General features: G+C 40.6%; 1 protein-coding gene and 1 long non-coding RNA gene across 2 annotated transcripts; both read left to right on the top strand.

Moving 5' to 3' along the window:
* Nucleotides 1-24036: 24036 nt before the first annotated feature.
* On the top strand, nt 24037-37546 carry LOC146439246 (uncharacterized). The gene is made up of 3 exons (XR_014850712.1): nt 24037-24096; nt 36912-37094; nt 37395-37546. It is a non-coding gene; the product is annotated as an uncharacterized LOC146439246 (long non-coding RNA).
* A 1793-nt stretch (nt 37547-39339) lies between these two features.
* Nucleotides 39340-49071, top strand: ATF3 (activating transcription factor 3). The gene is made up of 4 exons (XM_085054858.1): nt 39340-39496; nt 44006-44249; nt 45131-45238; nt 46158-49071. The coding sequence occupies exons 2-4, from the start codon at nt 44010-44012 to the stop codon at nt 46353-46355; spliced, it is 546 nt and encodes a 181-aa protein (XP_084910984.1). The 5' UTR covers nt 39340-39496; nt 44006-44009; the 3' UTR covers nt 46356-49071.
* The last annotated feature ends 23018 nt before the right edge of the window (nt 49072-72089 follow it).

Raw genomic sequence — 72089 nt, 5'->3', positions numbered from 1 at the left:
ACCATTCAAACAATTCCAATATCAGGCTAGAGAGAAACTGTTAGGGTAATTCCTCAAGTATCTGTCTCGAGACATATTTAGTATTTTCCCTTGTGACCTTGGCAGAGAAACTAAATTTGTGCTAAGCTGTTAGTACAAAGAAAGGCTGTATTCCACACCAAAGGGGAGCAGACAACTCTGCAACAACAGAAACAGAAGGAAAATAGATAAAGTGCATGGTCATCCATATAGGAGTAAGAATTCCTGTGACAAGCTGGAAATTACGAATGAGGAGAAGGAAGAGGGCATTTTTAGTGCATCAGAAGGTGACTATGAGCAATCACTGTGATGTGGCACAAAGAACAGTGGGATGTTCTGGGTGAGATGTTGCCAGAAAAGACAGTGTCAGAATACAAAGTGCTAATCACAATGAAACATAACACATGCAAGACCTTGCCACTCATATTCAAGAAAAATTAAATCAATACAGGGCATTTACAGAGAAGTTTGACACAGTAATAAAAATAAGACAAACACTAAAGATACAGATAAATCAACTCTTATGAAAGAAAAGTCTGACCTAACTATTAACAAGCTGACAAAATTCAATAGTTTGAACATTTCTTTTACAATATCCTTTATGTAGAAATAATTACAATTTAAAACAACCAGCATTATGTACTACTTTGTTTCTCTAGGCATCAGTTTTGGCATAGTTTTCTTCTGGATATCTTATTTTTCATCTTCTCTTCCAGGACTATGGATAGCAACAAGTTTGAAATTCATTTCAACATGAATCCTCACAAGACAGAAAAACTTGTATTTTTCTCTAAGAGCCACAGGAAATTTTAGCAGAAATATCAGTTACCAAGGAGAAACAGAAATGTCAGAGTTTTTCTTTCCTGAAGTCTGTGCAACTATGAATTTGTGCTCCTGGAGTCAGGAATCCTACTGTCATTCTACAGGCAAGATCACTGAAAAAAAGAAAAAAACCCAACAATTTCACCCACTAACATCACAGGCTTTGTTTTCAACACTGGCAGTAAATGTACACTTATTGTTAAAGTCAGACAAAATGTTAAGCATTACACAGCACTTTGCCTGTTCAATTAATCCTCATGGCTCTCCTGGCAGGTAGTTCAGAGACCTACCTAAGACCAAAAAAGTAAATCAGCTGGGATAAAAACACAGCAATGTCCATCTCTCAGCTTGTTCACCATTAGACCATGCTCCTCTTGAGGAAGGGATCCTGGCGAATTCCAGGCTTTATGGGAAAGAGGTTCTATTTAAACATTTAAAACTTTAAAGCACTTACTGGAATAGAAAAGAGGAAATTGAAAAGATGAGAAATCCAAGTTAATCCAAGAAATGTGATAGCAATTGATCACAGCACAGTCTGGAAAGAAAATGTAATCAATACAGGGGGAAGAAATCAAATAAAACAGATACAGCTCCAGTGACTGAAGCAGAGATGCTCAAATTGCAGCTGGGGTGACTAATTTGTCCTCACCCCTACTGTACGATGAAAACTAGAAAGCTAAACATTAAGAAATGTCATCTAATGACAATATATATTTTTCTTACAACTGTGTCGAAGTGGCAAAATGCAAGTCTGAAATTGCTATTAGAATTGCTATTCAGTGCTTAGGAAGTGCCTTACTCACCAAACACTGCTTAGTCACTGCAAGGAAGTGTTTTGGTGCATCTGTGCTCCTGGAAAATTATGTTAGCATGAACATTTAATGTCTTTTCTACTATTGATATTTTGATTACAAATTGGTACTTTAATAGCAATTACAATTTGTTCCAGCTGTTAGGAATGTAACATTGTTAATCACAATAATGCTAACATTTACAGAGCTTATGATGCTACCAATCTAGAACAAAAGTAGCACACAGGCAAGTATCCTAAGTACTGAGCAAATACTATTTTCATCTCAGAAATAAATTATCATGATTTTTTAGCATACTATTTTGTACCTAAGAAGTAACTGGAGCCAGGTCAGTATGGTCCTGTTCATACCTAGAGGACAGCAATTCTACTTTGCTATGAAAATCAGAACATTTCATTAGAGAATTTGAGCTTGAGTTCAGGGGGGTTTGATTTGTTTTCTTAAAAGAAAAGTATGGAGTGCATACTCTGCATCTCAGAAAACTGAAGTATTATAACCAAGAGCTCAAAATTCAAGCTCCATTATTAATATTTTACAGTATCTTACCCCATGTGTAGCTACAGTAACTTACTGCCAGCACTTTCACAGCACATTATTAGACAAAAGCAAGAATGCAAAGTCTGCCTCAAAGGGTTTAGAGAGAAGTTCAGAAAAAAATCTTGAAAATCTTTTTGAATCTTGAAATCTTGAAAAACTTTTTGCGTTTCCTCATTCTGCCTTCTAATTCTAAGATAGTTCAGTCTCTCACAGGATTATCTTTGAGGGAAATACTTGAATGCAGACCCTCCTCTGTGTCCTATAAACTTGCTTTCTGGAATTAAAAAGACTTAGTAGGTTCAATCTGCAACTTATCTGGACCTGAAGAAGAATGATACTCCAGTTTCTTTCCTTTTCTCCTCAGATGAGTCAATATGACATAGGGGGGCACTTGACCCCCTGCCTTTCATGGGCAAATGAGTCACTCTAAGGATTAAGAACACACACATAATTGTATATCTGATCTTTAAACAGCATGGTCAAATCAAACTCTTTTCTCTTTCTGATACTATTGACTCAGAGAATTTGAAATATTTTTCTTTCTAGCTTACATTTCATTGAGTTTTAATTCTCATTTATTTTTAATATAAGGATTCCCTTCTTGAGTTCCATTTTTTATAAAAGTTTTCTAAACATTTTGCCTCAGAATTTAAACTCTCCTTTCTTCCCAAGGTTTAGATGATGCTATAAAAGGAATACTGTTTCTTTAAAGCTGACACAGTGAGAACAAGCAGGCTGTCTTAGATTGCAGGCCATTTCATTTCTCATAAGCATGCTATCATTAGCTCCCTTTAGGAGAATGAACTGTATTGATTGGTTCAAATCAAACCTGTGACCTGGTGGCAGTATTAGATGTTTGTTACAGAGCATCATCTCGTCATTAATCTTTCATTAGGCAGCATGATCCGAGAAGCAGCAGCAGTCACACCACGCTTACTCTCTCGAGTGATGCCACCATGGAGCTCTCCCTTATTGGATCACAGCAATTACTGGCCTTACAACGCAGATTCTGAAAGCCTTATCAAATTTCCTCTCAGGCATGGCAAGCTTACAAATAATCATGTGCTGTTTCTTGGGTGAGGACATCACAAAATTACACCAGAATGCAGTAAACCCAAGTCATTTGCAACTGAACATGTGATTCTCATTTCTGAGATGATACATCTTCATTTACAGCATATAAAGTATTTTACAGAAATTCCAAATACATCAGATGGAGATGTCTTAAAAAGTTCCAGTCAAAGAATAGGTAAGTAAGTGCCAAATCACATTACTGCCTGGGAGAAATGAAGCAGAATCTCTGGCACTTCAATGCTGTGATTTAAAGAGCTGGGAAACAACTCCAGGCAAACAGCAGACAGTAGGAGAAAGAAGTGTCTGTTTCCAAGGTCCTAAGCACTGCTGGAACAGAGCCCAAGAGGGGAACATCAGTTCTTATTTTCAGCTCAACAGCACATCATAACAAGGTTGGGAGGGGGGGAAATTGGAAATTGTGCATCTCTAACAATACATGCAACTATTAAAAAGATTCAAATTTAAGTGCCTCTGAGTGAAGAGCCTTTACATACTGCAACTGACCCATACTTCCAGGGATTCTATACTTCCTCAGGTTTACAAATACAAGGGTTGCATTGCTAAGCTATTTTCTTCAGCCATATAAATGTAGCGTTAAAATCTGAACACAGGACATCTCATTAACCTCTGCAACCATTAAAATAAAAAGGCCAAGCAAAGGGCAAAATAACTATTAGAAGAGAACTCGAAAATGCATACTGCAGAAAGGTTCTTATTCATGCAATTTTAAAATTATTCTGGCTAAATCATGAAATTTTGATCAGGAAATGACACTTCCAAGGCAGGTAGACTCAGGTCAAATACAGGACAGGTAGGTGTGGTCAGTGCTTTAAGTTGTGGGTTCATCTCATTATGGGGAGTACAAAATGTCAGTGTCACACTTACTACACAAATTCCAGTGGTTAGGAGTTTGGAATTTGCTCTTAAAAGGTAATTTGAGCTTTAGGAAACTGAAGTGCCTCCTTTTTAATTATGCCGTTCACTTGGGCACTTAGTTAAGAATTTATCTCCTCTTGTGTTCAGCAGGGAACATCTATCACTGTTCTCTCAAGTCCCTCCAGCCAAGCACACATTTCAGGGAAGCAAAATAATACTACCTTAATTCATATGACATACTCCATAAGATCTTGCAAGATAAAAATCACTCCCTACTTTCTTACACCTGGGTTGTGATAACAGCAGAAATTGACAAAATGGGCTGACACAGATTTCTGTAAGAGGCAGGTTCACTGCACAAATCTGGACTTGGTATTTATCACAAAAATTAGCCTTCAAGTTTATACTAACCTCAAAATACTTCACCATGTATCATGTTGTGGTTCTTCAGTGAAGAACATGAAACTTTTGGGTAAGATCTAAAATGTGAACATGTCATTCTGAGGAAAGATTATGACTGCTAAGAGAGGAGGAAAATACATGAGTATTTTCAAGAGAAAATGACACAGAACAAAGTATGATTATATAGTTTCAGTTGCACAAAACACTAATTTTTAAAAAGATTGAAATGTAATTATTTATAATAAAAAACTATGCATCTTTTGTAGACTTCCAGTGTGTTTACATTACAGATTTAAACACTTCAGCAACAATAGTTGGTTACAAGTTCTCCAGATTCTAGCAAAACAGTTGTCAAGTTAATGTGCCTAGTGTAAGCCAACAAATAGACTTCCTGGGTGAGAGCCCTACGTCTTGACAAAATGCAGTAATAATAATGTTAATAAGCCTAAAGCCTAATTAATATTGAAACACATGAGAATGGAGAATTAACTATTGCAACTATCTTAGAAATTACCCAGAGGTTACTCAAGCCCTAACTGAAAGGTGAGCATCCATGGGGCAAATGGTAACAGCTACGTCACAACTGTTTTAGTTGGGGAATATATTCCAACTGAAACTGCATAAATCATTTAGGCAGCTATGTAAACATAATTCAGGAATACAGAGGTTACCAACCTTGAAAAGAATCTTTGCTGACCACAAATGGCTTCTTTTCAAGACATCTCTGTATCATAGCTTTCCACTGCACCTTCCCCGAAGTGTGAACCCCAAATACTGAATTTCTAATACTAATTCCTAAAACACAGACAGGGTCACTGGACATTTCTAATCCAAGTTTTTATTGAAGCTAATGAACTCTGACTCACAAAATATCATAAAAATCAAAGCACTGTGATAAAAACTTCAACAGCCATATCAGTTAATCATATGCACCAAGCACCTATTTTAAGCGTGAGGCTGATGGACTGTTTGTTCTTTTTAACTCCTGGAAACACACACATTGAGGAATCCTTGTACTGTTAACTTCCTGTAACTTTTACATCAATAGTCTGTGTATTACTACCATTCTGTGAAATGTTGAAACATGAAGGAAATATATAGTGTTCTGACTTTTAAACTCCATCTAATTAATAAGTCTTCCTTAGGAAGTGGAAAATGTGTGAAAAACAGGTTACATCTAGAAGGACCAAAAAAGGCATAATTTCATTTTCCAACTTAGAAAGCTTCACAATTCCTTGCTCAAATTGCTGGAGACTGATAAACTGTATGTGTAACATGACCATGGTCATAACAAGCCAACTACATTAAAGCCAGAAACAGCTTATATTTTTCAACCATTTCATCCAACAAGTCAGAAGTAGGTTATTTCCAACAGTAAAGCATAATGTGACATATGAAATATATCTGACATAACTGAGTTACCAGTCAGCCAATCCACATAAAACCATTTGTGTTGGCCAAAAGGACTGGAATAGCAGGACATAGCTTCGTAAGGTATACAGCTTCACAGTTCTTGCCTAAACTGCAAGCAGTTAATGGATTTCTAAGCAACTTCCTGATCCAAACTGTTTGGCTAATGGCAATAGCTCTTTCCACAGTACAGTGACAAAATGAAACCCTGCACACAGAGCAATGTGTAAGTTGTCTCACTGCTAAATGTTACAAGACATAATGTGTGGAATATTTTCTAGTTTGGGATACATGAAGCAGTGAATGTTGATATTCAAACCCAGAAGCTTCCTGCACAAAGAGGCCTTGAAAATAAAGACTTAATAGCTGCACTTCTGTAAATGAAATAACTGTGTATCTCCATACTTCCCTCAGGCTCTTGCTTGCTTGTCTGGAAAACAAAACTTAAATGAAGCAGCTCATCTGCTTCTCAACAAGATGACAAGAATTTGTTTCATTATATCCTTCTTGATAGATAATCAGGGCAGGAAACAAAAAGTGTGACCAAAAAAACCCACTGGATAACAGCTCAGAGAAAGATCTGATCTATGCTTATATAAGGATGATAGATCCTCACATAAAGGAGATTGTAATTTATTTATCATTTGATAGAGCAAATTTAATCTCACAACTGTAATGCAAAACCTCAACAAGTAGTCCAATAAAATTCTTGTATTTGATTCTATGCAGAACTCTTATTTACAAACTTTGATCCTTCCTTTCTTCACGTATTTCAGAGAACAATCTCTGTTTCCAGTTCTTTTCAGAAAACTCCAAACTCTCCAAGGCTCAAAGCAGAAATGAAACAAGGAGAGAAACTTAACTTTTCTGAGAAAACTACCATTAACTCACAGTTCTCATCAGACTAGTACAGAAACTGGGTTCCTAGAATTATCCAGCCTGGTCACTGGCTTTTTAAATCTTATATGGGTGATGCAATACTTAAGTGTTGTAAAGGATTAAATTGTTAAGCACTGACAGGGCAGAGCATTTAAGCAAGTAAGCCTGATGAAGTAAGCAACTAAATATGAGATGTGACTTCCATGAAGAAAGTCACTCTAGAAGTTTAGAGGTTTCTACAGCTAATTTTCAGACATACATGATTACAGGAGGAGGAATAACCCAGAGAAAGCAAAAATATATTTAATAGATTTTTAGGGTTTTATAACCTGCTTTACCAAATTGAATAATTTATCTAGTACATTCACCTATGAAAATCCTGAAACAGTCCTGTCAAGAGCAGTAGCAACTTTAAATGTTATTAACAGAGCAAGGCTTGATTTAAAATACCCACATTGCATCTTGGATGGTGAAGTACTGTGCTGCATCCAGAGAGACTGACAAAACACAACCTGATCAATTCATGGACAGAACATTTTTCCACAGACAACTCAGAGTTGAACAGAGGAAATAATTTACCAGTACTAAAGGATTATAAAGCAGATGTTTGTACTGTAGACAGCAGCATTCATCAGGAATCTGGACTGTTTAGTTTAGAACACATGGTATAAGAATGAATGGTAGTAAGAGGAACTGCTGTGAACAAGTTTACATATATCTCATTCCAAACACAGACATTCTGCTTCACGAAACAAACTTCAAGTTTAATGCCAAAACCCAACCAAAACAATTCACAACCCTGCCTCTGAATGATTACATTTTTTGCTGGTCTTGCCACAAAATGGTGTGATTTCATTAACTGTATTATTCCAACATCAGAAATATGTCCTCTGCATGTTTGTATACATTACTCAGCACTCATTTTCCAGACATCCACATCAGTAATAACAGCGGCATCTTCTTAAAAGATTTGCAAGCATGGATGAGCATTGCTCACATACAGAGTGCAAAACAAAACATGAAACTCAATGTATTTTGTGGAGGCTTTGGATTTTACTAAGAGCTTCTGGCAGAGCATAACTCCATTCTATGCTGTCAGTCCAGGTCACAGATTTGAGAAAAACAAAACACATTCTCATTTACATTTCAGTCTGTGGTATACCATATGTAGCATGGAATTTCTCTGTAAGCAACATTCACTTAGGTACAGCATTATTTACTAATTAAGTGTTTGGGAATCCATTATGCAATTCCTATACAACCAACAGTGTACTTTCCAAGGACTTGGGAATGTATATTCTCCACAGATTAGGAATTACCTACCACAGTGAGTCACACAAAATCCCAATTCTTGTTTACTTTCCAAAGAGCCTTACCTGACACAAGACCGAAAACTAAATATTTACTGTAAATGACTGTTGTTTTTGTAAGATGCTCTGCCATACTGTAAATCAATCATTTGTAAAAAATGTTTCATTTGCACATGACAATATGGGGCAACACCCACTACAAGGAAATAAATTCATTATCTGTGCCAGGTAGTTTTTAATAACTTCCCTGGATTCTTTTTCTTCATGATCGAACTCTTGATTAGAAAGCCATATAGAAAATATTAAACTCTAAAAGAAATCTAATTTACAACCAATAGAAAATATCGAATCCATTGGAATAGCAGTAAGTAACAGATATAAATAATATTTTTATATGTATTCATACATAGGCATAAAATAAATTACTTGTTACCAACTGTATGACTGGTGCCTATCTAGAGCAGGTAAAAAATGGATATAGTGGTTTTTAAAAAATCCTAATAACTTGTTATGCAAAATACAGTGAGTTTGACATTACTTTGTGAAAAACCTGGCAGAAGAGATAAGGTTTTAGATTAGCATAGGCACACATGATGCATTACAGGATGATTACTCTGAACAGTTCTGTATGTATCTTGAGATGTACTCAACTAGGTAACTATACTTTATAATTATGAATAATGTATAAGGCATGGTGTTAAGAAAAATATTTAAATCCTGAACTGATATCATCAATGGAAAAGAACTGCCTGATTTCATGTGAAAAATTAACATTATCAGGTAAAAGAGATGGCCATTTGAACAGTAACTAAGAGTACAAATGCAGAACTGTATCGAGCCCTTCCATGAACATTCCTGCTGACCTAGGAGGAAGATTTATCTAAGTATGATTAATATTTGAATGCAATGTGTACTCAGCATTCACTGCAATACAGAAACAGGCACTGTACATCCAGTACAGGGAACAACAAGAATCCAGAAATCCTATTTTCCCAGGCATAGTTATATTCACTTATGCCAACAGGACCTCCCAGAGCATGGAGCCAAGAGGTAAAATAATACTCTTGAGGATGGCCATGGATATAGATGCTCAGCTGTGAAGGGAAAAGAGAGGTCACTTTCACATGGGAAACCAGTAGAAATTCTGCACACCAACAGCTCCCAGAAGAGCATTCTCATAAAGCCAAACTACTGTGTGCATTAAACCATTGTTTTGGTGGTCTTTTGTATTTGGTCCTAAATTGGCTGTTCACTAAACACACCAGACCTCAGACAAGTGATTTTTGAGAATGTAGTTTTGCTTAACATAAAATTTTTTTTGAGCCACTGATAGGTATATTTAGATTAAATGATACGCTAGAAAATTTCAGTTCTTAGTATTTTAGCAAGCCTCTTTTTTCTACTATACATAGTAATGTTCAAATTCTTACCTGTTGAGAATGAGTGAATTTAAGAGTGTAACCAAATCCTTTATGAATTCAAGTCAAACACTAAAGAGTAACTCAATATGGCCATTTCTGTTTTACATTCTATACTGCTTGCTATGTCACTTCCCTACCACAAAGCATCTACAGAGCTATCTAGAGTTGATCCACACATGACTAAATCTGGGTATGTGCAAAAATAATTCTGTAATTAGAATGTCCAGAATTACACAAGATGTATGCATCATAGGGTCCTTTTTAAAGTTATTTTAAAACTTCTTGTATGCATCATTGCTTAGAATTTTAAAAGCGTGAATTGTAACTGACATACTTTTTGGTTTCATGTAAGATGTGTTCATACTGGCAAACCATTTTTTTCCGTTAAAATAAAAACTTTTATACTCCTTTAGTCTGAGTGGCTTTTATCTTACACCAACAGAAACAATAAAATCAAAGAGAAAGAGAAGTTTCTCCAAGAGCTGTCCTCATAAAGAAAAGAATTATGTTAACTCACAGTAATTATAAATGTAGTCATAACACTGGCTCCAACATAACCTAGACATGCCTGTTCTAGCTTTGAAATAATTTCCTGGGATACTTGCAGAGATCTAGGTGGGGCAGCACTGAGCTCAGAGATGACTGGCAAAACGGTCTATTTTGGGCAGTCAGAAGCTCAATGGAACTGAAAGCTTTACAACAACAATACTTTACAAACAATACCATTTAAATCCTTACACAAGATAAGCAAACCAAATTTATAACTACACTTCCTTGTAGCCTTCAACATGCTTGGAAGGTCAGTGCCCTCACTTCCTTAGGTTTTGCCTTTATGCTTACTAGAATTAATACTTTCATTCTTCAAAAGGGCCACTTATGGATGAGACTGTAATGTCAGATCAACCATTGCTGTTTGATCTAAGAGACAACACTCTCCTTCAGGCTCCTTTGAAATTTGATGTTAGATTTAGTTTTGTTGTAATCTTAGCTCAAGTTGTGAATTAAATATTGACCTTAAATTAAGTCCTATCTATACATCAAACCCCCCAACAACCTAGCTTGATATGGCACTGGAAAACTAGAGGACAGGTAAAGACCAATATACACAACTCATCAGTTGTCCACACCACCAATTCCTAGTGTGGTTACTTGCTTACAATACTCATATGCTATTAGTGTTTCACAGATGTTCACAATGACTTCCACCTCTCCAGAATAAGCAATCCTCTAATAATTCAGACAGCAGTAAAATCCAGTGTAATAAAAGAACCAGGAAATGTGCACCTGAGTTCACCCTGATGCACAAAAATGAGTGAATTTCTTGTCCAGACACATTATCTCACCACCTCCTTGCATTGTGGTACCTATTTGGGCTAACACAAGGACACGAATTACACAGCAGAAAAAAACCCCAGCAACATTGTCTAGAGTGAAGTTCACAGTGGTCATCCTTACCCTGTGGTTTCTGTCAACACCTACAGACTGCCCACACCAACTCAGATCCACTGCTCTTCTATGCCAGCAGTGGTAGAAGGATGTAAAGGGAGGTGACCTGTGCCACCCTCAATGAGGGCCAGGGTCATGTACAACCACCAGCTCAACTCAGGGCACTCCTCCAAATTCCCTGATTTTGCTCCTGATGCAGTCCTTATAAATTATTCCAGGAGAGCTGGCTGGCTGTACACAAAAGCATTCTGATTGCTCCTGCTCCTCAAATGACTCCTGTGCTCAGGCCATGTACACGGCCAGGAATGCAGAGGATGCTGTAATGGCTATGAGGAGAGGAGACAGAGAAACAGTGCACAGGCAGAAGGACGAGACCTTTTTATCAAAAAAAAACACAAAACATTTTTCCCTCCATTAGTTATTACCTGTTTCTTTTTTCTTAGGTAGGAAATGAGACTTTAAGCAAGGAAAACACTGATACCTAAGATAAAAAAGCTCCATCACAAAATTTTCCTTCTAAAAGCCTAATCTGTGAGTAGAGACATCAGTACAATATTCTAAGACATGCTTTGTTATCTAATCGCCTCTCCTGAAGAATTAAAGCGACATTACTGTGCAGAACAAAGATGCAATCTACAATCTACTTTAATACATTTCTTTTCCTAGGCTTAAAGAAAACAGCAACATTAATCAGAGATAGTAAGTATTTCTGTGACAGGAAAAGTAGCCCATCCTCCCTAAGAGATACAATGGTTCCTCACAATGAATTTTATCTGTATACTACTCTGACCTGTTCCCTATTCCATCATGTGAAATTACTGGTGGATATACACGCTGAGATGGAAGAAAAGGCAGAAGACACCCCACAGAGCAGAAAATTCTAAAAAGGAAATGATACTCTGATTATGTTCATAATTCTTCTTTATATGACTTTCATCCATCCTGGGAATCAGAGTCTATTTAGGAGGTACAAACATTAACAAACTTGCATCAACCCTCAAAGTGACAGTGCTTTGCAATGATACTTGGTTACAAATGGGTAACCAAGTAATTAGTTTGCAGAATTACAAAAAAGGGTGACTTCCCCACTATATCGTACATGCCATTGATAAATTTTAAGGTAATTTAGGTAATTTAATAGCAAGGTAGCCTGGAATCACATGACAAGCTGACACTTTATCTCCTCAGTAAGACAATACTATCCAGCAAACATCTGTTAGAGGTTTTCAACTTTGCCCAGTGTTTTATGACATTTATATAGAAGAAATTATAGACATTATGCCCCTAAAATAAGAAATAACACTGTAGCATGGGTACTTCCCCCAAATTTCACGGCTAAGAAAGGAACACTACTAGTTACTGCTTTACTTTTCTATAGTTCACTATTTCTAGTAAGTTTTGAAGGTGTTCTTTGAACGGGCAGTGCTCTCTTACTGCAGTGCTTAGGGCACTTCCTGATAAGCAGGGGGAAGCAGGAGAAGCGAAATGAGTATTACTTTCTGCAAAAGCTGAGTCATAGTTACAAATCTATGCAATACCCCGCCCTTTGTGCCCTCTTGCTTACAGGCTGCAGCAACCTTCAACTGGCTACAAGTCGAAAGTCGTGCTCAAAAACCAAACAATGAAATCAGCAACTTTTGTAACATGTCACATGAATCTGTGACCATGACTTCGGGAAAGTTCCACATTTAGAAAACATTGCATCCACTATTCTAATAATGTGAAAAGAAGTTCTTGTTTACATGGCCTATTTATAACACTGTGTAGGATTGGAGGTTTCAGCCTGAAAATAAAACGAGGTGTGACTGGGAACTGACTAACAGTGACAACGGCCACTAATGGTTCTCCATTTGTTATGTGTGGGCTCATAGTAGGAACTGCAGGGAATTAATCAACACAGGCTTATTATGTCACAGAGTGACCCACTAATCCAAGTCAATGGAGAGAATTGTACTGCTTTCAGTAGCACTTGGATCAAAAAAGCCACGATGCAAAAGCAACCCAACCCCAAAACAATTTATATCAAACCCTTGGGTACATGCTAAATGAGGAAGACTGAATTTCTCAAACTGACATATTGTCTGTGAATAGCCAGATTCCCAGACTTCTGAGCACTCACAAACAAGAGTTAACTGTGTTATGATCCAATTATTAAGGTTCTTTGGAAATACCTCTGCCCGAATTAAGGTACAAACAAGAACATATGCCAGTCAATAGTATGGGTTTTATTTGATAGAAATTATGAGAGGGAGAGGGAAGAAAAGAAAAAGAGAAGTAGGAAAAGAGGTGGGGGGGGACAGAAAGAGGGAAAGAGAAAATATCACCATCCGTGGATCCCAACGATGTTGCGTTGATCCTCTCCAGCCAGTCTTCTCGGTGGTGGTGGTCCCCCCAAAAGCACAGGATGCCATGGGTTAATATACACTCAGGCCAGGGGCAATGTCCAGGCATGTCCCCCCAGGGGAGGGGCAGCCTCTAGCAGCAGACTCTGCTTGCATCACGTGCACTCCTGTGGTGCAAGGCCTAGCACTCTGGGGGGTCTGTGATGGATTGTGACTCCCCCTCAGCTGCCTCTCACGTGAAAGTCCCGTGGATGTGGCCTGTGGGGTTGGGGGTTCCACAGCTGGGCCAGTCTGTGTAAACTTGGCTTCTGTGAGCTGTGCTCTGCCCTCACCCCAAACTCAGCCAGGGATGATCCTTAGTGCAGCTAGTGGCTTTGGCCTTTGGGCATGCATTCCTTTCCCTCAGCCTGAAATGATTGAACACTAGGGTTTCCCTTTATCTAATCTCAGCAGTTTGACTCAGTCCAAAGTCCCAGTCAGGTATCTTCAGGGAGGTTTCTTTGATTGTAGCATCTTTATACGGTTTTTGTTATAATGAGCAAAACTTTATATCAATGTTTGAGGCATGAACTATTTCAGTCTCTGACAAACTGCCAGTAAATCTGACAGCAGTTTCAGTTTCACGTTGGTCAAAGTTTATACACCCAGGCTTTGCAAACAATGCTAGAAACCCTTGTCACTACTAGAGACCTGTTAGTGCATCTGCTAATACCTATGGTCTATTCACCCCACAAACTCATGGTATCTAACATGCTCTTGCCCTTCTGCAAAGGATTAACATTGCCAAGTAGAGGGAGAAAAATGTTTGAGCAAACCTAAACAAGAAGCAGCCTCAACCCTTTGCTAAATGAACACACCCTTTATGCAGCTGAACTATACTGACAAAGCTATATAAGTACCTAAATGCCAACTGCATTTTTGTACTACATATCTCTAACACAGTGTATAGGATCATGTTGTTTTTACACTTTTATGGCCAGTTTATGCTGTTACCAAATTTTTCTAAATGGAGTAGGGTAAGCCTATTGCACATGTATAGAAAAGGATGGAGGCAAAGAACCAGAACTTCCTGGTTTCAAAATGTTTAAGTTCACACTATGCAATATGAGTTTGCATATTTTCTGTATATTCCAACTGTGCCTCAAAGAGCCAAACTAGACACACTGTCATGACATATGGATACCATGAGCTTACTCTGAACTCTGGGAACTCTCCATGTGCAGGATGAGATGGAATAGACATCCACAGTGTACTTCAGAAAAGGACTGATTTGACCTTCAGTGTCAGATGTAATAAAGGTAAACCATTGAGATTTTTAGAAAAGGTATCTGAAGATACCCAAAAAGAGTACTGGTGGTATTCAGCATATTCTCTGTATATTGAACCATACGATGAAAACAAAAGGAGACCTTGAAGAAGGGGTAGAAAGTATTTCTTCCTCTGTGTAACTTCTCTTCTTTAACTTACTTCAATTCTGAGAGAAATGCTCACTGATGAATCTAAGTATTTAGCAAAACCAGGCAAAGACCATGAGAGTCATCTTCCCAAACATATGAACACCAACATTCCTGTGACTGAATGATTCAAGAGTTAGCATTACAACACATTAAAGGGACAGTTTACAGTAATGAACTGTCCAAATTGTAGGTCTTACTTTTAATAAGAGTATCATCATAATAAAATAAGTTATGAATGCTAGAGAACACAATTAACCAGAAACTGCCAAACTCATCTTTGAGGAACATTAAGAGTCTGTGTGAGGGAAATAAAGTAAAAACAACTTCAAGTAACATCCTTTGCTCCTTTTATTGGAAATTATATAAATCTACACCTATGGCACTGACACATGCCAATACCATTATGTCCCACCTCTGCCTTGGCCTTGTGAAGCATGAGAGGAGAAGAGACTGTAAGATTGGGGACATAGGTTATCACCACTGGCATGCTTGGAGGGTTTGCAGAAGGCAAATTAGTGGACAGTGAAAGTTTTATAATAGGAAGGTCCCCCTGAATCAATGAAACTAAGTGTGGAACACTTCTACAATACTAAAGCAGTTTTCAGTCCTAGATTCTTTGTTACATCACCAGCTACTTGCTGACAGCCTCTTGTGTGCTCAGTGAGAATGGATATGGAAATCAAGATTTAACCAAGCCTTTAAAATGATTGTTGAAAATAATTTAAAAAGAGTTCTTATTTGTTTTAAAGCTCTAAATCAAATGTGATTTATTTCCTTTTATACAGAGGGTCATTCTCTTTTGTATCTAGGTTTTCATTGCAGCACTTAATGTTGTACAAGATTGCAGATTCTTGTCCACTTAGAAATAGCAAAGTAACGTTTACACATTTCCTCAACTCACAATCAGGAATACTGATTGAAAAAATGTGTCACCTTGTCTTATGGTTCAAATGTACTACAAAAATGTTCCAAATAAACATCTGGTTTGTATTCACACCAGTTTGGTTTAAATACATATGTCAGCAGATAATCCTCATATTCCAAGTCGAGTGAAAACAGACCTTTCCAGCAAATTCAGCCTTGCCCAAATTAATTCTCAAATAAGTGATAATTTCTACTTTATTTGGTGCAGAATATCATCCACTAGAGCTAAAACTCTCTATGAATCTTACCTTGCATAATCAATTCTTACCTCATCCTGTTATCACTAATCTCAGCGACACAGGAATATATCCTACCGGATCATTTAGTAAACAAGCCTGTGCCTTTTTAGATTTGAGATTATATTTTTCAGAGAATTGACAGCAAGCATAAAAATTAATCATAATAACCCTTATTACAGATGCACTGTTACTTTCAACAGCTGAAAAATGTTTCTTTTCAGTGCAAAATAACTTAGCATTTAAGCAGAACAGCAATCATGAAACAACAACAAAACTATGCAGCAGTCATCAAGCAGCAAAAGAATAAAGCCTGACTTTCTTCATCTGCATTTTCAAGACCTTATAAAGATTGCACTAAAGACAGAATAACTACCCAGGAGGTAGGCAGAGTATTACACTGTAATCACAGCTATTAAAAGCAATCTGAATCAGAGAAGTTAAAGCAAAATCAGGCTTAGTTTTAAGCACTCTGTTTAGTGTAGCAAAAACGTTAAAACAAACCATTATTTTTCCAGATTACAATAGGCTTTTAGGACATTAGCTACCATGACAAGCTGTTGTAAGTAATGTTTCTAAAATGGTAATAAAACAATGATAAATTATATGAAAATTAAATGAAAGTAAGTTTTTAGTAGAGTTTTGAGCAACATTCAAGCACTGTGCAACTCAATCCTTAAACATTTCAATTTTTGTAACACAAATCAAATTTAAAACGCTAAAAAAATCAACTTGTAATTAGGCATGTGGTAGCACTGAAATGCTTTTTCAAAAGTAGTTTAGTGATGTTACTGGGACGAGGGAGGAACCAAGCTTTTGTAGGAAATCTCTGCAGTTCCATAAAGTATGCCAAATTAGACAAGATCTAATTACCAAGCCTTAGAACACCCTGCTTTTATAACAACATAGACATAACAATCAGTCTGTGTGAAGAAAGGAAACCAAGAAGGAGCAAACTCTGCCACCCAAAAACCTACACACCCAGTCATGCATCACTTCAGTTAGCAAGAAATGTCACTGAGCTCCACAGGGACAGGGTCACGCCCCACTTGGAAAACAACTTTACCTTACCTTCGTTACTTCTGTAGGGCACTACTTCACTACTTCTGTAGGCATTACAAACGTAGGGCAGAAAGAAGATACCATCTCAGAATCATTCAATTAAAAAAATATTTTAATCTCTAAACATGCAGAAAAGTCAACAAAATTAAAGATTAAAACATCACAGAGCAACTTCTGATAACATTTAAATCTATTGCCTTTACATGTGTTCATGCATGGTTTTGCCTCTGCTGTGCATTTCAGCTGAATGAGTAACAGATTTGGGATTTCTGCTAAGCATTGTGTTCACTTGAGATATGTTCCCCAATGCACAGTGCCCCATTGTTTACGGAAGTTTCAAAATGGTAGTCGTGATCTAGTGAGCCCATTTTCAACATCTCATATATAGTTTGGCATTCCAAAACAAAAGACAGATTCTAAAGAATGCACGAACCTAAACAGTTATAAAAACAGGAGCCTTTGGGGAAAACAATGAGGTTTTAGCTGGTTTTAAACTTCTTTACACAACTGTGCCTGCTTTGCAAATGTATTTTTCATTGTGATTTACAGTATACTACAGCTGTTTCATTGTGAACTTAGTAAAGCTATCCACACTTTTAAATTAATAGTGGAACACCAGAGTTCCAGACCACTGACAGTCCTTGATAAAGGCAAGTAACACTCCAGAGGGAAAAAAAAACCAAAAAAACCTCCATGGACCCAGTGGATACAGAGGAAGCAACAAGAAGTTTTGGAGGAAATAAACAGAACAGAACAAAAGTTTCAAAGAGCCTGAGCTGCATCAAGGAGATTTATGTGAAACATTTTGACTTTACACTCTTGGCAACTTTGATCTAGGGGTGGAGAGTGAGGTGGGTGAGGACAGGCAGGATTGGAATAGAACACAGCAATAGGGCTTAATCTATTTCTGAATTTTGAGAGCCACATTTCATGTAAACTTGAAAGTTGCACTGTCGGAAAACAGTAGTGGCAACAACAAAAAGTTCATAAATTCTGTAATTCATTCTGTCATGACAAACACTACCAGGTAACAATCCTGCACCGACCTGGTGGAAGAACTACGTCAATTGACAAAATGTCAATTAGAAATTAATAGACTTATTAAATACTTTCAGGTTGAAAAGCTATGATAGCCTTATTAAATGCATTAAACTTTGATTAATTTACAATAAACCATCACAAAATTTGTTAGAGCTAAATGCTTTGAACTCTTACCAAGACTTGAGTGCAGAAATAAAAACGGCACATTTTTGGATAAATCATCCAAGTTTTCAATCATGTAACAAATGCCACAAGTGGAATAAATACATTTGTGAGACTATTGGACTACAGCAGAATCTGTGAAAAGCTACCTTGTTTAAGTTCATACGTATGCTGCAGTAGCTGTTCTGCAGAAAGCAGTAAACAGTCAAAAGGAACAGGTAAAGCCTTTAAATGTGCAATTTTTAATTATCTCAGGTACTAACATGATAAACAGACCTAACGTTCTGCTCACCACGTTGCCCTGGTGGGCATGATACACCTTCAGTCCTTGTCAGAAAGCATTAAACAACTTAGCCAAAACACCCTGTGGCAAACTGCACAGATCCTAAATTTCTTGCTACTCTTTTCTACCTGAAAAGGGGAATCTTCATGATCACTGACAATTCTGCTCTCCTCAGAGAAAGGAAGTTATCACCCAAGGAATAGGATAAAGTAATTTCTTCATTTCTCAAGAAGCCATGAATACTTTACTTTGGTGCTGCTAGAAACCCAGGAGATTCCCATGAAGAAAACTACAGGATACTGACTTAGTGCCTATGCCTGATCAAGGGCTCTTCATAAGTAATGGCAGAACTGCCCACACTGAGGGATTTATAACCTTTTTTAAAACATTCATGTTCTCATATACGTTCCTCATCCAGATTATCCCCACTTCTACAAAAACTTCTATCATGTCCCTTCTTGAATCCCATCTTCCCTCATTAGATTCACAGCCACGAGTGTAATAAATAGCTTTAAGGGTAACTGCCATTCTCCACCTTGCATAACGTAACCATCTAATGAGAAAATGGTATCTCAAATACATTTCAAATGCATCATGTTTTCTCCAGTAGGAAAAAGCCAGACTGCAAGAACTGACTTGACATTCAGCCCTGGTTCATACCAAAAGAAAATCCTTGTGACTGTGAAGAAGAGTAGCATGTACAAGTCACAGAAGAAACTCCCACTTAACTTTTTGGAGAGCTCCCACAAATTACAAATGCAACACTGCCAAACCTCCTCTACAGCCACAGGAAAGGTGCAATTATCATTTAGCAACAAAACAGCAACTCCCCTAGGCAGAACTAAATCACAGACACCATATTGAGAAATAGAAATAGCTCCTCCTTTCCCTGTGCCTTCAGGCTCATAATTAAAGGAAACTCAAAAGAGATCCTCTTTATTTCTATTCCTTGAAAACAAAGAGCCCTGTTGAATCAGGGAATCCAGCTTCCATCAGAAACTACTTCTAGTCTGTCCTGAAAATGGTTTCCAGATATAGAAGGCAATAGAAAATATATGGTGCCTTTCTCTTTTTAATAAGATCGATAGACCTAAGTTGTTAAATGCATGCAGACCTTCATAAGTCTCATAAGAATTAGAATGCCTTGATTAGGCTAAAAAGTTGAATGTTTTCAGTTAAAAGGGTAACTGACAGTTAGAAGTGAAGAGGAACCATCATGAAACTTGAATAACAGCTGTTAATTATTACCTGTGTGAAAGCAAAGGGCTGACAGGAAGAAAAATTACAAAATCAGGTACCAAATTTATGTTTCTGTTGAAACCACAGTTTTTAAGTGTCCCCTGGGTTAAAAAAGCTAAGCTCTGAGCTTATGTTTTGGAGGCACTCTGTCAGTCCATTCAGATTGCTTTGTGAAAATATTCTCTCCTGCTGACAGGCCATTTCTGCCCTTCAGCTCATGGGAGCCATTCCAGGGCCTGGTAGCTATTTGAGTTCATCCCAATAACTTCCATGAGGACACTCAGTACACTGAGAAAATACATTCTGGGATGGGAATGAGTAGAATCCATAGCTCTGCTGTTGAGGGTGTTTCTTATGCAAGGCTCACACCAAGTCTGATACTGCTCAGCACTCACAGACTTCCTGGAAGGCTGTTTCTCATGGGGCACCACCTCAAAGCCATGAAGGGCAAATGGAAAATTCCAGGAAAGCTTCAGTTCAAATCACAGGACATTTTTTCCAGGACAAGGAGATTATTTAACTATTTTGCAGGGAGGTTCTAGCATAGCCTAGTATATCACCTGCAGAGATGTACAATCAATACAGATTTTCTCTTCAAGTTTCAGTAAGCTTTGCAATGATATTCTGGTGGCTCGTTCAGAAGCCTGTTTTCTTGTCAGCATGCAGTCATCCAGGTGACTAAATGGTGAGGTAAGCATTGCAAATGCCCCCTTCAGAGGTGATGCAGTGTTATCTCCAGACAATATATCCCAGGGCTCTTTGCTGTACTTGGAGCAATTAACTGTGTAACTGCACATTTATGGGTCCAAACACCATTCTGTCTGACAGGTGCATCCACAGCAGCATGTAATCAGGAACACCTTAGTGGAAAAATAGCAGCTATTACATTTCTAGAAGCTAATGAAGTAATCCAAGCTTTTGATGGAGAACACAGTTTTAGGAACAGCTCAAATTTGCTGATACAGTTTTCCAGAATTTCTTTTTTAAAGCAGCTGAAGGAGAAAGGCTTGTATTCCTGAAAGCTTGCCCACTTCTCTCTTCCTCTGTATGACTCAATCTAATAAAAGGCACAGCCACTCTCTAATAACCACACTATCCTCCCTTGGAATGCTCTAGGACAGCACAATTTAGTTCAGGTTTGTACTGCACCACACCATCACTACACTGCACAAAAAAGCCCTTCAAATGGCACACACAGCCTCCACAAACAGATGCCACTGTGCCACAAAGAAAGGCTGAAAAAGAAGGATTGCCAACACTGAACTATCTTTACTAGTGCACTGCCACACAAAAAGGCCTGAACCTCTAGCTCCTTCAATTTTCCAGTCGAGACTTAAACCTACCCAAAACCATTTGGGAATAATCCCAAATTAACTATTTAGGTAAACTGTGGAATGAAAATATCCCTGGTTTAGTTTTAGTTTAGATTAGTTTAGTCTATATTTAGTTCAACACTTTTATCTTTCAAATAAGTAAAACCCCAAATTTAAGGGTGAGAGCATGCTGATGCAGCCACATCAGCCCTATGGGCACAGAACTTGGCACACTCAGTTTTGACTTCTGGAAATTTCAACCTACAGCTCCTTTACAAGGACCTTTATTTGGTGCTTTATTTGATGCTTATTGAATAATTCTGAGTGAATTTTTTCTAGATGTTTCACCCACTCACAGTGACTAGTATGCCAGAAGCTACTTGTTGACAATATAGTTTCTTCTTTCACATGGCCCACCACATTTTCCTTGAACTCAAACAGTCTGGGAAGATGCCATCTCAAATCAGAGACCTATTTACTGTCTGGTCTGTCTACAGAAAGCAATAGCTTTGGGAGACAGACATAAAGTCATTGACTTCTATGAACAATCTCAGAAAAAAAAACCCAATGAAACCAACCAACCAACCCACAAAAAAACCTCCACATTCAGAAGGGATCAAAGAGGACCCAGCAGCTTTTTAATAGCCAGTACTGAAATACAAAGAGTTACAGTAAAGAGTGTGTGAGCCTTGTCTACCAAATTCTACTATTAAAAGCTTACACATGTGGCCTAAAATCCTTTCACATTATCTGATTCTTAGGAAAAAGACAAAAGAGACAAGGCCAGCTCTAGGAGGGCAGTGTAAACAATCGCAAATTTCAGTCTTTCACAGAGTCCATAACCACAAAGGCTATGGAACATCCTCCAGCTCTCTTGAGAGACGGACTTGGCAACTGGAACAGAAATGAACCAGCATCCTCTTAAGATTCTAGATATAAGCTACTGCTGTCATTGCTGTAGTTGAGAGAATGACCGTAATATCAATGGCATCCCTGACATGGTACTTATGTAATAATTAATTGTGGGGAATGTCATGTTCCAGTGGGCGTAGAAACCATCCCCCGGGGTAATGGATTGTTTTTCTCTACTGGGAGAGCACAGCAGGGAGCATGATCAGCTCGCTTTGCTGCTTGCCCTCGCTCCCAGCGGGATACAGAGCTATCCTTTCGCTCAGTACCCCGCAAAGGGAGGTTCAGCCGCCGCGCTGGCTCCCTTGCTGGTGCCGAATAAAGGCGAACCCACGGCACGGCACAGAGAACGCTCTCGCTGTTTCACAGACCCCCGGCAGCTGCCGTGGCTCCGCGGCCGCCCCTCCGCGGGGCTCGGGCCCGGCTGTCCCGGGAGGAGGCTCCCCGTCCCCGCGGGGCTCGGGCCCGGCTGTCCCGGGAGGAGGCTCCCCGTCCCCGCGGGGCTCGGGCCCGGCTGTCCCGGGAGGAGGCTCCCCGTCCCCGCGGGGCTCGGGCCCGGCTGTCCCGGGAGGAGGCTCCCCGTCCCCGCGGGGCTCGGGCCCGGCTGTCCCGGGAGGAGGCTCCCCGTCCCCGCGGGGCTCGGGCCCGGCTGTCCCGGGAGGAGGCTCCCCGTCCCCGCGGGGCTCGGGCCCGGCTGTCCCGGGAGGAGGCTCCCCGTCCCCGCGGGGCTCGGGCCCGGCTGTCCCGGGAGGAGGCTCCCCGTCCCCGCGGGGCTCGGGCCCGGCTGTCCCGGGAGGAGGCTCCCCGTCCCCGCGGGGCTCGGGCCCGGCTGTCCCGGGAGGAGGCTCCCCATCCCGGCCATCCTGAGAGCGACGCGGGGCTCGCCCGCTGCCAACGCCGCGCACGTGACGTGACGCTGCACGCACGGCCCCGCATGACGTCACCGCGCCCGGCTCCCACCGGCGGCGCTTATAAATAGCCACGCGGTGCCGCGCAGGCGCCGTGACGTCACGTGCGACGCGATGGCGGCCCCGCCCCGCCCGGCGGGCACGGCGCTCCCCGCGCTCCCTCACCGTCTATTTTTATCCCGCCTTTGTTCCCCAGGGCCCGCCCCGCCGCGGCAGGGAGGGAGGGAGGCCGGGATGACGCCACCCGCTTCCCGGAACGGTGACGCGGCCGCTGGAATGCGCGCGGGGCTGCGCTGCCTTAAAGGGGCAGCGCGGGGCGGCCCCGCCCGGGGGGGCGGCGCTGACGGACGGGCGCAGCTGCGGGCCGGGGGGGCGCGGGGCGGCCGCGCTCTGCCCCGCACACCGCACCGCCCGGGACGGCTCCCCGGGATGCGGGTCTGACCGCGCTGCGGGGCTGCGTGCCCCGGCTCTCCCGGGCGGTGCAGCCCCGGGTGACGCTCCCCGCGCGTGGCCGGAGCGCTTCTCTCCATCACCGCTCCCGACTGTCGCCGCGCTTCCCCGGAGCGCTTCCCGCGGCCTGGGAACGCGGGAGAGTCATGGGCACGGGGAGAAGGAAACGCCGGGTCGGGTCCTGCCCCAGGGCAGCAGCAGCGCACGGACAGCGCCTGGCCGCCTCCGTGGGGCAAACCGCAAACGCACATCTGTAATAAAACCATGCTGATTTACAAAGAAACGCCTTGATGTATTCCCTTGAAGTGTTTCACGTATATTCCCACATGAAACACCAAATACAAATAAAGGTTTTCTGCTGGTACGTTAGGCATGAACGTGTCTGACATAATAAAAATTTCACAAAAAATTTTTAACTCAACCAAGGAGCTTAGGGCTTCAAACTACAGGTGCTGTCCTTAGTAGGTTATCTCTGGGTCAGGGAGATGTGCTCTGAAATAAAGCCCCTCACTCATTATAAGGTCGAGATGATGCTGTACCATCATATTTAGATCATGGCTCGTAGGGAAATCTGGGGGGTACTTAGTCACCTATGGCATGACCTTATATTCCCACTCAATTTAGTAACAACAGTTGGTTTCTTATAGGACATGTGAGATTTAATTTATTAGCAGTTTCTAGGATAAGTGGAGAGAAGTCAGAAAAGGCATGAGATGAGCAGATGAAGGGGAAAAGCTCAGAGGGATGGAGCTCCCAGAGAAATGTAAGTCTTGTCTGCCTCTCAAATAGAACATTAATGTAAATACAGTTATCTGTCAACAGAGATTTTAATTACATTGTCCTGAATGATTTCTTTTTCCTGACTTAAATTGTATGGTTATGGTTTTCATATCAGCTTTTACCTTTGCTTAGCTATGAGCCTTTTAATTGAATAACAGTATGGATTCTGTCAGAATACTAAAACTGTTGTGTTCTGAGAATGATGTTTCAGCCATCTGGGGGGGGGGAAAGCTTCCCTTTACATTCAGATGGTACATCCTATTCATCAGGATGGCATGTGGGAATACTGATATATGTTTGAGCATGTAAAATCCTAGTAGGCAAATACCGGAGGAACTTGCTTCTCTATGTTCCAGAAGAAAAAAGTGCTGTAGTTTAGCCCTGAGATAGCCAGTGTGCCACAGATGTTTATCCCCTTGTGTTTAAACTTTGGAATGAATTCTGCTCTCATTGGCCCTTCATCTGCTTTATGCTGGGACAAGATATGTTACAAGAACTTCTACGTTGTTGAAAGGCTTTTGGCTTTTTGCGTTATGATCCAAAAGTGAGCTGAAAGGGTGTTGTTTTTTTTTTTTCCTAGCTGATCACTAGCATTAATTAAGCCAAGAAAGAGGTAAAATTAATAAAATATCAAAGGGGATTGGCTCTGAAATACAATCTAATTAAGATGTCAATTTAAAGAAATAACTGCTGTTGGAACTAAATAATGAATGTGAAAAGCTTTCATTTATGTGCGAAAGATATCTGAAGTTTTCATGGAAACTTGTTTAAAAATTCAGTATTTTTCATTCTTGCTCTTATAAATAATCAGGCAGGCTATTCTCTTACCAATTTTATGTTTCGGTGAGTCTGAGTTTGATTGTCACATAAGCTTCCTTGTGAGTAATTATCATAATTTCACATCACTCATTAAATGAAAGTTGTTTTTTCCCCTAAATCCCCTAACCTACATCTATCGTGCCAACAAGAGCATTCAGAAACTGGCATTGAGGTGCAGCTCTGATACAAGTTTTCTGTTTCCCTGTGACTCATTTGACATTAACATAATTATGCTACAGGAGTCAAAGTGATTTTCCAGCTATGAGTAATGCACAGCACTAGACCGAATGTTTACAAGATACCGAAGCATATCAGCCAGCTGAAGTAACCAGCTGCTGATAACAGCTGAAGTAAGTTGGAGAATTAAAAAGTCTTATAACACAATTACCCTTCTTTGGCACTGGGTGTCACGCAGGGCTGGGAGGTGTCGTGTGCCCTGTGGGGAAGGATCCAGAAGCAGGACTGTAACGAGGAGAAGGCTGAGCCCGTGGGTAGTTCACACAACAAGTTCTTCATAGTTTTCTTCCCACTTGCATATTTATGGCAGAGTCGTGCTCAAAGGGGAGCAGTGATCTTTTCAAGAAGCGGCTGTATTTACCAGAGTTCATTTCAAAACACAAGTGACACACATCCTCTCAGCCAGGAAAACAAGATCAAAATGAAACAACAACAAAAAAAATGAGATCATCTCACAAGTGCTTTGAACCATATGTGTGGGAATAACACAAAAGAAGAAAACCAATAAGTATATAGCAAAATTGAGTGCTGTTACCACAATGAGATAGCTTTTCTTGGTAATTAAAGTATCTGTGCAGAGAAGAATTACAGTTAATATGTTCTGTACAAGTAGCATAAATAGTAAATACAAAATTTTTATGCCATATGAAAAAACTATAAAAATATAATAAAATCCTAGTAGTCAAAACTTGTTTCAAGTGTTTCCTGAAATCTTTAGAAAGTACAGACTTCTCAAGATTTTTAAAAGTAATTTGAGGAATAGTTTACTTTTTTCAGACTTTGTTTGTGTACAAGTAGATTCTTGACTGAAACTCGGTCACTTTGTATTTTTAAGTTTGTCTGCTTTGGCTGGATATCCTTCTGATGAGGCCTAATTCAGTAATGTACTGAGAACATCACTGGTTTCAAACATCCCATGAGGATTAGCTGTGAAGGTAGAAAGCTAATTTTGAAATACCAACTCAAATCTACTACAATTTGCTGGAGTAGTAGAATAGAAAATAACCTTTTTACAACTTCCTTATAAAATACCCCAGTAATGCAAGTAGGAAAGAGAGTCAAATGCAGAAAACAGTGCTGATAGCAGAACTGCTAGCAGAAAGAATGTGTTCCAGGAGACATATTTGAAGAATTCAGAAGAAAATTGCACATCACACTGCGCTCTTTATTTCACAAGAAAATCTGCTGAGGTCAGACACTTGGCATGCTCTGATTATCGTCACTGACTCTCAGAGCTGGATGAGAACCAGAACCGGGAAAAAAAAGTTTTTCAAGGCTGAGGAAGGCTGCAGGGGGAAAGGTTTGCCACAGTACCTTGTACTGACAACATTCCCCATTTGCCAGGAGTGTCAGGACTTGCAGGTTTTCTGTTTCCTTTGGTTTTCATGTTGCAGGACAATGGGCAAACTCTAAATGTTTCCTTCAGTTTGGGCACCTCTTACTTTCTAAGGGATGGCTTGGTGGAGATGGCTTTGCATTCCAGCTGCTACTACAATGACCAGCATGAATGTATTTAACACATGTTGATAAAATCAGCCAGCAGAACCCAAACACAACATAAACAGAACAGTCCAAGCCCTATCAACAGAAATAAATTCCCACAGCAAAATTTAGCAGTCTTAAATTTAATCTGATTTGCTATAGGCTGATCCAGGACTGCAGTTTCATAACTACAAACATCCACCTTGTAGCATGCAGTGCCACTGGATTTACATCTGTTTTCACTGCTTTTAATTATCAATATCCCTAACTTCCGAAGCTCAAGCCTCAGTTCAGGTTGCTAAAATGTATTCCAGTTTTACCAGAGCAGGTTCCTGTACTTCAGGTGTTATTCCTAAGAGTAACACAAGACACGAGGTGTTTGTAACACAGTTCTGTTCAGCTCCATACCTAACAATGAATTTGGGAGTCCCCAGATATGGCAGTCTTGAAAGCAATACCTCTGCAATAGTCTGCATTTCTACTTCTGCCTTTCCCACTTGGCTCTAAAAGAATTGTCTTCTTACGATGATTTTCAGGGCAGCTGTACCCATGCCCCACCTTTTTTCTTTTTGGAGGAACTACAATTTTCTGGTAACATTTGTTTTGTATTCAGCAGTAAACACACAACCTGTGCAAATTCCAAGTATTTAACCTTTGTTCCATGTCAAAGCTTTGCAAATTAACTTAAAACAGCAGAGTGAAATAGGCACTAAGGGGCATTTTCTGGAAGTAACTGATAAAATCTTGCAAGTACTGCTTGCCCTTACTGGTTGGTTAGGTTTTGTTGTTGTTAACTTGTTGTTCAAGCTGAGCTCCCAAAACAAAATGTTCACAGGCAATTATTCAGTACAGAAAGTCATTCTGGTTGTAGAAAGCATATAAAAGTAAACAGTTCTTTCAAGACTTGGCTTGTTTTCTAAAATATAGGAAAATTTGCTGATACTAATTTTTTTATGACTTTTCAAAGTATGTGTATATTATAACAAGGCTCAGTGTTCCTGCAATGAAAACAGCTGTCTTGGTGATAACTGATGGTATGTTACTCTGAAACAGCAGCAGAAAAGTGTTGGAAGAACATACCCATGCCAACAGCAATGAAAATAATTTCATCCCATTCTTAACCTGGCTCTCAGTAATGCTCTCCCCAAGGGTTTCTGCTGTGATTTCATGTGTCAGGTCCCTTGTGTGACTCAGTACTTTTCAGAAAAATTATATATTGTAATAGATATACTTAGAAATATTAACTATATTAACGTATTAATGTATCTCATTTAAAATATATGTTAGACACAGATTTATTTTTATAATATGTTTCACAGAATGACTTCTCTTCGAAAAATGAATTTATCAATGCATAAATTATAATGCTGGAAAACTAGACATTGGATTTTGTACTATATTAAAGGCCAGTCATGGTAACACCTATGCATGAGCTTAAAATTAAACATATGAGTATTACCAGACTCGCTGGGATTACGAGCTTGATTAAAATTAAGCATTCGTGAAACACTTTCAGGTCAGGATTTCCAAATTCTTTCACTTGTTTAGAGTAAAGGAAAAAACAAACTAATAATCACTCATTCATGTAATAAAATTTTAGTGGTATTTATGTTAAGGGACTTACTGTCATTTGATAGGCAAAGTAGCTTATGAAACAAATTTATACTCAACAAAATGAAACCCTCCAACACTGTGATTACCTGCCTTAGTGTCTGTCTTTTCTAGTAGGGAAGAGAAATTCTTACTTTTAACACTTTGAGTATCAGCTGGGATGAATATGGTTATTTTAGAATAAGGTGGCATGTTTCAAATAAGAACTTTTCTTTAATGGGTACATTTCATTTTTCTGTCATCACGAGTTTGATGTTTTCAGAAAAAGTCTAAACAGTATTTTACTTTGGCATGGAAATATGCATTTTGTTTACAAGTGGTACTGAACTTCGCTAAATCATTCATTAAAATGTTCACGTGATAGCTTTGTCACATTACAAATTCAAAATAGATGGTTACAGAAGCCTTGAGATTTTCTGCTCTCTGAACATTTCCCCACTGCTTTCTTAAAGAGAGTTGTCCCTGGTCATGGTGCACTTGGAACATCACAGTAGAAAATAAATTGGTTTCTCCCACCTTGTCAGTAGTTGCTGTTCTTAACTGTGTAAACTTACTGGAGAGGCTCAGGAGCCATCAGAGTTCCCATAAAACCTCAGCCACCCAAAATCAGTCACAGCAATACCTGACTCTACATCCCGTCTTACATTACTTGATTCTCAGCTGGAAGACTTCAGCCCCTTGAAGTGGCTCCCAAATCAGCCATCAAGGGATGCAGGGAGCAGCTCAGCCTCCACAGCAGGAGATGGGGGACCACTTGCCCCTCACGTTGTAGGGAGGCACCTCTGTCCTCTTGAGAGACACAAACCTGAGTTCCCTGCCTGTGCTTTGGCCTTTTTGATTTAGCAAGGCATCATTCCTTTCTTGCGAACACTGGTGGAAGGATGAGGTGATTCTGCTCCCTTTAAGCATCCAGTAGGGACATGTAAAAGCCAGGTACAATTCCACTGGCTGTCTAATGAGGTTTAATCTCTTCTGTCCATTGGTCTGGGAGGTTACCTGAGCTATCCAGCTATAAATGGGGACAGGAGCACCCTCCATGCTCCTTGCTGGGGCTATACAAAAAATAGGACAGTTGGCTCAGGAGGAGGAGACTCTTCTTTCTGGTTCTCACTCCCAGGACTGCTCCAAGATTTTACACAAGCCATTTTTTAAGAGCAGAAACATAGCCCTGTTCTCAGTCCTTTAGAACAAGTGCCTGAAAAGGCACCTGGTCTAGAAAGGCATAACTACACCATGCAGTTGTTCACTCCCACTGCATAGGATGGGCACCATCGGAAAACATATACTTCAGAGGACCTAGGGAAAGATTTAGTACCAGGAACCCACCAGACATTTTCCTGAGAAAGGCTCCTAACTGGGTAGCAGATGTATTTGAGCACCCATGCAGAAATGAAACTTTGAGTGTGTAGGAACATGAAGGTTGCAGCACATATGGGATTTGGGTGCCAGGGTGTTTTATAGCCCTGGGAAAGGGTTTTGTATAAACGAGCTTGGGATTTGCTTGGTTACTACAGCTTGTCCATTCTAAGGCTCCCCTTCTAATCCATCCCAGGAGAGTTTGAAAAGGAGGAGGAGTCTCTCAGGAGAAGCTCACAGAAGGCATATTTCCAGTGTAAAACAAACAAACTATAAATATTCCAGTATAAGGAAGGGATGTGTACTGGGTGAACTTTGAGACGTGCTCCAAAAATATGCTGCTGACCTCCCACTTGACATGATCTGTTTCCCTATTAAACTGTAATATAATTAGGGCTTGCTCTAACCCTGCCACCAATTTTATGCTTACATTGACGGAAATGTGGCCTCACAGGTCACAGTGAGAATAAGGTATACATGTGAAGTCTAAAATAATCCAGGCCATAGTAGAAGGAAGAGTAGCCAAGAGAAAATGCTTATCTCTCCTACCTTGCAGGGTATTTAGATGTCTTATCACATACATGTAAGTCGATGTTAGGCCAAGGTCTTTGAGAACTTGGACTCCAAGCTCAACTCTTTTCATTAGTGCAGGTGAACTGCAGCTGAACTGGAGTCTGAGAATTCACCTAAGGAAGTGAAAAGGGAATTGGGGACAAAATGAACTGAAATTGCGAGCTGAGGGCAAAGACTGTAGTATTGACCAAAGAGGGGATTTGGAAAATAGGTGATGACTCTGCTGGTAGGCAATCATGGTGCTAACCGTCACCATGATGATAATAGTTGGTGACTATTAGCTCATTTTGTCTCATCTCCTGTGTCTGCTGAATTTCACCCAACAAGCCTCCTGTTGAGCTCTGGGAGATATGGAGCAGGTGCTGGGAGAGACATGGACATCATCTTGGCTAGGGTAGTAGAAGGGTGATCATAGCCCCCTGGGTTTTGTGAGAGTCTCTCCAGGGCAGGCACAGGTAAGGAAGATTCAATGAATAGATTTTGTCAGCAAACCAAAGGATGCCAAAGTCCTTCTGTTACACAGTTCACAGGAATGAGTTTAGAGGGAAGGTCCATTAGAAGTCTCTCCTACCAATACCCTAGGGTAGGAACGCCCGTGATGGGGGAGAAGATGATGCATCAGTGTTCTGGGATCTCCTGAGGAGCAGGGCTGTGGCCAGGAATGCTGCTTTTACATCACTTTATATATTTGTAAAAATATGTACAACAGGCATTTTAAAAGAGGAAAAAGGCATATGTTGAAACATATATTCAAGTTGGTGATGAAACCTACAAATGCTTAGACATCTGTGTGAATATTTTAAGTATAAAGAGCATTTATGGAAAAATTAATTTTATATCATATCATCATATATCATATCATATTAAAATGTAGTGACCCTTATAATTGTAAACCAACCCCCAGCAACTTCAGTCCAAGTTTAATGCCCCTGCTCTGCAAAGAAAGCAAGTGTGCACCTCATACTTGCAGTAAGAACCATGTTTTCCCTGCAAGCACTCGCTGCATAACATGTGGCTGATTTACAGCCTGAGTTCAAGAGACTGCACAGACCACTAAGGAAATTTTGGAGAAGATTTTGGAGCCTAAACATTCACTTTTTCTCAAAGCCCAAGTCACCTGTGAAAAAAACCTTGGTGAATATAAGTGTTGCCTGCTAGGTTACGTGTTCTCTCTGCTTCATACAGATACTTTAATCACAAAACAAATCATCAACAAAAAATATCAAGCTAGACCATCCAAAGTCAAATCTTTGGGTGATGAAATTAAATTAGTTACACCAATCTATGTCTGTGAGGAATTCATGGCTTGTTTTGGGTACTCTGTCATATCTGTGCTTTCTGCTCCGGCCGAGAAGCTGATGATTTATCTGACATTTTTTCTTATAGAGTGTGGAACATCTTGGTTTATGTAAGGGAAAGAAATTCTCCTTCACTAACAAGGAAACTACCTTCTCCTCCAGAACATCTCTTCAAAATAGAATGGTAGAGCATGTTTTCCTTTGATCAGCTTTGATTTATAAGGGAAAAAGCCCCAGTAAATCTAAATAGTACTGATCTGCGCTTTCTCTTTGTGGGAAATAATCCAGGATCTACCAAAATTCTAAACATTTAGGTTTTTTAGAAAAATAACAGTAATTATTCTTCTTCAAAGATCTGCAATTAATTAATTGATCCACCCATATAATTAAGAAAATGTCTTGTCTCTGACAAGAGACCACAATGTTATACCTTGCCAGGTGCTCTCGTCCAAAATGTGTGAGAAGAAGTATAATTCCACATAAATAAGAAATAATATTTAGAGAAGCTACATGAGATCTTTGTTAATATTAGTTAAGTTAGGCAAGGCTTTTGGAGAGGGACTATTTAGCTATGTATTTTATTGCTGTGCTGAATCTGGGCTTCTGTTTGGCAGTTGAAATATTGTCATCTTTTTAGAGCTTAATATAAAACTCTTGTGTATATAATAAAACTCTTGTATATACAATAAAAACACACCCAGAATCTTTACTGGGACTGCTAAATTCTATTGCAACACACACATTGAATAGTAAGAATAGAAAATAACACATCAAGAAAGCATCCAGCAAAAAAAAGGCCCATTAGAGTGCTAATTAAAATTAGATATGACAATAAAATACAGCAGCCTTATCCATTATTTCCATTTGGGAATCTCAGCTACTTCACCCTGAATCATCAAATATTATTATCCATTTCAAAGCCTAGGAAACAGAACAAAAGGAAGATCATTAGGTTTTCTGGACTCACAAAGATGGTGAATAAGGAGCCCTTTTAATTTCCCAACTCCCAGTCCAGTGAGCAGCGCTATCCTCTTCTGGATATTATTTCCAGGTTAGAAGGACTAAAGCCAGTTCCACAGAATGAGGCTGTGCATGGTGAAAATAAATTCCCATCTCTTCCACTTAACCATCTAACCTGCAATGTGGAGTTGAGCACTGCTGTGATCAGGACATTCCTGGCCCCAAACTTCCCTTCTAAACTTGGGCTAGGGCTTGAGCTGGTCTCTTAATAAAACCCCATCAGGGTGAACACTTGGTCTGGGGGGAAAGACCTGAGTTAGGTTTTCATACCTGGCTGAGTGGGGTGAAACTCGTGCCTCCTCTTTCTGAGGAGGAATGATGTAACCACAAACTGATCATCTGTGCTGCTTGAGGAGTCTTACTCTTGATGTCTCTCACTCAAGCTGTCCTATCCTGAAGTTTCAAGCTGATTAGACAGTAAACCAGATGGTGCCTGACTTTTCAGCTCTGTGGTGAGGACATGCCCTGGACAAGGGGCATCCTGCAGCCTGCTTTTCTCTCTCTGTAACCATTCTGCTTCAAAGATTCACTGCAGAGAAGAGGGACCCTACCCCACCATGGGTAGCATCCCCACTGGACGGATGTGACTTGGGAAGCTCAGGTGGGTGTAGTGACACCCTGCATCTTCCCCCATTGCTGAGGTGCCCTCAGCAGCAGCCTCACGTGCCCAGAGTGCAAGCAGGATTTGGGCTCAGGGAGTGCTTTTGTGATTGCAATCAAGGCAGTCTAATTTTAAAACCGAGTGCAGCTTTATTGGCTTCATTTTATTTACACTTTGTTCTCATTATCTGGGCAAGTTACTGTACAGTCAAAGCCAAAAAAATAAACCAAGGAAGATAAGAGGCTGAATGAACATTATGATCATTCATGCGCTCCTTTCATGGCAAGGCGCATGGGAAGTACGTGAGAGGACAAATGATAAGCACAGTGAAAGCTGCAGTGGCAGCCTTGTTGTAATCTTCTGTAGGTTGCAGCCTGTGCCATACAGTGGTTTTATTTGAAATTATATTTACGTAGGAATCAATGTTTAATAATTAGAAATGTGCATTTGTAATAGTTATGACAAATTGTAATGTACATGTTTACCAGACAGATGAGAAGAGCTGTTTAAAGTATCATAAATGATACTAAATTCCAGAGTATTCTTTATGTATATGCACAGTTCCAAGGGCAGTCAATAGGAACAGGTAGTTTGTATGGGGGGTATGTGTGTGTGTGTTTGTATTTGTGTGTAGCAGCCTGATTAATTCCATAATGTGTCAAAATGGTTTGTAACTCAGCATGGTAAATATAGATCTATTCTCTCTCTTACTTCCTCTCATCCTTGGTGTTCACCTGGAAGACAATGAGAACACAAATCATAATTACATTAGTCCACCCAAGGGAAGCACACACCTCCAGCAAGTAATTCCTAGCCTTTCTTCCAAGTTATTTAAAGAGAAGAGTTTTGTATGCCGAGAACCAGTGTGACTAAATACTGATTTCTCATAGTCCCTGGGGGCTAAATTTATCTCTCATTGAAGTCAATGGGAATCTTTCCATTGACGTAAATTACAGTTGGATCAGGTCTTAGTACTTTCATTAGTGATCATTTTTTTACACGTAAAGACATTGATGAAGTTTGGAATGAGCTTGTAACTGATCTCAAACAGAATCTGGGATGCTTTTACGAGGTGGAAAGGATGGGGAGAGGGAGATGAAGGGCAGGATCTGTGGACATGTAGCTTTTCTTGCCATTAAATGGATGGGGCTATAAGGGCGCTATAAAGGAAATGTAATTTACCCTTGCCTGAGGGCAATTCATATATCTGACCTATCATTTTGCTTCTTCAGTGAAACCAGTGAGTTTGCTTTATTCTGTCTGGTTTAAGAAGTGATTCTTCCATATGTGGGATCTCTTTTTCTTGCAGTTTAGTACCTGGATGTATGCAAATAAATAAGAAGTTTTAATTGCAGGCTATTGTGCTTGGTCACCTTCTAGGCTGGTGCACAAAGTCCATCTGATAAAAAAACCACAAACAACTTTGAAAGGCTTCAGCAAAAGGGAGCTAAAGATATACTTGACTGGGCCAGTGTCAGGGCTGTCTCTTAGCCAGAGAGAAGGGATGTTTGCATAACTTGCCCCTCCACCCCACACTCCTGAAGCACTGTCTATAATAATGACTGACAACCTTCTGGAACTTTAATTTAGTAAAATTGCACTAAAATTCATGGTAGTATTGGGCAGCAGAATGTAGTCCTGAAATGTACGTGTTCTCTCACCTAGTGGAAATTTTGTTATCAGTTCCTCCATCTCATTAAGGGAGAAACAAAAAGGAAAATGACAGAAAGCAAAAGAGAAATTAAAAATGACTCATTTATGTTTAGGAAGCTTCCAGGCAGAACCAGGAGGACCAATGGGTGAAAAGTTGCTGGGAAAAAAGGAACAGAAAGGAGGATGATGAAATCCAGGGATACAGGGAGGGAAAAGAGAGAAGTGAGAAGAGTAGAAACAGGGAAGTGGCAAAATAAAAGGAGAAGCTGCTGTTTTAAAGAAATGGGAAAGGTGACTTATGGAAACAAAGCAAAAGAGAGTGCGGAATGGGATTTTAAAAGGAGAGAATAAATGAAGAGTAAATGGATTTAGAGGGAGTGGGATGGGAAAAGGAAGTAAGAAAAATAGGTAAGCTGAAGAGAGAAAAGCAAGGACAAAATTAATTTTATCTTCAGTGTTAAAGAATAAAAGAAACTAAAACAGAGCACTTATTTCCTTCCACAAGACATATACTCAACTGCTTGAATAGTATTAAATGGAAGACAACAGCAGGGTTTGCCATACAGTCTCTGTGAGTGTCTGTCCCCTAACCCTGGGGTTTTTAACTCCCTTCCATTTTTGGATCTTTCAGCTCCGTAGAGATCCAGCCCTTCCAGAGTGAATTTCGTCCGTGCTACTGTAGGTTTGGAGTTTTTTTATTCACCTTTTGGAGAAACTCTTGGAAGTAGTCCACAGATGCCCAAAGAATCCCCAGACAGCAGCTGAAAAACTCTGGGCTGGGTGGAAGTGGCTGATGCCACTTTTATTGCTGATTGCTCCCATAGTTCAAGCAGTAGCAACCTTCATTGTGGAAAAACTATTTCCACATTTCAACTCTTGTGTTAGTCCAGTCAAATGGGATAATTATCTCAAAATCAGTGCATGTTTTGATGAACAGTGGGAGTCTTACCACATAGATTCAGACTTGAATGTACCACATAGCAAAAATTATTATGAAGGTTTTTCCATCACAGAAGTAGAGAATAATTTTTTAGGCAGAAAACCTGATTCTGTACTGTTTTTACCATATAATAATTCTGAATTCTTGAAACCTCTTTCTCTTACATGTGCTGTGAAGGAAAAATTTTGACTTATTAGGGTTACAGTAATTTCAAAACTTAATACAATTAAAACCACAAAACACACAGAGAGGCAGGTTTTACTCATGTTATCACTACACATTTGATTTATTTACATCTCACTGTATTTTCATCAGACTGAACAGGTTTAATGGAACTGCACAACCATAAACCAACAGGATCTGGATGGGACATGGATATTTTAATTGTGTTGTTCTGACGGGATCTTGCAGTGGCATAAATATTAAGTCAGGAGAAAGCTTCTGCTGTGAGGTTGGGAGTCTGTTCCTCTGTATAACGGTGTCTATAGCTTTTTTTAGTAATGAGACAACCATATTTTAGTTTTAATCAAATATCCACAGTGTATGAAGTAGTGTCAAGGGATGTGGAGGCAGGATTTGGTCAGAAAGAGGTAAAGGAAAGGATTATTTTCTCTACACTGGAGACTTCTGGAGGGCTGGAAGGACCACATTGTGGGGTGGTATTCAGCCTAATTTCTCTGCAGAGGGAAAAGAACTCTTTTCATGTCAGTCTGGGTGATGAGCTGCTGTACTTGGCTTAAGAGAAAACAGAAATTAAGAACATGGATGTTACCTCTGCTAAAAGAATGCTGTTTCAGGGGAACTGTCCCCTGCAGTTTGTGACAAAAGAGAGAAATGGATTGGAAAAGGACCGGTAAATGTTCAGGGGGAGACAAGTGAAAGATATTTTATGAGATGGAAAATTAAACTGGAAAGAACATGAGAGCATCTGGTGGCTGTAATGTGTTTTACTTAAATTCCTTCTAGTCTTAATTATTAATTTTTATATATTTTTTTTAAACTGGAGTGTGATCCCATGCCCTTATTGAGGTTAATTTAGCTTTGATTTCAAGAGGGATCAGGGTAAAACCTATATGACACAGTGGAACTGGGTTTATCTTTCATTGTGGTTTCATTTTCTTTTTTCACTGAAGAATTTCAAGCCAGGACATGTTTCAGTGGCCTAATCTCAAACACTCACAGGAATATTTTCTCTGTTTGCTTTGCAGGGAGGAGCTGGCTCACTTCAGGAGAAGTTCAAGAATGAACACAACTGGTTTGCTGTCAGTTTTCAGTGCTGGCTGCAGCTTGTGGGCAATCATGGTACCAGCAGTGGTGAAGCAGCATTGTGTAGCAAACAAGTAGATGCCAGTGACCATCAACAACTGGATAGCAACATTTGGATTTCCAAGGTACTTCTACCCACATGGAAGGAGGGAGCTGCTTTTTTTTCCATTATTCTGCAACACTGCTCTGCTTAGCTGAAAATACTCTAAATACATTCCCACTTCTGATACAACTACCTAAATAAGGACAGGCATTGCTAAATTTCTGTCATAATTACAGCAGGCACCTGTTCTTGGCCACTAAAACCGATGTTGCTAACACATTCCCACAGTAACTTCATGCTTAAAATTTTCCAACCAACTATCTTTTGGGAAGAAATTTTCCACATTTGGCTTCAGCTTGAGAGGAATTTTTTTTTCTTCTAGGCTTGAGAAAAACGATGCCAGCTGTCCTTGAGCACAGCATGAATTATAAAATTATGCCTCTGAAGCAAAAAGGACTTCCTAGGCTGCACCAAAGTGAATAAAAAGCTTACTGTAGACTCTTCTGAAGAGCAAAGTTCTTGCCTGGCATTATACTTGACACTGATTTACCTAGATTCATGAAAATACAGCAATAAATATATTTTGATGGAGCTGAGAATGATTTGTCTATAGGTGAGTGAAAAAGAAAAGCTTGCAGCTCACAGGAGCTGTAAATGGAGAGCTGCCAGGTAGGTCAGAAGAATTCACTCCTGCCCTCACAAAGTGCACTTCATTGTTTGCAGAGAACAGGGTGCGACTGCACCTTCCACAGGAGGGAAACCAACGTCACTACTCCAGACTCCTTCCCTTCCCTTCCCCACCAGATTAGTATTTTTCTTTCAAAAGCAGGCAATTAAATGTAAAATAGGAGTGTTAAATTTGCAAAGTTGATCATATGCACTGGGGCTTTAAAAAAGCTAAGTTTACTACTTCTGTCTGTGTGGCCAGTATGTACATATGTATGTGTTTGTGCATATATATATATATATATATATATATATATATATATACAGACACACACACACATATACATCCAGGCAACCACATGCACACAGAAGGGACATACAGAGGGAGTTTCAAGCGGGTATTAGAAACCTATATCCTAGACAAAATGCTCCAAGTAATTAAAATATCCCAGAATATGCCACTTGAGACATAGTATGTATTATCAAAACTGGCATGTTGAACGTTATCAAATTAATCAACTATTTGGAGCACTTGATTTGAATATACATTTTATATATGAAGGTATTCATTTTATATTGGTTTAGTTAGAATATCCTCAAACATGAAATGTCCTGGTCTTTCCATGCCAAGTACAGAGACTTGCAGACTATCTGAATAACATGTTTGCATTTATTATGTATGAAATATTATTATACTGGATAATCCTGTGCATCTGTCTTTGTAAAATTTCTGTGTCTCCCCTGGGAACATGCTTTTTTGGTGGTTTTTTGTTAGGTTTTTTTTAAACATCTTATCTTCTAGCACTTTGAGGGCTTTTAGAAGGTAATTTCTGTCAGTTAACAAACTAGGGAGGAAAAAAGAACTAAACAAAAACCCCTTCACCACAGTCACAACCGTATTTCCCTCTCTGCTGTAGGAACTCCCTGTTTTTTTCATGAGATCATAAGGAAATAGCGTGCTGCTGTGTTTTAAGAAAAGTTAAAAAAAATACCCCAACAAAACAAACAAAAACTCCAAACCGTATTATTTTTAGCCCTCTCTAATTTCATTAAACGGGTCTTTCCTCCTCACAGTAAAAACCGAAGCCTTCTTTTTTGTGTGAAATGAACTTTTAGCTGTCATCTGAACTAGCGGGGGGAGGCGGGGGGGGAGGATGGTAGGAACGGGAGGGGGCATTAAGCATTTTTTTCCTGTCGAGTAAGATCACACTTTTTAGTCCTGTCGGAAAATACACAATTGCCAATTCTTTTTATTTTTTTTTTCTATTTTCTTTTTTTTTCTTTTTTCTGTCGTGAGAGGGACTTTGATTTATTGTCAGAAGAAGAAAGGCCGGGAGAAAGAAACTCTCGGAGTTTTAGTAGGAAGAAAAAAAAAAAGAAAAGGACAGAGGTGAAGAGGGAAGGAGAAGGGGTCTGTCGGGGTGCCGAGAGATGCTGCTCGGCGGGAGAGGCGCGATGCCGCCCGGCTCGGCTCGGCTCGGCGCGGCGGTGTCGGTCCGTGCCGTGCGGTGCCGAGCCGTGCCGTGCCGGCGGGGAAGCCTTGCATCACCGCCACGGGCCCGCTTCCCTCCTCCCTCTCTTTCGGAGAGGCTATTAATAGCATGACATCAGCCAGGGACTCGCCGCCAGAGTAAATACCAGCGCTGCCCGCTCGGCTATAAAAGGGGGGTGATGCAACCCAGGCGAGCGGCAGAGGAGCGGGGAGCCGAGGGAGCTGCTCTCCCGCAGGAGGCGGCGGAGCAGCGGCGACGGCAGAGCGGCGGGGCGGCTGTGGAGCCCCTTCCCTCCGGCCGGGAAAGCGGCGGCAGCGGCAGGAAGGTAGGTGGGAGCAGGAGAGGAGCCGGCACGGCGGGACGAGCGGCTGAGCTCGGCGGGAGGCTGTCCCGCCGCGGAGGGATGGATGCCCGCCGGCGGATCCGCGGCACGCCGCCGGCAAAAGTTTCGCCGCCCCGGGCGGAGTCGGACGCGGCGGTGCCGCCGCCGGCCGGGAGGGCAGGGAGAGCCCCCGGCCCCGCCGAGCTCCGCCGGAGCCCCTAGCGCCCTAGCTCCCTGCCGGCGCTCGCATCTGGGGGAACCCCCCGCCCGGCTGCCGCCAGATGTGAGCGCCGGGGGGAGCCCGCCGAGCCCCGGCTGGCCCCGGGCCGGCAGCGCCGCTCGGCACCGCGCGGTGGCGGCAGGCGGGGGATCGGCACCGGCACCGGGACCGAGAGCGGCACCGGCACTGGGAGCGGCACCGGCGGGATGCCCGAGCGCTGGAGGCAGCCGGCGGCGGCACCGCGGGGACAGCGACAGGGGAACTTTAGCGGGACAGCCCAGGCGATGACAAACCCGCACTGCCGCGCACAGAGTTATGTCTGATATTCCCATAAACCGAGGGGGAGTTTCTCGTGCGAGCCACGGATATTCACTTTCTGTCTCCGTGTCTTGACGTGAGGTAGATCAGTTGAAACTATTGCCTAAGCAAATCAGGCGTGACACAACAGCAAACTTGTTACAGAGAAGGAGTTTCCTGTTGGAAATCAATTTTCCTCCTAGTAACAGCATTTGAGAAGCTGGAAGGTGGCAGAAAATGGTTCAGGAGCGATTTGGGATGTCAGAAAGCTTAAGGTCAACTAGCGTGCACAGAGGTTGTGAACTGTAATTGCTCTTAATGCTGTTTAAGATTAACCTCAGTGGTTATCGGGGTTTATTGCATCAGCACTAGAGGAAAAGGAATTGGTATGAAGAAATAAAACCAAGAAGCACAGTCAGTCATCTGCTGTTAAGCAAGAAAAAACTGAAAGTAGTCACTTTCAGTATTAATATTAAACAAGAATGTCCTTAAATAATAGAAGTGCACAGCCAGGAAGCATGTTCCGATTTTAAAATCTTGGCAGATGAGATGTAAAAGCTCACTGTAGATTAAATGAATCATCAGCAAAACAACAAACAAAAAGCAGGGGGAGAACGAATGAATTGAGTTGTTTGAACTTACCTGAATTGGGAAGGTACCATGAATAGTAGAACTGTTCACTTTGGAGAATTCCAAAAGTAAGGATAAAGTAACGAAGCATTAACTCACCCCGGGAACAAGCTGTGCTGGTAACAGTGCAGGTCTGTGAAGTGTTCAGCATCTCCAGTGGCAGTAACTCCAGAAAAGGTCCACGTGCATGGTCTAACAAAGTAAACAGAGATTGTATCAGAAGAGCCACAATGGAATCCCATTTTAAAGCTTGATAGTCTTATTCCTACTGTTTCCCCAGCCTTCACAAACCCAGAGGAAATAAGATAGAGCTCTTTATGGCTTATAGAGAGAGGGACAATTTGTACAAATACTGGGACAAGGAAGGGCAACTTGTTGCAATTTTTAAAATAGTAGAATCTAAATTTCCTATTTGTAAAGCATTTCTAAAAGCAGGTTCGTTCCTCAAAAATTGGAAAACATTTACCTTGTTTTGAAAAGGGAAAACCTCTCCTGTTTACTGAGGAGCTTTGACATAAGGCTGATTATTTCTGTCATTTCTATGGTGGTGGCTCCTAACAATCCCAGAGGCAGACTGGAAACTGCCCCCCCAGGCACTGCTCAGAAGAGCCCCAGGAAAGCAAACCAGTGGCAAACAGCTCTACAAAACAGGACTCAGGTCACAGCAGAAATCCTTACAGAAGCCTCAGCCCCCTCAGGGTAGGCTTTCCCTCCCTGAAAGTGTGAGCGATTAGAGGTGCCTTTCAGGATGGCTGGGAGGTCAGTGAGCTGTCCGGGCAGGAGAGCAGCCAGTATCTATGGTCAAGAACATTTTTTCCTGCTCTAGGCACCTGACCACTCCTCTTTTTCACACTAGTGACAGATGGGTGAGAGGACCTGAAGCCATTATAGTAGGGTTTTGTGGTGCTTATGGTACACTTAGCACTAACTACTAGAAATCCACAATTAATACAATTTCTCAGGCACATTCTTGGTTTCCTCTGGTGCTGCTGCTGACCTTAATTAAAAGTTCACCTAAGCTGAACAATAATTGAATAAACCATCAGAGTTCAAAAATTATTTGCCCAACTACTTATTTTGGAGGCCAAAAACAGTTTTACAGTTAATTTAAGACTCCTGGTTGGATTCAATTACACAGAATTAACTTTATTGAATGAAGCCATCGCCAGCATTCAAGGAGACTGAGTCAGTGAAAATAACTGAAATTTCTGCTAGCAATGAGGGGTTCAGTGTCATCTGGAATTAGCCTGTTTAAATTAGTTGCATGGTTGAATGTTGGTAAATGGTAAATAATACTGGGAGGACTTCAGCTGGAAATTAATAGGGCCATTTCTGACTTGCTGGAAAAGAGTAACTGCTAGCTTTCTGAGATTATAGGATTAAACTGTATCAGTACTTTAACTGTGACTCATGAGCAGGGGCTTTCTGAAGAGAATTACATAAATTTCCCAAGGTCTTTCTGAATAACAAATTGTTCCAAATAATTTCCCCATCTTGAATAACTGCGGGTGAAATCCAGGCTCCATTGAGGTCAACAGAAAAAGTCCTCTTGATTTCACTGGGGTCAGGATTTTACCTTTCGACTCTGGGAAATGTTCAGCCCTTCTGTGGTGACTGGGTGAGGAAGAAGTGAGGAAGACTCTGCAGTTGCACATGGTATTTTCCAGCAACAGGCAATTCACTCTCCTATGGTTTTTATGTTTACCTCACTTAGCGATGAACGAGGTTCTATTCCCATTTGCACCAGTGTGGATTTACAGTGTATTTTTAGATATCTCTGAGCAAATTCTATCTTCTTGTCAAGGCACATGACCCCAAACATTTCTTGCTGGGTTCCAGAAGTAACGTAGAGGGAACTATGCAATTCTGGGTTGACCATGTGGAAATTAAGCTTACCCACGCTGCTACCCCAAGGCAACTGTTTGCTTACCTGCACGAAGTTAATTACAATTGACTTTTCTGTAATTATTGTGGTTCTAATCCAGAGTAGATAACAGCTACTGTAACTATTCATGCAGCTATTAAAAATAACAAAACAAACAACAACAACAAATTCTATACACCAAAGAAAGCTGGAAAACCAATGTAGTAAAATCCAACTTAACACAAGTTGCTTTATGAAGAAGGGAAGTATTACAATCTCTTTTCCTGCACAATTGTACCTTTTTTCCCTGGGACCACACACAAAAGGCGCTCAGTTTTCTTTCAGACCTCTTATCTCACCTCTGCTGGGTGAGATATGGGCTGTGACTTGCAGGGATGTGAGCATCAGCTAACCCACTGTGTCTGGATGACTGACTGCTGAGTTTTGCCTTTTTCTTCCTCAGTGGAGCCACCCGTTTTCACAAATCACATAGGGGCCTCTCTCCCTTCAAAACTGACTAAAAAAAAACCCAAAACAAATTACTAAAAAGAGAAAAGTAGAGAGCACTGTTGGATGTGTTCATTTTCTTCAGTAATCTACTAGAAATGAGGTTTCTCCATGTGTTTACATTTGCATAATTCCCCTAAAGTCTTTTCAATCACACTGTTTTATGTCAGCAGAAGACCCAGCCATAAATATTTAAGAATTTCAAGCCTCTTGTAGAGGGCACATAAGGACAGTTTCGAATTTTACAAGAGCAAAGGAATGAAACAAACGGCTTCACATTTTTCATGAGTCAATCTCTCCAACTCAGCCTGTGCTGTGGAGCCCCAGAGCATGTATAGACTTTTGCCTTTGTGCCAGCTCTTATCATTAACTATTTCTCAGAAGTTTATAGCCAGATATACAACTGTGTGTAAAATTGAGTGTGATAGTTTTGTGACAGATCCTGTTGTGGTTAGCAAGCTTCAGCTTCTAGTAGGACCCATTGAGATAAGTGTAGCTGAGCTCAATGTATGCTATGCTCTGTCCATTTGAAGCTGGAATTTGTGGTTATGTGGCTCTGAAGGTGAAGATACTCTGCTTCTATGCTTCAAATAATAATGCTACTTATTTTCTTTCTGATTTTTATTCTTATTTCCTTCCTATTCACTTAATTCTCATTTGCCACACATTACCAGTCTAAAACTTAACAGTATACATACTTGCACACAATTTTTTTAAAATATTAAGTTTCAGAAAGACTTAGAAATGGTGTCATGTGCCAATACTATTCTTACTTTTAAATACTAACTTTGAGTTAACATAAAGTTGAAGTTTTTCTGAGCATCCAGATTCTTAACTGCTTGTCTCTGCTGAGAGATTAGGCTACACTAGGAATGGGGACTGAAGCAATTTAAGAACTACAGTATTATACACAGTATGACATATACCTCTAAGAGATATTTGCCTTTCTAAAGTTGTTGAAAGACTATTATTATTATCTCTTTTTATCTTTCAGCAAAATGATGGTCCAACACTCAGGCCAGGTATCTGCATTAGAAGTCAGCGCCTCGGCAATTGTTCCCACTTTGTCCCCTGCAGGGTCACTGGGGTTTGATGATTTCACAAATTTAACCCCCCTGGTGAAGGAGGAGCTGAGGTTTGCCATTCAGAACAAGCGTCAGTTTCACAGGATGTCTTCCACACTGGACACGGTCACTGTTTCTGAAAGGCCAGTTGAAACACCAGTGATGAAAACAGAGGTAGGGCTCTTTCAATAGAATCTTGGTGTGAATGATTAATTCTCCAACAAAGTTTTGCCACAAGGCCAGTAATTGTATTAACTATAGACAACCCTCTGTACCATGTTTGTTTCCTTTAAGCTAGCTGCTTGGCTCTCTGTTGAGTTCCTCAGGGACACCCTCTGGTATTTCTCATAGTTGGATATTTCATTTTTGATTATGGACAACAGTGTTTTACAGTGATTAGAGCAAGTGCTAATCTGGTTTCCCTGCCTAGTGGTGGTTGAACTGGGAACAAGTCACTGCTGAAGTTCTGTTTCCCTGAGGACAGACCAGCAGAACCTGTGGGGGTTAGACTAAGACTTGAACCTGCTATATCCACGCTGTTTTTGCTTAAGAATAATACTATCCATGAAAAACATTAGTCTTTGAATGTGGAGGAATAGCTTCAGTTAAGGAAAGAGTTACACCTTGGTCTGAGCCTCCACAGGAAACAAAAGGAAGTGTGTTAATAGTCCCTTTTTGGTGCTGCTTTTAATTCACTCAGTCTCACTGCCTCACTCATGACACATCCTCCACTCTGCTCCCTGTGTCCCTCCTCCTTTTCCTCCCTGGGAAATGGAGGAGAGATGGACGTGTGGGAGAGTACCACTGGTTTAAAATGAGCCATCATACAGATTACATACTACCCAACTCCAGTCAGGTTTTTATTGACAATTCTAATGAAATTACTACCCTTCTACTGTATGGCAAACAAGGTCAGAATCACATTTTTGTGTAACTCACAATGTGAGCACTGACAACACTATCCATGTTGATTTTAAAAATCCAGTAGTCTTCAGAATACAGTTCTTGTATTTACAGCATCTAATATATTGTGTGTATCTGTTTTTGTGGGACAGTTTTCCCCTGAAGAGGATGAAAGGAAAAAAAGAAGAAGGGAAAGGAATAAAATTGCTGCAGCAAAGTGCCGAAACAAAAAGAAGGAAAAAACAGAATGTTTGCAAAAAGTAAGTGACTGGCTAGAATTGCTCTGAATCTGCCATCCTGCCAGGATCCAAAGAGATAGCACAGGGTACTGTCATAGTAGGAAATATGGAAAGTTGTCACCCAAAATGCTGTAAACCCTTCAAAACATTAGTTGTAAAAAATAAAGATGCCATATATTAAATCAAAACCTGGTTGAAACTGTAACAAAATGAAAGCATGATAGGAGTCAAAAGAGATTACTGTTTCAGTGGCCAGTCTTGTCCATGGGGTTAATGTTAATTTGAATGTGTACAGTGAACACTAAAAGTAAAATCACATTTCATAAAATATTCACTGTGAAGAGCCTGCAAACACCTACAAGTGATTTCTGACTTCTTTATGAACAGAGTGGTATGGTAGCTTGAATTCTCTGTCCAAGAACCCCAGTCACATCTTCACCTCCTGTGCTGTGATGTAAAACTATATTACAGCAGCACCAGGTATACAGGCCTGTATATTCCTATATCTAGGGACAGGGAAAAAAACAGTGTTTGTTAGCTTAACATGGGTTTACAGATATGTGACGTGGTGTTCCGGGGGCCAAGAAGTGGCAGAGATAATTTTGGGTAAATTTTTGACCCAAAAAGCTCAGAATAATTTTGCAGAAGATAGCAATAATGCTTTGGGTATCTGTCACCACAAGTGAATACAAGTCTGAATTTGGTTTTCAAGTTCCATTATGTTCTTGATGCCAAAGGAGGTAACTCTCAATCTGGTTTTCAAACTATTACTGACTAGGGAAAGTATAGTTTCATCATTACAGCACACTAAGAACATGCGATTTCTTTCTCTGCCAGCCATGTGCCTTCCCACCAATAAAAGACCACAACTATCAGATAAACACTGCAACTGACTATTTGAACTTCTCGGTGTAAAAGTTGTGTCTGTCCTTTGTGCCAGGAATCAGAGAAGCTGGAAACGATCAATGCGGAATTGAAAGCCCAGATTGAGGAGCTGAAGAACGAGAAGCAACATTTGATATACATGCTAAACCTGCACAGGCCCACGTGTATAGTCCGTGCACAGAACGGAAGGACACCTGAAGATGAAAGAAATCTTTTTATTCAACAGATCAAAGAAGGCACATTGCAAGGTTAAGTGATATGACAAACATGGAAATATTTATAATGTTTTTAACAGCTACCAGAATCCATGGGGGAGTCTGACAAAATGTGTATGATTCTATTAGTCAAGAGCCTTTAGGAAGGGCAGATTGCTTTTGCAAGAGGAAAGAATCATTTTGGCTGGACAGCGATTCTTGCCCTTGGAAGATCTGGTTTCAATCAAATTGAAGAGCCTTCTGCCTCAAATATAGGGTTTGCACCTGTCATACTTGCTGTTCCTAGGAGCTACAGACAACAGCTTCCGAAGTTTTAGCTCTCTGCTAGTACACAGTATCTGCACTCATGAGGTTTGTGCTAGAACACTATGACTTCCAGTGATGCACGTGGTACAGACAGCTGTGCTGGATGGACACTACTTTTCCTTGTTGCTGGTAGGGAAAGAAGACTGAGTATTTTTGAAGTTTCCAGGAGGATAGTTTCTGGCAGAATGTACTGATGTGTAATGTTGCATTCTAACCCAACAGACACACAAAAAAACCCCTGTAGTTCCAGCTAAGCTTTGTAATTTTTTTCACAGCGCTCATGTGGGTTTTTTCTGTGACTCATCTCAGTGAATGAATTTGAAGAGTCTAGAAAGTGTGACAAAGAAATGTTTCTTGCAAAATATCTATGTAGTCTAGCTTGTATTTTATGAGCTATCACCCCAGATACTATCCCTTGGGGACTACAATCTTTTCTTGAATTGCTGAAGAGAAGCTTGTACCACCAGTTGGTGAATGGGACTCACTGGAAAGAGGAAACTAACTGTGCAGGGGTATTGATAGAGGTTTTGCTCAAGTAAAGAACTGCAGGACTGAGTCTCAGACTCCTGAACCTTGAGAATTTATTTTTCTTTTAAATTCATATAGGATCTAATCCTACAAGCCTTAATTAATGCTATTACCCCTCAGTCACAGAAGGGTTCCATGGATTTCAGTGGGTCTGCTCATGCAGATAGCTCTTACAGGCATAAGAGCTTGAAAAAGCTTTTTCCATCCTGGTAAGGGCTACTTCCTTTTACCAGGTGATTCAGAGGGAAAAATTATGATTGCAGCTACTTTTGTTTTACATTTGAGTGGCAACTACAGCCAATCAGAAGTGTTACTTAGAATCTAAAGGAGGCAAGAGTTTTGATGTAGTGAATAATTGTTTTTATTTTTTATTAAATACTAACCTTGGATGTTTTTGAACTGGTAGAAGAGCTGCTGGACAAAACAGTTGGAGCTATGAGTGTTTAAATTCTGATGTTTCTGTGAAATTCTCAGATTGTTTATTTCTATAAAATATACCCTTACAATTTTTTTGTAAAAGAAAATATTATCCTTATTTATCACTAATATAATGAGTAGAGTTAATAAATACTGCGATCAAGATAAAACTGAAAACACAAGTGTTGCACTGTCTTTTTACTTTTATCTCTTGGTGTTTAATATTATATATTCCTAAACTTCACCAGTTGTATTTGAGATACCACTATTGAAAACACTCATCCTTCATCTTTTTTGAAGATGAGGCACTGAGTATCTTGAATGATTGGGTGCAGATATTGTACCTCCCAAAATTCTGTATCTCCATCAGTGGTGTCTGACTGTTCCATGTCACAATTTAAACAAAGCAGAATATATGTGGAGCTTACAGTGCATAATATTTTACACCAGTTCCGCAGTGTTGAAATTGTGTGGTTGTTCTAAAGGCTAAATTAAAGATACCTCAGCCATGAGCTTCTTACTCGGCAAGTCTCGCATGAATCCATCACATATTGTACCTGATCCTTATATGATTGCTATATTCTGCAACAGAACTACTTAGTACCTATTCCTAAGATCTGGATATATTGTAATGTCCTATATCATATGTTAAAGGTATGTACTTCATGTATCTTAAAAGTGAATGTATTACAAAGATGACATAGCAGGTCCAATTCTGTCTTAAGGATCCACTGTCTTTCTGTGTATTGGAAGGAGGTTCCATTGACTTCAGTGAGAGTTTTGTTCGTGCCCTGTAAGCAGAGTTTGGAGCCTCTGTGGAAACTTCTCTGGCTTAAAGGGCAAGTTCTACAAGTAATTGGGCCAGTTGTTTACCAGACAACAGATATACATGAAGTGTGTTACAATAAACTTGTCAAACAACGTTATTTGACTTCTGTAACGTGGAAATACAAAACCAAGGCGTCATCCCCATATCATTCACCTTGGCTTTGCTTTTTGCCTCTCAAATACCAGCAGACCTGTTTGTCTCATAATTGGTTATAAATTGTTCCCACAGAGCCTATAATGACAGAATTCAAGTGTCTCCCTTAGGGAATTTGTATGGTTGCTTTTAACCATATCACCGGTGACGCAGGCGTCATGCTTTTGTTGCTTGATCTTATTTACTCAGCATGCCAAATGTTGATATGGTACCACTACTATTGTCAGAAGATAATCTATTTTTTTTCTTTACATGTGCAGTCATAGCTGCTCTGTATTGCCTTTGTATGAGTGTGTGTGTGCGTGCTCCTGCACGCTGCTCTGGAATTGATGGTACTCGAAGTCACTTGACTGTGCCCAAGAAAAGAGTGTTTAAACAGCTAGACAGGAATGGTATGTTGCATGAGTTTTCTTAAAGAATACTTTATTCAGGAGAACCCTTAAAATGCATTAAAAAGCAGTTTGTTTTCTATTCTCAAGTTTGTTTTGATACTTTAATAAAAAAGAATTAATATATATTTATTCATGTGTCATTTAATTCATTCTAAGTTTCAAGGTCCAGGAGCAACTCCATTTTCTTAAAACAACACTGAGATATTAAAAAGCAAACACACTCTACAGGTTTGAAACAATAAGTGTCTTATAAAGTGAAAGTGGTACCGTTCACTGTTTGTCAAGGTATAAACAAAATTTTGTTATTGCAAGGTTGATTGTGAATTCCAGGCTAACTTCTTATTTGTGGCCTAGAGCTTAGATTAAAGGACCGGAAAACAGAACTCCTAAATCTTTCCTAACCTTGCAACCAACCAGCTGATAGTTATTTTAACTTCCTGATTCCCTAATGAGTTTAATGCTTTTGCTGTTGTGAAGCTTTAATATCTCTAGATTGCTTTCTATAATTGCATGGAAGATACCAAAGAAGTATGGCATGATTAGGGCTTTGTTGTTTTTTTTCCTCTGTGTCTGTGTGTTGGTGTGTCTGGGGAGAAACATGAGGAAAGATGAACAAAATGTTCCCTCTTGCTTTTCCAAAACTAAGTATCTACACACCCAGACAGAAGTCCCTGTGTTTTGACAGCCGGTGATGTGGACAAAAACTTTTGGCTTCAACCCACTGCAAGCAGTCATAACTTAACAGTCATAAGCAGCAATACAGAGGCCAGCTAGAAGGCCAGGAGCTCCAGGGATCAGGAAATCCATTGCTCTATTGCAAAATCCAGTTAAAAATATCATCTGAAAGGAAGATCTAGGCTATTATGAGCTTGGCAATGCTGAATATTTGCTTGCCTTATTGGTCCATCCATTTACAGTTGTGCAGTTAGTTCCCATAGGTATATTCACCCTTTCATGCATTCTGCTATTGCTGCTATTGCTGCTATCTAAATTTGCTTTTGAATACCCAATTCAACACTAAATTGGTAGATTTTAAAACCATCTTCCTGGCCTGGTTTAGAAAACCTTATCAACAGAATTAGGGCTATGAATTCCTGAACTGGTATTTTATAATTTTTTTTTAAAATGGTATTAGTTGAAACCATGAAACCACCATTGGTCTCTGACATACTCCTAATAGAATAACTGCTATTCCTTGAGCAATTATATGCCATAACTTTACCTCAGGTCTTGTTCCAGATGCTAAATCTATGTTAACAGGCCCTTGTAGACCTTAAAGCATGCTGGCCTTTACAGTGTACATTGACAAGGAGCATCTTCTATTTCTTTTCCAGATTTTTCTCTGATGTTACTGAATAAATAGCGATATTGAAGGTAGGTAGGTAGATACAATGATTTATACAAGGCTGAAAATGTTCAATGAAACTGACTGGCAACAAATTTAAATTTACAATAACTTTTCTATGTGGGACCACTGGGATTTGAAGCTATTGATTAAAGGGATAGTTTTGCAAAAAAACCTGGATGATTTATGGGTGATGAAAACAAAAGAGTACAGTGGTTTATCAGTAGCAAAAGAGTTTTGGAAACAAAATCTACTTCATCCCAGGAAATTATCAAATCCAGAATGATGACTGTATTTTACACCCATTTTCCTTGGTGGTTTTTGTTTCCCTGCCTTCTCCCCTTTAGCAGAGTACTGGTTTAGGCACAAGTCTCACTCACACTGGGCATTGCCCCGTTTCCATGTTTGCCCAGTGCCCCCAGCTGGAGACCCCGAGAATCACCCCGGCATTAAACATGAAATAATATTAATTAACAAAATTACCTAGTAGCAGTCTTCATTAGTTTGTAATTACACCAATAGAATATTTTCATTTCTATAATAGATGCCATTTCTTTTTAAGCATAGTTAAGATAATGAGTGACAATATTTTTTCTTAATCCTGTTGTTTAAAATTAATTTCCTTAATGGACAGTCTTAGTCAGAACCGCTGACTCCAGGGATAAAAATAGTTATTTGCTAATTTTCAGTGGTATTAGATCTTCAAAGCCATCACAGTTAAAAAGAGAATACACTGGAATCTATTCTTAATACGGCATCAGTTCTGGCTGCAAATTTTTACTATTGCTGACAGTGATCTATGAACCAAAAAAAACCCCAGCCTAATGATTTTCAGACCCAAAATGAAGTGTACTGGAGCTGGCACTCAGAAAAAAACTATTACATCTATTAAATGAATAAACAGAAAATGGGAACGAACTGAGAGTTAAAGCCAGAATACTTTTCCCCTGTTGAGAATTTAGCGTCTTTATATTTGTAAACTCCACCAAAATAATTGGTGCACGACCATGCCCACTCAGTGGGAATGCCCACACAGCAAATAGCAGTGTGGAATAGCAATATTTTATAAAAGCCAGCTCAGTGCTGGGAACATCCCAGTGATGACAGCAAGAATCTCAGCACAGGCTGATTGATGCCACCGGGAGGATGAGCTCTCCGTGCAGCCGGAGCTCAGGCTGCTGCTGGCATCTGAGGTGGCTCACTGGGAGCCAGCTCGGGTCTCGTTCTGTCGCCCAGGTTAGCACGTCACGTAGCTGCCTGCATTCCAGCTGAACAGCTCCCCCAGCTCCCTCCAAGGGCCCACCCAGCCCAAGTCTCTTTCTCCAGCTCTGATCCAAAGCAGCTGTCCAAGGAAGAATAAGAGCAGGGCAAGTATGCTTCCCCTGGGTGCTTTCCCACACTAACTATTTTCAGCTGCTAAGTCACACAAGCTTTCCATGAATCCTTTAGGTAGTACCCTTCCACAAATCTTTCTGTCAAGGGTTTGACCAGTTTCTCATCCACAGTACCAACATCTGCAGTAACTTTTGGCAGCAAGTTCCATAGGCCTATCACCACTTAGAAGAAGAAAACAGTTCCTTTTTGTTTGACCCTGTTCCCAGTAACTCTACTTGCCCTGGCTTATGTAGGGGTTTTTTTTTTTCCTTTTTTTTTTTTCTTTTTGGCAGCCATTTTACATCCTTGGTTATTCCTGTTACCCAGTTTTTCTCAGAAAATTGTGGCTTTTCCTAAGGTAAAGGAAACACTTTCCCTAACTCTTTCCTCAACATTTAACACAAAAGAACCATAACTACATGTAGTATTCAAGTTGTGGTCAAGCCATGGATTGATACAGAAGGATCTTGATGTTCACTGTCCCTTTCCTAAGAACTCCTGAAATGAGGTTTGCAGTTTTGATAACTGCCAAGCATTAACTCTCACACAATGCAACTATCTACTATAATCCCAAGATCTCCTTCCTGAGTAGCAATGGTAAACTCAAGCCCAACATTTCATATATGATGCCAGGGTTGATTTTTCCTATATACACCATCTTGTGTTTACTTACATTGAATTTTATCCACCATTTTAATTTCCAAAATGTAAATACAAAGTCTTCCTGCCAGTTTTCTGAAACTGCCTTTCTCCAGTCTGTCCTGTGTAAAATTGTACCATCATCAACCTTCTTGCTACAATACTTATGCTCTTACCAGATCTTTGTGAAAGCGTTGAGCTGTGCGTGTCCCAGTAAAGGTTCCTGTGGAACATCACTGGATGACCTGCCCCTGATGGCAGAGTTCATAGCTTAGTTTTACCTTCTTTTCTACCTTTCAATCAAGGCTTTACTCACACATATGCATTTTCTCTATTCATAACTATTCCGTTTCTTTAAAAAATTATTTGTTGAGGGAATTTACTAAAATCTCTTTAGAGGTGTCATAAAGTACACCCACTGAATCTCCCTGATCCACGCATCTGCCAACCCTTTCCAAGAACTCCAGATGTGACTGCAAGCTGAAATTTAATTTTACAAAATGCATTCTGACTCTCTTCAAATAGACTGTATTTATCTAGGTAATAATGAGTGATAGTTCCTTTATCTTAATTCTCATTAGTTTGCCTGTTCAGATTACAGGCCTATAGTTCCTTGGATTCTCCTGGAACCTTTCATAAAGTTTGGTGACACATTTGCCACACTCCAGTCCTCGGATACCAAGAAAGATTAAGCCAGAGTGACAGTGAGAGAGTCATCCATTATTTTTAGTATTTCAGCAATTTCTTTTTCTGTTTTGTTTGAGCATTTTACTGAAAACTCATTTGGTTAGTTCTGATTCCTCTCTAAAACTTGATCCACAGTCACTTCAGTTTCAGACAGATCCTCTGCTTTTTTTGCTTCTCTTTGCCCTATGCTGGAAAGGGTTCTGGCTGGGGAATGAGCTCTATTTCTTCAGCTTCTCAGCTTTCTGAGTGTTCCCTTCATACCCTGATTATCAGGTCTCATTAGATTTTCTAACAAGTTAATTATTACTATTACATCTGAAGGATGATTTAGTATTTTTTTCAGTTCCTTTAGCCCCTCTATTCCCCCAGTTTCTCTCTGACAAACTTCTTCCCTAAGTGCCATCTCCTGAATGTCCTCTGCAATGGGGTCTGCATCATCCTCAATCACATTTGGAGCTTTTACAGTCTGTTAGCTACTCCAAGATTTTCTGTGACATTAAAGAGTCATTACACATCTAATTATCTGATTTTAATTCCTGCCATGCTGTGTAACCTAAATACACAAACTACCCAATACCTCAATTCCTCCATCTGAAAGACAGGGATAATAACCAATACCATTTTTCTGCCCTTTCACCCAAGAAAATAAAGTCCCTTACTTTTGAAGACCGGGTCTTTTGAACAAGCCTCATGAAGATTAACTAATTGTGTCAAGCCACCAGAAAGCTCCTGAACAGAAAAGTAAATTTTATTGCCATGTGGTTACCACTTACAATCAAGTGAAACCATCCAAAATACCAGGAATAAATAGTACTCCACTTATCCCCAGGAAAAGAGTGTTTTGGGGTCTTTTTGCTTAGTATTGGGGGGTTTGTGTCTGTTTGTTTGAGTTTGGGATTTTGGGTGAGGGGTTTTTTTGTTGTTCATGTGTTTTAAACTTTTTATCTTTAACAGCAGTATTGACAGCATGGGTGTAAACAGTCTATGAATCAAATGTGCACTAAAAGATAAAAGAATCCTCTGAATAAAACAAATAGAACATCAGTTACCCAGGTTACAGCACAATTACAGGCTATTTCGTAACCTAAGTGGAAAATGTACATTTGGCCAATTTTCCTGCCTCCAAAGGATTTATTTTACATGCAGAATTGCCCACATGTAGAACTAAAATAATTCAGTCAGAGTTCTCCTGGGCACCCAGAAGACACTTCTCTGTGAAGGAGGAGCACATGTGCCTTGGATGCTGTTATCCAAACCACTACCACAGTCCAAACTCTCGATCCATTGACAATTGCTTGGTTGAGAGTTGAGAGGAGAAGAGGATAAATTAGTTGGGAAAAAGTTAGTGTACATTAGTCTCTCTGCAGAATGAAGTGCAGCTACCTTTCAGTGGCTAAAACCAGGGATCCTTTCTCACCTGGCTTGGAGAAGCACAGCCCTCTGATGCTCATATTTTAGTCTACTACAACCATCAAACCTGGATTACACAGGGCTTGTAACTCCCACATTTGTAGCTAACCCCCGTGAGTTTATCACACATTCTCCAAGCCCAGATTTGATGGTGTGAGATCCTCATCCTTCATGACCATAGAAAAAGACTTGGAAAAATTACTTGTGCATACTAATTTCAGAAACCTGTAGAAAATAAAAGAAATTTAGTGTATTAGATAGTTTACATTTCCTATTTAGAAGCAAATGTTCTATTTTTTTTTTTTTGTTGGTGCATGGATGTGTGTTGTATCTTTTTTTGAATGTCTGAGCTTGGTCATACCACACTCCCCTGCTGGCAATAAAACTATTTATGGACAGAGAAAAGGGTGACTAGAGCAACCAGTTATCTGTGCTGATTCTGAAGTGTTTACCAATACTGGGTTCAAATAATGAAATCTTTAAAATTAGTAACAAAATAAAAGAAAGGTTAATTTTTAAAAATTACCCACCTTTGAAATAATACCATGCCTCTCTGCACCTAGAAAAGAGCACCAAGAAGCACTCTATTTTACATTTATTTTTGTTACTTTTATCTGAGTTTCCTCAAAGTATTTTTTACCTTCCTGCCCTCTGTGCACTGGCACTTCCCGTCTTTCTAGGAGTTGATACTCAAATGAACAGAATGTTACAAAACTGGTTTATAGCACACAGCTAAATAGTTGCCTTAAAGAGAAGGGAAACAATCCTACAGGAAGCTACAGCAAATATTAAATTGCACAAGCACTTATGCAAAAGGAGGAAATGCTACCAAAACCTGGCCACACAAACTTAGTACACTTTCCATGGACAGCAATTTGTGCATCAGAGAAGAAGGACATAGAACATAGACAAGGCAATTTTCTATCTGTTCCCAAAAACTTAGTGCCATCATTTAAAGGCATTCAAAGATTGGTGGGGTTTTTTTCAGGCTCTTTAATATGCATTTCATTGTCTCATTGTCCAGATTGGTTGTACAGTACCCCACCAGGGATCACAATTGTTGGGACAGTTGTTTAACAATTTCCTAAAGCACAGTAAAGACCACTCTGGACACTATGAGCTCAGAAACAGCAATGCAAATATTACATCCTGGAAAAGGGATTCCCTCTGAAAGCTGATCTGTCACAAGAAAAAGCAGAAAAAATTAAATTCTTTCGTAACTGACCCCTTCACTCTGAATATTCACAGACACTGAATGCACTGTAGGATCCTATTCTCTTTGCCAAGCCTTGAGTTCTGCTGCTCACAGACATTTAATCAGTGTTGTAGCTGCTGAGAGGCTATCCAGTTATGTCTGGCATTCCAGACTGCTCCCTAAGTAGTAAAGCATTAGTGTACTACTCCTATGCACGCAAATGAAAGAAGGATATGAATGCAGGAGCTGGACAAGACATCCTACCAAAAAAAACCCTGCTACTGTTGATAAAGAACCTTGAGTTTTAAAGAGAGATTTTGACACTCGTAGCCCCCACACTGCCATGTACCATCTATGTAGTCATCATGGAAAAACCATTTGAGTGTGAATTTTTTAAGCAAGCCTTCTAAATAAACACACAGCTCCCACGGCATAGCTCCATGCCCCTCCCTGGAAGTCTTCAAGGCCAGAGTCCTTCAGCAGCCTGGTCTAGTGGAAGGTATCGCTGTCCATTCCTGGGGGACTGGAACTAGCTTGTCTTTAAGGTCCCTTCCAATTGAAACCATTCCATGGTTCCATGAAACGTGTGTGGTCAAAATAAAAGCCAAGTGAGATCCTGATGGTCAGACAGGTAGGCAGATTCCCACTCAGAGCACATTCCTGGAGCCAAGGGTGTGTGCAACCACACAGAATGAAAATGCAAGTAATGAATCCTGGTGTTTGTGCATGGGCAGAAACAGAACAGAAATTTAGGGTTAGGCAGCAGAGAGTTGGAATTATGGATTAAATCCTTTGGGGGTTTTAAGCGCCACTAAGGTGCTTTAGTACTTGGACTAAAATTCAAGTACTAAAGGGTATTTCTAAGTATGGATAAGTGTATGCATTAGTAAGGGAACAGAATTTAATGCTCAGTTTCCTTTAAAATGAATTCTGTGTAAAACGCTTGGTTAATGTTTTTACGTCACCCTAGTAACATGATCAACATTACCATAGAAGCATCTTATATGGAAAGACAGATCACTCCAACCTCATGAAAAGGTAATTCTACTTCCATGACTCATGGCAATAAATCCACACGTGTGGAGTGAAATGGACAGACACCAACCATCCTGAGCTCCCAATGATGTCAGGTTAGTTGGCTATCCAATATATATAAATTTGGGAAAAAAATCCCAAAAACAAGCCCACAGTACATGTCATACTTAAATTTATAACCCTCCAAAGTTCAGCCTGTTCTGAGCAATTAACACAAAATTACTGCCAGAGCTGTGATACATTAGAATAAATAACTATTTAAAGAGATACAGATGTTAAATGTGTATGTGCCTTGGAGAGTCATGTTAAACATTTAAAAATAACCTCAGTGATTATTGGTGTGTTTATATTTTATAAGATCTAGGACTGGCAGAGGACTCTGTGGTTCTTGTTCTGTATCACACCACATGTGTGATCTGGATTAAATTTCAGAGGGAGGTCTCTTTTTGTCCCTTCCAGACTTTTACTTAGTAAGGGTACAGCGAGCTAAATTCAGAAGCAGGGTAGGCATATGCATCTCCAAAAACTGCATGTGTCAAATTTAACAGTGACTAAATAGTGGTAAAAACTATAATGCTGATGTCCAAGAGATGTAAATTATCAGCTTCAGTGGTTACTCTTCAGGGTATGTAACTTGAGAATCAACCTACAGATAACAAACTGTTCATAGATAGGTGCGGAGCAGAGGCACCTGCACACATTTAATATGTACAGACTTATAAAATGAATACAGTATTATCTGCCTGATGATCCCAATGTCACAGAAACTCTTCTGGCAGATGAAAAAATGAAAGCCAAAGACAAGAGGGAAATAAAATATTTCTTTTGTTTTTTGTCTTTCTGGGTCAGCAGAACTTGGCAGTATGACAGTAAAGAGTAAGAGAAATTAGAAAACTACAGATTTCCCTCTCTGGTTCTTTTTCAGCCCTAGCTTTATCACAGCCTCCCCTCCTACTCTGGGCCCCGACCTCCCTACTCAAAACACAACCCCCCTGCATATTTAGCAACCAATTCTCTTTCCTGCAGTTCCCAAGACTCCTAGTTCAACCTGTTGTGTAACAAGTTCCTCCAAACTGAGTCATACTTCCTGGTGGTGCTGCCCTCAGCATATTCTCCATAGGTTCTGCAGGAAGGCTGAGTGCATGGTTACCAGCAATTATTCCAAAAACACCTCATGTCCAGCCTGCGGTGACATGGACAACGAATTAGAAGAGTTTAAGATTTAACATTCCCCCCCAAATATATAGGTTATCTTCCCTTACTTCTTCCTCTCAAGCATCTCCATTACACTTGTTTGCATGCTTGCTGAGTGCTGAATTAGCTGCAGTTATTACATTTTATCACATGTTCCTCTTTAACAATAATTTACACACAATGAGAAACTTACACCACAATATAAGTAATTGTTAAGCTTTTCTCAGTCTTCATTGTAAAAAGCGCTGCTTAGAAACCACACATAAATTTGTGGCTTTTTATGCCACCAAACAGCAGACAAATACAAAGTAATGGGTCGTTCTTTGAAGTGCTAAAATCCTGTCAAGAGAAAAACAGACATAGTACAAAGCGTTGCTTCAATTCCCAATTTTTGAGTGAGGACCAAGGAGTTTGATCACAAGGTAGTTTTCCCATTTTAAATGGACAGGAAGCCCAGCCCACGAAGCTTGTTGTGAGATCTACAGTATTCCACACACTCTCATTCAGTGGAACATTTCATTACTAAGAGTGAAAACTGTTTCGTTTTTAAATAGAAAAAAAAAAAAATCTTGGGGAAAAAAAGAAGTAATGAGCAAAAGAGTCTGTTTCAAATTTTTGGCACTAAAACCCTATTGCTATTGTTTTACAATACCAGTTTTAGTATTCAATAAACTCTAACTGCCACATAACTGTTCCCACTGGACATGGGTGAACAAACCCCTGTCAGGTAAGGCTTCACCAGGAGCAAGCACCCATTGAGCTCAAACTCAGGTTCTTAAGCCTTGGAAAAGACAAAATGCTTCCTATTGCCTCATCTTTCATCAATCTGTTCAGAAACAAACCAAAGCAAAGTTATGCCCTTCGGCCTTTCAAACAAATTCTGACCCATCTGGGCTTTAATTGGAGCATCTGTGGTTTAGTTCATCTCCCAGAAGAAAGTGACATTTTCTTGCTAATATGTATCAGAACCTTTCTCTTGTCTGTAAGCTTTTCAATGGTTACACACAGCTAGAGAACCAAAATCATAGATTTTGGTCAGTAAACAGTTGTTCATAGAATCACAGAATGGTTTGTGTTGGAAGGGACCTTAAAGATCATCTCATTCCAGCCCCTGTACTCTGGGCAGGGACGCTTCCCACTGGATAAGGTTGCTCGGAGCCCCATCCACCCCGGCCTTGAATACTTCCAGGGATGGAGGAGCCACAGCTTCTATGGGCAACCTGTTCCAGTGCCTCATCACCCTCACAGTAAAGAACTTCTAATATCTAATCTAATCCTATCTTCTTTCATGCAATCATAGAATCATCAAGGTTGGATGAGACCTCCAAGATCATCCAGTCCACCCAGCACCAGCCTTGTAACCCTTAAACCACATCAACCAGTGCCAGGTCCAGATACATCTTGAACACCACCAGGGATGGTGACACCACCACCTCCCTGGGAAACATATTCTAATGCTTGACCGGCCTAAGTGTGAATTTTTTTCCTAATATCTAATCTGAATCTCCCCTGTCTCTGTTTAAGGCCATTCCCTCTTGTCCTCTCAGAGTAGGTAGAGCAGAAGAGACCAATCCTTACCTCACACACCCTCCTTTACTGAACAGAGTACTCCAGTTTAAAGCCATTGCCCCTTCTCCTGTCATGACCTGCCCTTGTCTAATATCCCTCTCCAGCTCTTTTGAAGCCCCCTTTAACTACAGGAACATGAGAGCCAAAGCCTTCTCTTATCCAGACTGAGCAGCCCCAACTCTCTCAGCCTGTCAGAATAGCAGAGGATCCCAGATTTCTCAGGCACAATTTGCCCTCAGTGAAGCCATGTTGCAAATCACCTTATTTTCCACGTGCATTAGCACAGTCTCCAGGAGGATCAACACCATGATCTTGTCAGGCACAGAAGTCAGACAGAATGGCCTGTAGCCCCCTGGTTCTTCCCTTTCTTATATAAGGGTTGTGTTGCCCCTTTAACATCCAGCAGAAATGTGATTGGAGTGCCACCATTATTCAAGTATAAAAGAGAGTGCTTAACCACTTCCTTTAGGATGTACAGATGTACCTAATCACAACACGTAGAATACTAAATCATCAGGTTCATTGGAGGGTTGCAAAAAGAGCTCGAAAAGAATGCACTACTTCAGGATCCCAAGAAAAAAAAATCTGCATTTGTGGGGGATATAAAGAGTTCCAACGTAGAAATGAAAAACTAAACAGGGACAAAATTATTAGCTTTGAAGCTACAGTTCAGAAATTCAAGGGTTAGGGTTGAGAGATCTAAAGGGCCTGGAGCTGCAGGCACACTGCCGCTGCAAAGAGCCTCCCAAGGCCATTGCGAGAAGGCCCTAACATGGCTGCTCCGCCATCTTTCTCATCCGGCGAACACAGGCACCTGGCTCCGGTAATTAACTAGGGCTGGGGTTAGGGTTACGGCTAGGGTTACGGTTGAGAGATCTAAAGGGCCTCCAGCTCCATTCACAGTTCCTCTTAAAAGAACCTCTGGTGATGATTGCAGGAGGACACCAATATTCGTTGTCCACCATGTGTGTGAGCTGGCAAACCTAGGTATTCCTTTTTGATATTTAACTTTTTCTAGGGTTAGGGTTACGGCTAGGGTTAGGGTTGAGAGGTCTAATGATCCTCGAGTTCCAGGCACACTGGCGCTGGATTTTGCGTGCCAAGACAATTTTGGCAAGTTTCCAATGTTGCTGCTCTTCCATCTTTGTGAACTGGAGTACTCTGGTGTTTGTCTCTGGTTATTAACTCGGGTTATGGTTTTGGTTACGCCTCGGGTTAGAGTTAAGAGATCCAACGAGGCTCATGCTCTAGGCATACTGCCCTTTGAAATAACTGGCTAAGACAATTACGGTAGGATTTTATCTTTACTACTCCTCCATATTTGTGTTCTGTAGAATGCTGGTATTTCTCTTGGGTATTAAACTATGGTTAGTGTTGAGGTTTGTGCTACGTCTAGTGTCAGGTTTGAGTTATCTAAACGGCCTCGCACTCCAGGGACACAGGTGCTGTAATTGGGTAGCCAAGATGATTGCAGTAAATTTCAAACATTGGTGGTTTTCCATCTTTGTGATCCGGAGAACACTGGTATTAGTTTCGGGTAATTAACTATCCTTAGGTCTAGGGTTATGAGTTTCCTAATACAACAAAACAGAGAAAATATTTTTACCAGAGTAAAAAAGATAACAAATAGTGGTAAACATCTCCTGCAAAGACATTCCTTAAATATTTATTGGACTAAATGTGTCAAGAAACTGATGTTTGGCTCTGGGATTTAAAGACTATTATCCTGAGGTGGTAAAAATGGAAAATTATGCCAAAAAGGTATGCAACTATTTAAGGCAGAAGAAAATATATTCATCTGTTTTTTAAATAGAAACAGACATAAACAGCAACATAATCTGCAGGCAGAAATAAAAAAGTATTCAAAGTGAAAAATTATTTCAGGTCCCCCTTAGAAATTAACATTCCCAGAAGAAAATTCTGAGATACTTCCCTGAGATACCCTCACTTCTGATAAATCCATTATCAGAATATGCAGTCTGTGGAACTAGACAGTCGCATCTCTCTTGACTTTTTAAAGGAAAACAGCCACCATCCACAGAAATGAAGATAGTGAAAATAAGTATCAGGGACTGCAGACAATTATAGAGACAGTGTATAACATGGTACAATTTCTTTTCATAGACAACAGGAGTGATGAAGGTTTTGGCCCTTAGTAAGACAGACACAATAGTACTTAGTAAGTAAGACAGTAAGCACAAATGACACTGATGCCTGATTTTGAGGGATACAGCAAAAGGCAAAATTCAGTTCTTGCAATCCAATCTTCTACTAATCCTCTAAAACATGGCTTGGTTCTTTTACATAATTTGATCACTCAAACCCAGAAACGCCTAGTTCGTACAAAGAATTTTTAACTCACATGTATGCATAGCACTTCCGCTTCTCCAACACAAGCTGTGAGCATGCCATGAGCAGCACAACGCTGAATCACAAAGCTGTGGGCTATTTCACTTCTAGTAAGGATAGTGAGAAATAAGATAGAACCCAAACACAGGGTTTCTATCACAGCCTCCTTCTATGAAATGTGTTATTTCCAACATGTGTTTCTCAATCAACCCACTGGCAGATCAGCCTATGTGAACAGCTCAAGGACAGTAACCAGATATTTGCTGGTTGCATAGTAGGCAACACCAAGCAGAACTGAAACAAGCTTTCAAATGCACTTTACTCACAGCAGCCCCTTTCCTTCTCCCCCACTGACTAAAGATAGGACAGCACATTATCACTTAATATCCAAGTGATATTAAGTAGCCTTTCCATTTCCTTTCCCATCCTCCAAACAACAAGCACAATACTTTTTGCTTCTTTGCTTTTTTTGCTTCTTAGATTAACTCAGCACTGTGTCAGCAAATGACAAGTACAAGTGCTGGCGCCAAAAAGATGCAGTTATTTTGCAGCGCTTGTACAAGACCTTTACATATTTCAGGCACTAAAATATAAGTCTGTTTTGAGTCATCTGGATGTGATTTTAGTATTTTAGTTAATTTGAAACAGCATTGCATGCAGTATGCTGTGCAGAGTTTGGCTCTTCAATACTAAGCCAACATTAAGCAGATACTCAGCCTACTCACACCAAGGCTGCTGGAATTTCTATTGGAATGAGGATTATTCTCTTGTAACAGTGCTGGTTTTGGTTGCTTGCAGCAGGCTGGGCAGAATCATCAAAAGCAGATCATTAAAGCTCAACACATTCCCAAAAGTCAGACTGAATTGGCTAGGCTGGAAGGCAGTTTATACATTTTCTATTTTTATCCAGTAATAAAACCTTGGTTACTCTGGCCCAAATCCCCCAACAGGTTTCCTTATGGCAGCACAGGGATGTGCCAACCTCCCTGGCTGGCAGGGAGACCCTCTGCCAGTAGGCTGGGGTGGGCCAGGGCTTGGCCTGAGCTTTCCCCCCGTGCTTCACCAGGAAGAAGCACTTGGATCATAGAATCATGGAAGGGACGGACCCTTAAAATCATTTGGTTCCAACCCTCTGCCATGGACAGGGACACCTTCCACTAAGCAGGTTGCTCAAAGTCCCATCCAGCCAGGCCTTGAACATCTCTAGGAATGGGGCACCCACAACTTCCCTGGGCAACTTGTTCCAGTGCCCCACCATCCTCACAGTAAAGAACTTCCTCCTAATATCTAATCTAAACCTGCTTTCTTTTAGTTTGAAGCCATTCACCCGTGTCCTGTCACCACATACCCTTGAAAAAAGTCCCTCTCCATCTTTTTCGTAGTTTCCCTTCAGGTACCAGAAGGCTTGCAATTAGGTTACCCCAAAGCCATCTCTTCCGGGCTGAACAATTCCGATTCTTTCAGCGTTTCCTCATAGGAGAGGTGCTCCATCCCTCTAATCCACTTGACGGCCTCCTCTGGACTCCCTCCAACAGGTCCATGTCCACCCTGTGCTGGGGACCCCAGAGCTGGACGCGGCACTACAGGAGGGGTACAGGCGGAGCAGAGCCGAGGGACAAAATCCCCTCCCTCGCCCCGCTGCCCGCACTGCTTTGGATGCAGCCCGGGATCGGTGTCGAGCTCTTCCCCGTGGTGCTCAAACTCTCCCCTGGCACCGAAAGCCTTTCATTTGCTGCTGCCGCGGGGCCTGGAGTGCGCGCCGCCGCCAGGGGACACTGCGGGCCCGGCCTGGGGACACTGCGGGCCCGGCCTGGGGACACCGCCGGCCCGGCTTGGGGACATCGCGGACACCGCCACGTCCGCGGACATGGCCCGGCCCCTCACAGCCCCGGCTGCAGCCCCTCCATCAGCCTGAGGGGAGAGCGGGCGTTGGAGGCGCCGCTGCCGGCCCCGCTCGCCTCCCGCTCCGGTACACCACAGCCCGGTCACCCGGCAGCTCTCGGCGGTGCCTCCCGGGGGCTCTGGGCGGCTGTCCGGAGCCTGGTGTGGTGGTCCTGCGCGGGGAACACCCGTGGGAGCGGTGCGTGTCAGCGCGGACACGGGCCGCACGTCCCAGCGTGTGACTTCCAGGCATGTCAGACCCGCGCCGCGCTGAGGCACGCACTGGGACTTCCCCTCGTCTCAGCCAGCCCGGATCCAGTAAATGAAAATTCTGACCCTGCGAGTTATCTGGATGGAGAGTCCCCGACGGCCATTTATAGACTGTATTTTGTGACTAACGATCACTGGGTCACTGGGATTTTCTGAAGGCATTTTCAGGTATTGCCCGGCAAGCTGCCTTTGCGAGAGTGGAGCATGAAGGTGACGGGCGGCAAAAAATTGTGTCCATTGGGCCTATTCCACTGCATGGATAAGACACTAAAACAACCCATGAGACACCAAGCATCTCCAGTGATAGCTGCACAACCATTGCTATGTGTACGCACTAAATGGAAGCAGTGGACCAGAATCGCAGACTGACTGCAAACCCTGAGCCAGCACCTCTAACGTGTGTCCTCAGAGTATGTGCAGAAGTGCCAGCTGAAGTCCCCCGAGTGGGATGGCCATCATAGCAAACACCAACTTTTACAGCACAAGGATTGCTACCCATCAATCTTGCCAAAGTCACAAAACTGAAAACACTGCACAGGTGTGTTGTTTCCCCACCAGCACTGTTCCAATGTAGCCCAGAATAACAAAAACCTTTATTATTAGCTCTGCTACTCAGCAAGGCTAACTATCCCATCCTGTCAATTCATCTGCATTGCTTCCCACACAGAGCTTTTGCATTTATTGCACACTGCATTGTGCCATGCACACTTGATCTTGGGCTTATGGGTGCACTCAGAGAGCAAGGATGCACAGTGATTTAAAAAGTAAGCAACTCAGAAGAGAGTATGTGTAGCAAATCACATTATCTCTTGGTAGTCACTTTAATACAAAGATTGGGAGGCAGCTCAAGGAATGATTTGATCACTATTAAAAAATAATCTGGTCTGCTGATTCTGCCATGGACCTGGAAACTTCTAGCAAGAAGGTAGCAACAAACATCTCCAAGGTCATCTTGACAAGAGTGGTCTCCACGATTTAAGTCATATTGTCTTTGAAATTATGACCAAAGGAACTTGTAACTTCTTCTTAAAAGTAAGCATGTAAACTCACTAACACAATGATTAAATGGAAAAAAATTATCCTAAAGCATTCTCTCTCATTTGGAAACAGAATGTATTTAATATCAAGTGCAATTTCTCTTTTAAACAGCTTTATCTTAATGCTTTTAATATTTTACTTGTGCAGCTACTGGTACAGTCTGTAGCCAACATTTCATTCACTGCTTTTCAGTCAATGCTTGGAGTTCCCTTAGAGAAACACATAAATCCTGGACTGCACTGATCATGCCTACTCAGCAAGAATGGCACACACTCAGGGGCTACAGCACTGTCCCCCAATGCAGCAAGTTGGCTGTAAACCCTGGAAGGATTCCCTAGGCATTGCTTTTCGTGTGATTGTTCCAGACCCTTACACAGTATTATAGAGGGCAAGTCTTAACTTGTACTAGCCCACTGATTTTCTTTTGTACCATAATTATCACTGAAAAAATCAGAGAGAACTGAAATATGGGGTATGTAGAGGAAAGTACACACGATTCTGTAAAAACACTTAATATTCTGAGTGCCTTTTGGGGAGCTGAACGTCACCTGAGAAAATAGTTAATGTTTTGCAGTTCCCAAGGGAATAGTGTGGAACATATTCCTGCACGTCACAGACTCATGTCTCACCTGGGAGCCCTGACTCATTGCTTGGGTACACTGTTCTGTATATCAGATGCTGTAAGACATGAATTTTCCACTGTACATGATGCAACTTCTGCAATAAAACCTGCATGAGGAAACTACAAGAAGCATTAGGTTCCAAATGAGCTTATTCCATTTTATTGGTGCTGGCAAACCTTCTTGCAGAGTGGCATAAGGATGGACTGCCTATCCTGCCTGATTCATGGGATTCAAATGCAGTGTGCACATTGTGATTGCACTACTGCAAAGGCTGGTTTAGGGTTTTGAAATGCTGAGAACAACTATGAAGGGTAATCTCTTACTGAGCACTACGATAGTACTGCTTTAGCAAGTATTAAGATAGAGGTGAAAAGGATTTATGACTTAATGCCTTCTCTTGAAGGCACAAATTTCTTTGAAAATAAAGCTCTGTGTGACATCTAAAGGTTCACAACATACCCAAGAAGATACAACCATAAAAAATATCTCCACATATGAAATAAAGAAGTCTTCATTCTAAACACAGGAAAACTTCCAGATCAGTAATGAATTCTTCCAAGGATTTCTGCACCTTGCTAATTCCTGAAGGAAAGTGAAGGAAAGGAATTTTTTCAGGTTATTAATCTGAATCAAAAAAGTTCCAGAGGAACACAGACCATTAAGAGCATAGCTCTGAGTAACCAGCTAGTTCAGCCTCGAGAAGAGGAGACTGAGGGGAGAGCTCATTGTGGTCTGCAGCATCCTCATGAGGGGAAATAGAGAGGCAGGCATCTCTTCACTCTCCTGACCAGTGACAGGACTTGAAAAAACATGAAGCTGTGTCAGGGGAGGTTTAAGCTGGATATCAGGACAAGGTATTTCACCCAGAGTGTGGTTGAGCACTGAACAGGCTCCCCAAGGAAGTAGTTACAGCACCAACCTGACAGAATTCAAGAAGCATTTGGACAACACATGATGTGACTTTTGGGGTGTCCTGTGCAGGGCCAGGGTTGGACTCGATGATCCTGAAGGGTGCCTTCCAACTCAGGATATTCTGGGATTCTATGATCTGTGTGAAGATGGTCAGTTCAGGAGATCAGTGACAGCACCACAAGTGCCTATTAGCATCCAAGAGTTCAGCTATTACTCAAGCATGTTAACAAGCCGGCTGAGATATTTATGCAGCTATCAAATGACAGATGATCTGTCCAGTTTATGTATACAAATGCTGGATGCCAAATGAGGGTGAAGGGATTCATAACACAATGTATTCAGTAGAAAGCACGACCTCCTAATTCAAGGCATTCCCGAGCCTTTACTTCTGTCTCTCTGACATAGCAATGCTCCCTCTTTCAGCTGTGCCATTTCTGTTGTTTGTCAAGTTCTTCCAAACAGGATCAGGCAACTGGTGCTCAAAAAAGCTCTTTTTTTCACACAAGATTTCTTTTCAGCCATCTACAGCTCAATGACGAGGTTTATTACACAGCCTATAAACATTGTGCTGCCAACAGAGGGAGAGCAGCAATATGGGAGAAGGGTGGGTGTGAGAGGTTAAAACCTGCTTTAGATGATGTTGCCATATAGAAAATTGCATGTGCACCTACTCTCTCACAGAGATCGGCAATGGATTGAAATACTAGCCTGTGTAATTTTCAGACACAGCTAAAGCTCATTTTTCCCTCTGAATGGCTGAAGTCTCTGCCCTTTCCCTTCTTCCCTCCCCACTCTGAGTAGGAGCTGAGCATCTTGGTTGAAACCCTGGGAGAAAGGCATTCCCTGATGACAAATACCACTGACCTGCGGGGAGGAGAGGAGCAAGTTTCACCCTGGCACTTCTCACGAGATTAAAACCAAAACTTCTCACTCTTTCACTCCGCCAGTAATAAACCACAAGTAAGCATACTGTGATGTCTTACCTTAAAGCCTCAGTGGCCTTTCAAAGCAACCAAGACATCTGGGTGAGAACTGAAGTGGGTTAAGCAGAGGTATGTCCCTTTTTTGTCAGTTCTGGTAATCAATGGGCAGAGGAGCAGAGTGACATCCATGCAGTCAAAACTGTGGCTGCTACATTTACCAGAAGCAATTTACCAGTGCTCTTACTCAGCTGGAATGTACCCACAAAAACACCCTACTGAAATCAATTTGTAAGCTAGCTGTTGTCCACACCCATTTTAAAACTCCCTTGTACTGCCAAGGTGGCAGGAAGGTGGGGTATAGGGAAAGAAGCAGGTGTGATGTTTTGTTTTATTAGTTAAGTTGGTAGGACCATGATTTTGAGAACAGTAAGGCAAATCATCCAAGCACTTAACAATATATGCAGCTGTTTGCAATTATCCCCAAGATTTTGAGAAAATCTAGACTGTAATGTGCAGCTTCGCAGTCTGAATATGGATCTGTGCATGAAACTGTTTTGCTCTCAGTGGGAGTATCAGCACACACTTAAATTAAAATATTTTAATTTGCTAACTACAATGCTGAAACAGTAATCTTTTTAACAGCAAGTCTTGTTTTTGCAATCTAAGGTCCACTTTCAATGACACATGAATTAAACTCACCTCATACAATTCTCTGAGTGGACTGAAGACTGAAAAGAAGTCTGCTCCATTAAACTCCAGAGAATAACCTCAGAGAACTACCCCTGGGCTGCTAATTGAATGACATCAGAAAGCAGCCATCAACCTTGTTCTGCCAATTTCCTAGACGCTGGAGAGTTATGTCAAGAGTTGCATTAAATGATCTGTCATCAACTGAATATTAATCTCTCAGTATTTTATTACTCAGACCTAAACAGGCCCTTCTGGAGGGCATGAATTATTGGCAATGTGAGGCAGTAATTACAAAGTGAGGTATAGTGTAGAAAACATGACAAGCGAGTTTAAACGGTGTCTGGGGACTGTTTAATATTGTGCTGGCAAACATTGCGTGCTGTAAAACCATTTTAGAGAGAACAGCTATAATGCAGGAATCCAGCCTCTAAACAACACAAAGGAACCCCAAAGGCAGAAAATTACATTTTTTTGTTTCTCACATTAAGGCATAACCCTCCAGGCTATGTTCCTGTGACAGAGCAGCAAGTTCTGCCAACATCTGTCACCTTACGGATGTGCTGAGCTTATTGAATCAGCTGCAGGACTGGACACTTTTTTTACCATGCAGTAATTTTTATAAATGAGATGCCATATTCCATGGCCTGTCTTTTGGGTGTCATGTGGCTGATGAGGGCCTTGCTGACCCCAGTGGTGAAGGGGCTCCAAGCAGGAGCAGAGATAATCTGAGGAAATGTGCACTATTTGTGTGCAACATGGACACAATTCTGCTGTAGTTAAGAAAGTATTTCAGGACAGTGAAAACAAAATCCCAGTGAATTATTACAGTTGAGATATTGCAACCTGAGCCAAGCATGAACAGACACTATGTATTCTTTAGGGATGGCAAGAAAAAATAAATCAAAGCACACTCATACAGAGGATCAGCTGTCACTGGCAGGGCATATGGCTGATAAAAAGGTAAGAGGCTTTGGAAAGCATCACTGAATTATTAGGAAGCCTCAATCCATAAAACACAGAACCAACAATTCCAGGTTACATGATACAGCCTGATGTTCCCACAGCCATCGTTATTGCATGAGAAAACACGAGTAATATCAGAGGAGTTTTGTTCAGGTGTATCAGGGCATGGAAAGGCCAGGAAAGTACTGGAGCATTTCTCTGAATTGCTTCTCAGTGCAATAAATCCCCTGCCTTGAAGAACTTGTATTAGTTGGTAAAATGGGCAGATGGTACTGGGAAGAGATATAGTTAACCTGTTAAATGACAAACAGAAATATTCCTTGTAAAGCATGATGGACTTAAATAAAGAACATTTGTTCTTTAATCAGGAGTTGAAAATGCACAGCATAAAAGAAAAAAAGATAGTCAGTATTCTTAAGGAAATTGAAATGTTCCTAACCACAAAAAGTAGACACTCTGCATATTGACTTGGGATAGATTTTTGCTTTCTCACTCTCTGCTATTTTTAATTTACATTCAGTAACTGAATCACTGCTCTTGGAATGTTAGTGTTTCATATAAAACACTGCTTCTGTATAAAACAAGCAGCAGACATGCAATCCGATTTTTATTAGAAAATATTATTTGTAAATAATAAATATTCATTTATTATAGCAACAGTTTAATATCCTTGTGTAACCATTTGCAATAATATATTCCTCAAGTTTCTGAGAGCAAAACAGGAAAATGACAGCTAAGACTCTCTGCATATGAATCTAATGTAAGATACTGAGACAAAAGTGAAATTGAAGACACATCATCTGGTTTTCTTTTAAATGTGCATAGATGGTACTTTAAAAGTAAAATAAGTAATTTTTTCCAAACACTGTAAAATGTATAAAATTGATATCAAAGCAATTCTCTACAAATGTTTGCTGTTTTGTGAATTTGTATTTGGAGATGTACAGAAAAAAAGATGATGGAAAACCAAGTAGTGAAAACTGTGGAAATTGTTTTTCATGTGAATTAAATAGAACATTTTGAGTTTTGCAAAATGTCAATCAAAATTATATAAAAAGCTGATAATCTAATAATTTGTGGAGAAAATGTTTTGATTGTAGAGTCTCGTAACACATGTGAGTGGCATTCAGCATTTCTCATAAAAAGCCTGACTGGTTATGTAACTTTATATTACAGCCCTCAATCACCCATATTCTCATTTATGCCCTTCTACTTGAATTGTGTCCACAGGAAGATCCTGTCCTTGCTGCAAGCTGCTCTGTGTGGGCCAACTTCACTGACTCTTTGATCTGAAACTCCAGACAGAAGTGTGGAAGTACCAGCAGGACAAAGGTTAAAACACAGGAAGGGTCCCTCAACATTTTATTTACCTGGAACACAGGACTTCTGTTCTTACATAAACAATAGATAAGTTGTGGTCAGTGAGGAAATTACATGAGGAAATTTGTATGATCAAAAAGACTCCTTCAAATTTGATAGCTCTTGGCTATTAATCAAGCCCTTAAACAAGGCTGATGAATCACCTACCCCTAGAAAGGCATGAGCAAGGGTGCACAACCTCTCAGTGCACTGACAGAATAGGCCACGAGTCCATACTGGAACTTAGCAAACAAATGGGATGACCAGAATTTACAAGGGAAATTTCTACCTTATGTACTATTGTCATTTACAGTAAGAAAAGGGAAAAAAATTATATTCATCTCTAGAGATTATTTACCTCGCAACCCAATAGTACACTTGGAAATTACTGTACCCTAAAACAGCTCTGATAAGCAAAGATGAAACTCAAATAGCTAAAAGGGAACTAAAAGAGCTCTTGCTCAGTATCAAATCCTGTTTTAAAACTTTCTGCTCTTAAAGACATCCTGTTTATATATTTAATCAATGAACTGGATATAAGACAAACAAAAATGGCTTGAAATCTTCTGTAAAATGCATATTTGCAAAGTTGGAGTAACTCAGCTTTTAAAGTAAACAGCTAAACAGCTTGGGAAATTCCCCAAATTCTTGTTACATTTTGTTTCTGTTTCTCTGCAAACAGTGTTCTGATTTTTTTTTCTGGGAACATACCATGGTTCAATGGCAGACATTTAGAAAAGAAAATTCCCTTTCTTTTCTGCTCTTTCCTTACATTGATCTAATAAAAGAATTCAATTTGATCAGAGACTGCCTCTGACAAAACTTTACATCTGTGTTAGACCTCCTGTCAAAATGAGTTTCTGGATAATGAATTCTCAGGGGACTACTTTGTTTTAAGATCTGCTTTCTTTTAAAGATGAGTTGCAAGCCTTTTACAAAGAGAATAAGGTCATTGGGACAGGAGGAAATATTTTGGATCACCAGTGTACTCAATTCATCCCACATGAAATCCATGACCTTCATCCCAAAACTAAGTGGGTTGCACACGCACATGCCAACCTACAAAATTGCTCATATACATAATTTCTGCCGGAAGGCTTTCTGACATCTTTCTTCTGACAGGTGGAAACTTCTTCACATATATAGCTCAGAAACAAGTACAAATTATACCTATTTATTCTTCTGCTAACACTACTACTTTTCTATGAGAGTTTCTTCCCTTACATGATTTTTACTCTGATATTATTTCATAGACAATGGTCCCAGGACTTTTCAGATTTTTTTTGTCTCTGAACCCTCAAAAAAAAAAAAAGTTGATTCTTCATTCTCCTAACCTTCCCAGCAGCCCTTCTATGCACCTGTACTAGTTTTGATTAATTTTTCTTTATCATGGTTGGGCAGAAATACATGCAGTATTTCAGATGAGGTTTGGTAAGGCTCTTATATAATTACACAGCTATTTGTCTCTTTAAGAATACAAATACACAAATAAAGAAATAACCCCATCACTGTGCATCTGAGTTACTATTTTTCTTCCTTTTTTCTCCACTGCATTGGTGCCTCAGCATCAGTTGCTAACATACTTTCCTTGTTCATTCCATTGGCATTTTCAACTGATGAGTCTCTACCTTGTGACAGAAATTTTTGTGAATAGCTCTTCAAGTTTGTGACTGGATAATTTGCATGGTGGC

This window comes from Lichenostomus cassidix, chromosome 3, assembly GCF_008360975.1.
Source record: "Lichenostomus cassidix isolate B80296 chromosome 3, HeHo_3.0, whole genome shotgun sequence".
Lineage (NCBI taxonomy): Eukaryota > Metazoa > Chordata > Aves > Passeriformes > Meliphagidae > Lichenostomus > Lichenostomus cassidix.
This window is presented reverse-complemented; position numbering and strand designations above follow the sequence as displayed.

Excerpts from the sequence above, each read along its gene's own strand:
- ATF3 (XM_085054858.1), top strand. The coding sequence starts at position 44,010 with ATGATGGTCCAACACTCAGGCCAGGTATCTGCATTAGAAGTCAGCGCC. Across the intron at positions 44,250-45,130 it reads CACCAGTGATGAAAACAGAG|TTTTCCCCTGAAGAGGATGA; the intron begins GTAGGGCTCTTT and ends TTTGTGGGACAG. Across the intron at positions 45,239-46,157 it reads AAACAGAATGTTTGCAAAAA|GAATCAGAGAAGCTGGAAAC; the intron begins GTAAGTGACTGG and ends CCTTTGTGCCAG.